Here is a 72,089-nt window from a genome sequence, read left to right as displayed (position 1 = left end):
TGAAATGTGTTAAATTGATGTTAGATTCATTTATATAGATCCGAAAAGATCAAATAAGGAGTTAGATCGAGGAAAAGAAAAAGTATTGGATTAGTAGAAAATCATATACGAGCAAGTGACGAGGTAAGTTCGTGTAACTAATTTGTGTATATTTATATGTTTGAATTGAACGTTGTGTATATGTGAATTGTATAAATGCTATGAAAATATGAAATTGATCACATGTTCGAAGTAATAAGTCCCGTTTGAATAAATGAAATTCGATGGATATAGGATTTCCGTATTGATTGTGGTCTTGCATATGTTGTGGACACACCATAGCTCGAAAGAGCATCCTGTTATAAGCCCTCTTGAGCATCCTGTTACATGGTTCCTGCGAGCATCCCGATCAGTATTGATCCTGCATGTGTTACGGACATACCGCAGCTCTTTGTGATCGTCCTGTTATATGATTGGTATTGATCCTGCATATATTGCAGACATATCGTAGCTCTTTATGAACGTCCCGATATAAGGCTTTTAATGAGCTTCCTGATATGGCTCACTTGAACTTCCTGACATATGACTATCCGAAGCTTCCTAGTACTAGCTCTTCGGATTTACCTGTTAAGCTCACATGAGCTTTCTGTTTCAAACTCTTATGAGTTTCCTATTATTTCCTGGATAAGCTCCTTGTTACATGGCTCACATGAGCATCCTGTTATATGGCTTGAGAGAGTGCTTCCTGATTATGTACCCTAATGAGTACCCCTGAATATGAATTGACGGAATTATAGTTATGTACACTTCGAGTGTACTACATGTGTATTCATTGGTATTTCAGAAAAATTCAACGGGCAAAGTTATGACATGGTTAAATTGTAATTGAGATGATGTATCTTGGAAATGTATATGTTATGTGGAAATATGACATGGAAAACGTATGTATATGAAAGTTATTACATGATAAGTTCATTCATGTTCTTGGTATTTGTGTGAATTACTTAAACATGATTAGTGAAATGTGTGTTTTAGGCTTTAAGCCAAATTGCTTGGATGCCAATTATATGTTTATTTTATTAAAAATAAATGGTAAGTTAATTCCAGTTATACGAACTTACTAAGCATTTTATGCTTACTTTGTTTTATTTTCTCTATTTTATAGTACTCGGAAGCTCGTGAAAGTTGGAACTTGGTCGAAGATACATCATACTATCCCTCAAACTTCTCGATATCTAAAGCAATCTAACTTTTGGTATAATGGCATGTATAAGCTAAGCTAGGCATAATGGTGAAATATTTTGGTTGTAACTAGCCATTGGAATGGCTAGTGTAAGGCATATTTCAATGTAATTATATAAAGCCTTATCATGTTTGATCTGTGATAAAATGGTGATATGATGGGAAGTATACAAACCTATTGATGAATGGTTTAGAATTATCATAATTGATAAAGTATGCTTATAAGTATAAATAAGTTTTTGGTAAGTTTAAAACACTTGCATATATGAGATAATATATCATGCATAAAATTTGGTATTGGCATTGATTTGAGGGTTATGAATTGACTTGAGAATGTGTTTAGATGATGTTGTAGGTGAAAGGCAAATTGGGTGAGAAAAGTGGTCTGAAAATGACATATTTTTCGTCCACACGGGCAGAGACACGAACGTGTGTCTCAGCTGTTTATGATACACGGCCATGCGTGTAACACCCCTAACCCATATTCGTCGTCGAAATAGGGTTACGGAGCATTACCGGAGTTTACAGAACAAATACAATTAATTCATGGCATTTACTATTTATATCAGAAACCAATCATACTCAATCAAATTGTCTCTTAAATGGACCCTTAAGGCCCAATTTATGCGTTAGAAACAAATCGGGACTAATTTTGAAACTCAGAGAATTTTTTGTAAAATTTCAAAAAAAATTTCCTAGATATAAGGGACACACGCCCGTGTAGCCGGCCGTGTGAGCCACACGGCCAGAAGACACATCCGCGTCTTAAGTCGTGTGGGCATTCGATGTTAGGCACACTGCCGTGTCCCAGCCTATGTCCATACCCGTGTAACTCTCTAACTTGGGTCACACGGCCAACCACACGCCCGTGTGATAGACCGTGTGTAAGGTGCAAGGGTCACACGGCTAAGTCACAAGCCCGTGTGCTAGGCTATGTGCAAAAACCTGGGCATTCTGTTTCGAAATTGCAAGGTGCAGGGGACACACGGCCAAACCACATTGTAACACCCCTTACCCGAGACCATTGCCGGAGTCGAGCACGAGGCATTACGTAACTTATCTTACTAATTCGGAGCATAAAAATTTACTTTGCAAATTAATTTCACTATTTACAGCAAAGCTGTCCAATCGCGCAGCAGTTACTAAATTAATTATAACTCGATCTACGGAACTCGAAATTTAACTCCATAAATTTTACCTGAAACTAGACTCATATATATACTTTCCATAAAATTTTTATAATTTTTGGTTCATCCAATTAGTACAGTTTATTAGTTAAAGTCTCCCTTGTTTCACCATTCGACTGTTCTGACCTCTTGTTACTAAAAATAAGTTTTCTCATTATATCATTTTCATATGCTGTTCCCACTTTTTCCTACAGAAAATAGACTCATTAAGGAATCTAATCATGTAAATTTCAACTCATAACCATTTTTTTACAATTTTAATTATTTTCTAAACTCATAACAGGGGACTCCAAAAATAGTTCTGACCCTATCTTACTAAAATTCACATATCTTAAAATATAAATTTCCTTTTGCTACACCGTTATTTTTCCATGAAAATAGACTCAACAAGATTTAATTCCATATATAATTTAGCCTCTAATTCATTTTATACCATCCTAGGTGATTTTTCAAAGTCACGTCACAGTGTTGCCTGAATTCTGTTTCTTTGCAAAATTTTATCCTTTCATGATTTCCATGCATAATTTATCACTTAGACTTTCATAACAACAAACACCTTCATACTTAACCATTTTAATGATCATACATCATCAAATGCTCACATCATTCATTAGCAAAATCATAATCACAAACTTACAAAATAACTAAATCCCTATACATGCCATAAACGTGTTTCGACATAAAATACCGAGCAGTTGTGGTTGATAGTGTGGACGATCTCCGACTTCTTTAGGATCCTTGAAGTAGCTTTGCAATACTGAGCTTGCCATTTATGCTTTAAACTGAACTTTCAAGAACATGATTCGTTTACAAGCCCGTTGAGCTACATTGGAATAATAAGGATACTCGGGTCTCTTTTGATAATAACATGTCAAAGCCATGTCCCAGACATGGTCTTACATGGGATGTTCTCATGTTGGTGCCCATGCCATGTCCCAGACATGGTCTTATAGGGGACCTCTCATCTCGGTGCCAATGCCATGTCCCAGACATGGTCTTACATGGGACATCTCGTCTTGGTGCCAACGCCATGTCCCAAACATGGTCTTACATGGGACCTCTCGTCTCGGTGCCCATGCCATGTCCCAGACATGGTCTTACAGGGGACCTCTCATGATCTTAAGGATGCCAATGCCATGTCCCAGACATGGTCTTACATGGGATCTCTTTACCCAAATGTCATGACATTTGTATCCAATACCATCCTTATGTATCAACGGGGCTTTTTAATTTTTATTCTCTATCATCTCATGCTTGGATCATCATCAAATAAATTCATAAAATAAATTCATAATTGCTGGAAAATAACAGCATTAATAATAAATATTGAAATATTGCATTTATTTACCGTAAACTTACATCGGTATCAAATATAGTCCAATTCAACAACTTAGTCTTTAACTTTATTCTTCCCTTTGTCTAACCTCGAGTTTCGTTCTTCTTGATCTAAAATAGCAAATTTAACTTATTTAATACTCACATTCATCAAAAAAATCCCTCGACTCTAACTTTTCAAAATTACAATTTTGCCCCTAAACTTTTACATAATTACATTTTTGCCCCAAGGCTCGGAAATTAAACTTCATCTCTTATTCTTATGTTTTATGACATGCTGAACATTTTTCCCTTCTATGGCAACATCAAATTCCCACTCTAACATGTACTTATGAACATTAGGTATTTTTACCGATTATGTCGTTTTACTCGTTTTCGCTTAAAATCGCTTAGCAAAAATTGTTTAACATAATTTCTAGCTTCACATTCTATCATAAAACATCAAAATAAACACTTTTAACCTATGGGTATTTTTCCAAATAAAAACCCTAGGTTAAATTATTGCTAAAATAAGCTAAATTAAGCTACCGGGATCTCAAAAACGTAAAGAACATTAAAAACGGGGCTTGGGATCACTTACTATGGAGCTTGGAAGCTTGAAAACCCTAACTATGGCTTCCCCCTTTGCTGATTTCGTCCTAATGAAGAAGATGATGATTTTTGCCATCTTTTTCCCTTTTAATTATTTTTATTACTAGATTACCAAATTGCCCCTAACTTAAAAATTTTCTATTTCACTTATCTTATGTCCATTTTTGTCTACCAAGTTACCAATGGTCTAATTACAATATAAGGACCTCCAATTTAAAGTTTCATAACAATTGGGCACCTCTAACATATAGAACTCAACTTTTGTACTTTTTAAAATTTAGTCCTTTTGACTAAATTGAGTGCCCAAACGTCAAAATTTTCGAACAAAATTTTCACGAAATCATTTTGTGAAATTGTAGACCATAAAAATATAAGAAAAATAAAATTTTCCTTATCGGATTTGTGGTCCCGAAACCACTGTTCCGATAATCTTAAATTTGAGTCATTACACACATGCCCATGTGTAAGGCCATATGTCACACACAACTGAGACACACGCCCATGTCTCTGCCCGTGTGGACGAAAATAGGTCATTTTAAGGCCACTTTTCTCACCCAATCTTGGTATCAACCTATGCACAACAAATTTTACACTCACACATCATACAAGACCCTCAATTCAAGCCAATACCAAGTTCTTATAACTAACACATCATCTCATATAATCAAATATCTTAACTTACCAAATTAACAACTTACACCTAGGTATATATGCAACCATGCCTCAATAGACCTATTAATTGTCCATCATCTAAACATTTCAATCATGCTTCATACATGATTTATCCTTACTCATATAAGTTGGGTTGATTTGTAAACAAAATATAACTCTTAATATTTACACAAACCATTATCACCCTATACATGCCATATAAACCAAAATATACATTGTAAAAACTACCAGAACAATTTGGATAGTGTGGCTTGATGTGTTGATCCGATTCCTCGACCTCACGATAATCTACAAAGACATTAAACAAACACAAGTAAGCTTAATGAAACTTAGTAAGTTCGTTGGTTTTAAACATAAATCTTACCGAACATTGAACATACTATAACCAAATCAAGTAAATAAATCATTCAAATTACATTTCCTACCAACCACAACTTCAATTTATGAATTCAGATCAAAACCATCAATAACTTTAAGTCCTCATATACTAATTTCATATGTCACTTATCAACCTTATCGAATCTGAGAACGACTTACGGATATGAGTACATCGTATACAGAAGCCCGAAGGCTACACAGAAGCACACAAGTGCTAAACGGAAACCCATAAGGGTTGAACAGAAGCTCATAAGAGCTGAACGGAAACCCATAAGGGTTAAACTGAAGCTCAAAAGAGCTGAACTGAAACTCATTACGGAAACCCATAAGGGTTAAACCGAAGCTCAAAAGAGTTGAACTAAAACCCATTAGGGTTAAACGAAAACTCATATGAGTTAATTGAAGCTCATGGGAGCTAAAAGGAAAGTAAACACGAAAGCTCACAACAAATGTAACACCCCTTGCCCGAGACCGTCACCGGAATCGAGTACGAGATGTCATCCAATTTACCTTACCAATTCGGAGCATAAAAATTTGCTTTTAAAATTAAATTCACTGTTCACAACAAAACTGTCCACCTGCGTGACTGTCACTAATTTAATTATAAATCGAGTTACGAGACTCAAAATTTAAATCCATAAATTTTCCCTGAAACTAGACTCATATTCCTACTTACCATAAAATTTTCAGAATTTTTTACTTATCCAATTAGTACAGTTTATTCATTAAAGTATCCCCTATTTCACAGCTCGACAGGTCTGACCTCTTGGAACTAAAAATAAATTATCTCATTGCTCAGAATTCATATAAGGTTATCGTTTGTTTCTTTTGAAAATAAACTCACTAAGAAATCTATACATATAAATTATGACCCATAATTATTTCTGTACAATTTATAATGATTTTCCAAAGTCAGAACAGGAGACTTCAAAAACCATTCTAACCCTGTCTCACTTAAATTCAAATATCTCAAAATACAGAATTCCTTTGCCTACACCGTTTCTTTCATATAAAAATAGACTTGATAAGCTTTAATTACATATATAATTCACTCTCTAATTCCATTTCTACTATTTATGGTGATTTTTCACATTCACGTCACTGCTGCTGTCAAAGAAACTGCTTCTTTGTATTAGCTACCATTTACACATACATAATACCAAAACATAATCTTTATTAACCATTTCAATAGCTAATCTTAGCCATATCATATGAACATACTCAAAATGATTAAGACTCTATACATGCCATAGTTTAAACATTTTGAAAAGCACATAATACCGAGATGATTATGATAGTGTGATACGAGCTCCGACGATCCCCAATTCGATCAAGTTCAAATCACTATAAAACAAAGGAAATGAGAAAATGTGTAAGCTACAAATAGCTTAGTAAGTTACATGTAAATAATAGGTACTCATTTAATAAATAACACTTTTAGCATATAACTAATCAAAATATTCCTTAGCAATTTCAATCACTTACACATGCACAATCTTGCCAATTCACTTTCATATACATTTTCACACTTAACATTTATCACATATGCTCATTCTTTCAATTGTACCTGCATACACACTTCATTTCATATTCACTTTAACTCATTATTAATCCCGTTGAACACTCGGAATATACACAGATAGGTAGAGATTTAGCACATAAGTGCAACACTGATATGTAGCCGAAGCTACCACTGTTATGTAGCCGAAGCTACCACTGAAATGTAGCTGAAGCTACCACTGTTATGTAGCCGAAGCTACCACTGAAATATAACACTGGAAATGTCCACGGGCCCGCTCACACAAGCTGTCAGGTGTCTGCAACACATGCTAGATCACCCAGCACCCGGGACTCACTGTAACACTGTAACACTGGTCTCTAGTGACATGTCACTTGTATCTACTTCTATTCCTAAGTTCAACCGGGAATTTACACTTAACATTTTATTTTAAACACTTTATCACTTGAATAATTCATGAACAATTTTCCTTCCACATTCAATATTGATTCACATATCAAATAAAATTCACAATTTATAAAATATATTACTATTATTTACACATAACTTACCTCGGATGCAAAACGACTATTTTTGTAATTTAGTCGATAACTATCTCTTTTCCCCGATCACTTCCACTATTTCTTCTTTCTTGATCTATATTAACACAATTTAATACATTTTATCAATATTCCATTCAAATACAATTCATACACAATATTTTGGCAAATTTACATTTTCCCCATAACTTTTCAAAATTCCACTTTTGTCCCAAAGCTCGTAAAAATAAAATTCACTAAATTTTAAATTTCAAACTTCACTAAATCATATTTCATGCTCATAACAGCCCTCAATTTCACAAAATCACAACTTTATGCACACTTTACCATCTTTCACAATTTAGCCCTTTTTCAACATTTTCATCAAAATTCATCTAGTAAAACTTGTAATTAACACTTCAAACATTCATTATGTAACATCACTAATCAATTTACAATTATATCACGAATGGGTCAATTTTTAAACTTTAATTTCATTTAAATGAAATAGTAGAAACATGAAATTCAAGCTTCAATAAGCATAAAAATACGAAAATAATTAAAAACGGGGCAATAAATCACTTACAATTGAGCTTAGAAAAATCAAAAACCCTAACTATTGAAGGATGAAAGTTTCGGCAGCAAGCTCTTCAATTTTGAAGAAGATGGACACTTATTTTCACTTTATTTTGTCTTTTTCTCAATTTGGACAAAAATGCCATTGACCCATTGCTTAGATATTTTTCTAGAATTACCCTTTTGTGTCCATATCACTAATTTATGGTCTAATTGCCACATAAACACTTCCAATTTCATGCAATAATTCAAGTAAGTCATTTAATCACTAATTAGACACACTTTGCATTTTTCTCAATTTAGTCCTAAAAATTCAATTAGGCACTAAATCATTAAAATTTTCTGTTCATATTTTCACACAATATTTCAATCAATCAGTAACTAATAGAAATTTATAAAATTAAACTATTTCACTTCGGATTTGTGGTTACGAAACCACTATTCCGATTAGGCCCTATTTCGGGCTATCACAACAAATGTTGAACCTCGGTTTACTTGGGTAATTTACCGTCAATTCCTCATTTGTACTGAATGACTGTACTCAATCTCGCATTCCACTTTAGCCAGATGTTCATTCTAATTCATAATACAACAATATTTCATTTTTATCCAATAATATATTAAATACATAATAAATTTAACAACATTCCATTTTTCAAAAATATATCATTCATCAATTTCCATATGATTATTAAACTTTAACCATACGAACTTACCTGGGTTAAATTGTGGAATTTGTAGTAGTTCAGGAACTATTCTACTAATTTCCCTTTTTCACGATTATCTACGGGCACTTATCTAAAATATAAAATTATTCATTCATTAGCATATATTTCAGTTTCAATTCACTTCACAATTAATACCCTCAACTTTTGAAATTACACAATTATTGTAACTTTTACAATTTTTTCAATTTAGTCCTCTCTAATTAGCCTATCAAATGAGCTAATTTTTCTCAATTGACAATTTATCTAAATATTCTAAACTGTCATACAACATTTTATCAACATAATTTTAGTATCAAAACCTCATATTTAATCTTTCCACAATTTAGTCCTAAAATTAATTTCTATTGAAATCACTTAATAAAATCATCATATAACAAAATTAAAGTTCTAAATCCATGTTAATTCATCACAAACATCCAACACTCATCAATGGTAACTTTCAAAATTTCCCATAAAATCAAAAACAAATGAAATAGATAGTTGGACCTAATTGTAAAAGTCTTAAAAACATAAAAATTTCAAGAAAATAGCAAGAATTGAACTCAAATGATGTAAAAATATGAAAAACCAGCTTTTGGAGACTCTTCTATGGTGTTTTTGGCTGAGAATTATGAAGAAATTCTCTAGAATTCTTTTTTAATTTCAATTTGTAAGTTAATTTTTTACTAATTTTCTAATTTTACCCTTGTTTCACCTAATTCAATGACTTCTCTGCTTATGCCGCCCAAGCCATCCTCTTTGGGCTAATTTTCTCTTTAAGTCCTCCCTTATTTATCACTTGAGCTATTTAATCATTATTTCTTTAATTAACAAGTTTTTGCTCCTTTTTCAATTTAGTCCTTTTTAATTAATTAACTATCAGAATGTTAAAATTTTCTAACGAAACTCTAATACTAACTAAATGACACTCCGTAATATTTATAAAAATATTTACAGCTCGGTTTATGAAATTAAGGTCTCGATACCTCGTTTTCAAAACTACTTAACTTAATACTTTCTTCTAAAACACAAATCACTATTTCAAAAGTCTTCCTAAATCATATTTAACTCATAAATATTCAATAATAAAATTTTTGAACTCACTCATTGGATTTAGTGGTCTCAAACCACTGTTTCTAACACCACTGAAAATTGGGTTGTTACAATGCGCAGGGGCGTGTGATTTGGCCATTATCTTATCATCATCTTCCCCAAATTACTTTTATGGAAACCTAGCTAAGAGAAAGTGAGTTCAAGCAAGTTGTTTTGACTCAATTAGGTATGAATTCTTGTCTCGTTTTTAGTAATTTTTATATTTCTGATATCGTATTAAGTTAATCTAGTTAATTTGGGGATCAATTTTCAAAGTTATCAAAGTATTAAAATTTCACCATGGATGAGTATGCTGAAATTTTGAAATTTATGGTAGAAAATGAAAGGTTTTTGATAGAAAAACAACTTTTGTAAAGGCAATTTTCATGAAATTGTGATTTAGGGACTAAATTGTAAAGATGTAAAATTTATGGAAAATTTCTAATTATTGTGAAATACATGGATTTTTATTGTTATATGAAAAATTTGTCTAGGCTTGAAATAAGGATTAAATTGCATAAATTTCATTTTTCGAGCCTAGGGACGATGGAATTACTCAAAAGTATAGGGGTAAAAAGGTAATTTTGCCTAATATGTAAATTGGATTGAATTGAATATGAAATGTGTTAAATTGATGTTAAATTAATTTATATAGATCCGGAAAGATCAAATAAGGAGTTAGATCGAGGAAAAGAAAAAGTGTTGGATTAGTAGAAAATCATATACGAGCAAGTGACGAGGTAAGTTCGTGTAACTAATTTGTGTATATTTATATGTTTGAATTGAATGTTGGGTATATGTGAATTGTATAAATGCTATGAAAATATGAAATTGATCACATGTTCGAAGTAATAAGTCCCGTTTGAATAAATGAAATTCGATGGATATAGGATTTCCGTATTGATTGTGGTCTTGCATATGTTGTGGACACACCATAGCTCGAAAGAGCATCCTGTTACATGGTTCCTGCGAGCATCCCAATCAGTATTGATCCTGCATGTGTTACGGACATACCGCAACTCTTTGTGATTGTCCTGTTATATGATTGGTATTGATCCTGCATATATTGCGGACATACCGTAGCTCTTTATGAGCGTCCCGATATAAGGCTCTTAATGAGCTTCCTGATATGGCTCGCTTGAACTTCTTGACATATGGCTATGCGAAGCTTCCTAGTACTAACTCTTCGGAGTTACCTGTTAAGCTCACATGAGCTTTTTGTTTCAAACTCTTATGAGTTTCCTATTATAGCCCGGATAAGCTCCCTGTTACATGGCTCACATGAGCATCCTGTTAGATGGCTCGAGAGAGTGCTTCTTGATTATGTACTCTAATAAATACCCCTGAATATGAATTGACAAGATTACAGTTATGTACACTTCGAGTGTACTACATGTGTATTCATTGGTATTTCAGAAAAATTCAACGGGCAAAGTTATGACATGGTTAATGTAATACCCCGAAAATTACTATAGTAAGAAAGTAAGATATTATCCTTGATATAATAAAATAAGGAAATAAAGTGATAAAAAGGGAAATTTTGAGTTATGTCAACATTGGAAAGTATATTATGATATATTAATTCTAAGAAAGGACTAAATCGCAAAAGTGAGAAAAGTTTTATGGCCCAAGAGTAAATACTTAAAATTTGAGGGTTAAATTGTAAATATAAAAATTTAAAGGACCAATAGTACAAATATTTTAAGGATGGAATGATCTAGAAACTAAGGAAAATGGATGAATTAGGACCAAATTGAATAGGTGAAGAATTATGAGGACTAAATCTCAATTTTACCAAATTAAATGATGACAATGATTGAATTTTAAAAATCATAAAGGGCAAAATGGTCATTTAGCAAGGAAGATAATTTTGAAGAGTAATGATGATGTTGGTGATATTTTAGATTAAAATCAAATAAATAAATAATAGTTTATTAATATTTTGACTTGATTTTTAATTATATTATTATTATTTTATTATATTTAGTATCTAAGCAAAGAAAGATGAAGAATTCTCTTCATCTTTCCATGCTATAACGTGAGAAGAAGAGAAATTTTTCATGAAATTTTATTTTCTTTACAATTTGGTCCTTTACTATGAAATCTCACTTTTCTCTCAAATTCTTTAAAATTTTCATAACCACCAAAAGAATAAGTGAAGTAGAGACACTAGAGAGTTAAAATCTCATCTTGGAAGAGAGAAATTGAAAGTGAAAGTGGAGAAAATGATAGAAGAAGTGAGGAAATTAAAGAGACAAGGTAAGTACTTCAAGAAATTTACTTTATTTAATTTTAATCAAGTATAGAGTATGCTAAATTAGTTGAATTAATAGTGAATGTGCTAATATTAGGTATGAAAATTTAAATGGTATATTGAAGTAGTAGAAAAGAGAATAAATTGTAAAGTAAACAAGCTGTACTTATTGGCTAAACTATAAATCTGAAAATTTTATGATAGAAAGATATTTGAGTCTAGTTTCAAAAACATCAAGCAGATCTTAATTAATAATTCAGTAGCTCAAGATATTAATAATTTAGTGACTATGACTCAAGTGGACAACTTTGATATGAACATATAAGCAAATAGTGGAATTATAGATAATATTACATATAAGCATGTTATATACATTAAGGATGTGGAATGGAGAGTAAGAGGGGAAAATATATGAATATTCAGCTAGCATGGGTTTACATTAAAATGACTAATTTGCATGTTTTAGGCTTAGGGACTAAATTGAATAAAAGTAAAAATTTAAAGTTCAATTTTGTAAAAATATCAAAATGACCAAATTGCATGAAATAAATTGTTTTATTGTCTAAATTAATAAATTGAAAGAAATCATTAATATCGTGGGTTTAGAGCTTTAATTTTGTCGTATGATGATATTATAAAGTGATTTGGTTAAATGTTAATGTTAATTTCAAATTATGAAAATAGTTAAAATATTAGGGTTTGGAATTAAATTTTGTTTTATTAAAGGTTGTATTATAACCTAGAATATTTGGATAAATTATTAATTGAGAAAAATTAGCTTATTTGATAGATTAACTAGTTAAGGGACTAAATTGTAAAAGTTGTAAAAGCTAGGAAATTGTGTAAATTTTAAAAATTGAAGAGTATAAATTGTGAAATGAATTGAAACTGAAATATATGCTAATAAATAAGTAACTATATATTTTAGATCAAGATTCTGTAGATACTCATGAAAAGGAAAAATAGCGGAATAGTTTCTGAACTCCATCAATTATTATAATTTAATTCAGGTGAGTTCATATGGTTAAAATATAATGTTTATTTATTAAATTGATGAATAGTATTATGAATTTATTCATATCTATTCCTGAAAATAAAATTATTGTTAAATTATGAAATTAAATTAAATGTTCAAAACGAGTGGAACGTGGGATTGAGTACAATCGTTCTGTGGCAAAGGATGAATTGACGGATAAGACCATAACTGAGTTATGACATTATGAACGTAAGACCATGGTTGGACCATGGCAGTGTTTATATGTAAGACCATAGTTGGGCTATGACATTCTGATGATAAGACCATAACTGTGTTATGGCACTACGAATGTAAAGGATGAATTGACAGATAAGACCATAACTGGGTTATGGCACTATGAACGTAAGGCCATGGCAATGTTTATATGTAAGACCATAGATGTGCTATGACATTCTAATGATAATACCATAAGTGGGTTATGGCACTACGAATGTAAATGATGAATTGACAGAAAAAGTAAAGGATGTTGGTGGCAAATTACCCAAGTAAACCGAGATTCAACATTTGTTGCAAACTTTCTTGTTTACTTTCTGTTTAGCTCTCATGAGCTTCTGTTCAGCCTTCGGGCCTTTGAAAATGATGTACTCATATCTGTAAGTCGTTCCTCGAATGGTAAGTTATTTGTAGTTTTCTTGGACGATATATGTATATGAAAAAGCAGTAAAAGATTATATGTATCATGAAATGAATATATATAACAATATCTTGATATGTTGAAACATGAAAATTATGTAAGTTGAGACAAGTAATAAATTCAAGTCTGACCTGTTGAGATAATAAGGTTATAGATGTCGAAATTATATGAAATATGTTCAAATACGCTAACAAGTGTTGTTGTTTGATACTTAGGCAAGTGCAAAATTGCTGGTTGAAATGGTAAGTGCTCAGATGAAATATGCTTGTGCTTATGAAAGAGTGGTAAGGTTTAAGTTGTGTAATTTCTTATGAAATGATTTATCATGTGATTAATTCGAAAAGGTCTATGTTTAAATGCACTAGCTTGTAGTTATGATGGAATGATATGCTTATGATTGGTGTATTATGCATACGGAATGAATGTGGAAAGTAAAGAAACGTAAATTAAAATAAAGAAATTTGGAAGAGCTAAAGTTATTTAAAATCCTAATATGCTAGGAATAATATGTATAAGTGATCTGTAGATCTATTCACTTTGTGAGCTATTAAATATAACTTCATAAGTATTGTGGTATCAATATTGGATTATTTTTTATATGTTTAAATTTCATATTTGAAAAGAAGTATTATGATTAAAATTTATACGAGCTTACTAAGCATTTATTGCTTATGTATTTGTTTTCCTTTACTTTTCAGATTATTAGAAACTCGATTGGGTTGGAAGCTTGTCGGAGTTGTATCACACTATCCAATGGTTCTATCGGTACTTTCGAATGTTTTGATTTTGGTTATAATGGCATGTATAGGTATTTATTTTAATAATGGCCTATGTGTAATTTGTTGAGTTTAGCCACTTATTTTCACTTGTTTTGAATCTCTAATTATGGCTTGTTGATATGTGTATTGTTGATTGTAGATTGACATAGAATTGGGTGAGAAATATGGCTTGTAAAATGGCTTATTTTTGTCCACACTGGCAGAGACAATGGCGTGTGTCTCAACCATGTGTGACACATAGCCAAGTGACATGGTTGTGTGTTCCCTGTATCTTAAATTTGCACAAAACAGAATGCTTACACGACCTAGCCACACAGCCGTGTAACCCCTGCAGTGTTGAAAATTTTAAATATTTTTCAAAAATTTTTTTTTGAGTCTTCGACTTAGTCCCTATTTGTTTCTAATGCGTAATTTGGGCCTCGATGGCTCGTTTAAGGGAAAATATCTATGATTTTGATTGGTTTCTAATATGAATGCTAGATGAAATGAAATGTCTGATAATTAATTTGTAAACTCCGGTAATACTCTGTAACCCAGATCTGGTGACGAATTCGGATTAGAGGTGTTATAGCTAAATTGTAATTGAGATGATTTGTCATGGAAATGTATATGTTATGTGGAAATATGACATGGAAAACGTATGTATATGAAAGTTATTACATGATGAGCTCATTCATGTTCTTGTTATTTGTGTGAATTAGTTAAGTAACATGATTAGTGAAATTGTGTGTTTTAGGCTTTAAGCCAAATTGCTTGGATGCCAATTATATGTTTATTTTAATGAAAATAAATGGTAAGTTAATTCTAGTGTAAGGCATATTTCAATGTAATTATATAAAGCCTTATCAAGTTTGGTGTGTGATAAAATGGTGATATGATGAGAAGTATACAAACCTATTGGTGAATGGTTTAGAATTAGCATAATTGATAAAGTATGCTTATAAGTATAAATATGTTTTTGGCAAGTTTAAAACACTTGCATATATGAGATAATATATCATGCATAAAATTTGGTATTGGCATTGATTTCAGGATTATGAATTGGCTTGTGAATGTATTTGGATGATGTTGTAGGTGAAAGGCAAATTGGGTGAGAAAAGTGGCCTGAAAATGGCCTATTTTTCGTCCACACGGGCAGAGACACGCCATGCGCACAGGAGTGTGGTTTGGTCGTACGTCCCCTGCACCTAATTTTCAAAAATTAAATTGTCCACACGGCCTAGCACACGGGCGTGTGGCTGGCCATGTGACCTAAGTCAGAGAGTTACACGGGTATGGACACAGACTGGGACACGACCGTGTGCCTAATATTGGATGCCCACACGGCTTGGGACACGCTCACACGGCCTGGCCACAGGGGCATGTCCCCCTGCACCTAAGGAAAAATTTTGAAATTTCGTGAAAAATTCTGTGAGTACCCGATCTAGTCCCGACTTATTTCCAATGTATAATTTGGGTCTCGATGGCCCATATAAGGGACATTATGATTGATTAGGTTAGATTTTGGATATGAATAGTAAATGATACAATTTGATTATATTTGATGTGTAAATGTAACACCCCTTACCCGTATTCGACATCGAAATAGTACGAGGCATTACCGGAGTTTACTAATTAATTTTCAGACATTTTATTTTTATCTAGCATTCATATTTATAACCCATCAAAATCAAAACATTAATGAGCTAATGTTAACCAATTTAACTTGTACATGCCATTATAACCAGAATCAAATAATCCAAAATTACCGATAGAACTAATGGATAATGTGATATATCTCCAACAAGCTTCCAATCCAATCGAGCTTCCGATAATTATTTCAAAACATCTAATAATTATACATATTACCAATAATAATTCAATTCCAATAATAAAACACACATATATGTATATAATATTCATTACCAAATAGCATTCACTTCAATTAAATTTATACAAAATATAGTTCATATGAATTTAACCGCTAAATTGCGTAAATACCAAAATTAAGGGTTATTTTGAAAAATTTCTATTTTCTCAATTTCCACCAAATCATAATCTAAATTAATATTTCATTCAATGTACTAATTTAAATAATAAAACAATACATTTCATGTAATTTGGTCACTTTTGACATTTTTTTACAAATTTACCCTTAAAGTTTCACATTTGTTCAATTTAGTCTCTGAACCTAAAACATGTAAATTGGTCATTTTAATGAAAACTCATGCTAGTTGAATAATCATATATTTTCCTCCTCATCCTCTCCATTCCACATCCTTAATGTATATAACATGCTTATAGGTAACATTATCTATAATTTCACCATTTACTTATATATTCATTCAAAGCTGTCCACTTGAGTTGTAGTCACTAAATTATTTATATCTTGAGCTAAAGAACTCCAAATTAAGATCTGTTAATTTTCTCTGAAACTAGACTCACATATATTCTTACCATAAAATTTTCATAATTTTTGGTTTGGCGAATAAGTACAGTTTATTCTTTAAAGTCATCCCTGTTCTGCTGTCTGACAGTTCCGACCCTTCTTTACTAAAAATTAATTATCTCATCGTACAGAATTATAATGATGTTACCGTTTATTTCTATTGAAAATATACTTATTAAGGATTTAAACATATGAATTTAAGCCTCTAATTATTTTTCTCCAATTTTTTATGATTTTCCAAAGTCAGTACAGGGGAACCCGAAATCATTCTGACCTTGTCTCACAAAATCTATTATATATTATAATATACAATTTCATTGCTTACACCGTTTCTTCTATGAGAAACTAGACTCAATAATATTTAATTTAATATTTTTTCACCCTCTAATTCAATTTATACGATTTTTGGTAGATTTTCAAAGTCAGACTACTGCTGCTGTCTCAAAACTGTTTTAGTGTAAAATGTTGATAACTAAATTTATAACACTTTCCTTTCCTTTCTCTTCAATATTTTCCATCACTTTCTCTTATTTCCTTTAATAACATAACAAGAATATAGAACCTTATATAATGAAACTCTTCCTTAACATTAATTTTCTACTTTTCAATAATATCAAACTCAAAAGTATATAAAAATCTTGATGTTTTTACCTTATGCCATTGATTTCAATCTTTAACTTGATTTTTCTCCCTCCTCCAGCTTCTATTTCTTGAATCTAACTTGATATTCTAGCTCCCCATAGTCTCCTGTTATCTTTCTCTCTTGATGGATATGGAAATTCTTTTAATTTCTAAGTGAAAATGGTGAATTTTTGGTAAAGGACCAAATTGTAAAGAAAAGAAAGTTTCTCTCTTTCTTTTCTCTTCATACCTTAGTTGCATGGGGAAAAAGATGATTCTTCATCTTTTCTTCCATATATATATATACTAAATAAATTAATAATAAAATAATAAAATATCATTTAAAATCTAATTAAAATATTAATAAACTAATATTTATTTATTTATTTAATCTAAAATATCTCCAACATCATCATTATTTTCTAGATTTCTCTTTCTTCTAATTGACCATTTTGCCCTTTAGATCTTTTAAAATTCCATCCTTGAGTCATCACTTAATTTGGTAAAATTATAATTTAGTCCCTCATAATTCTTCATCTATTCAATTTGGTCCCAATTCATCCATTTTCCTTAGTTTCTAGATTATTCTACCCTTAAAATATTTACACTATTGGTCCTTCAACTTTTCATATTTACACTTTAACCCCTAAACTTTTGAGTATTTACTCTTGGGTAACAAAACTTTTCCCACTTTTGCAATTTAATCCTTTCTTGAATTAATATGTCATAATATACTTCCCAATGTTGACATAAATCAATTACCCTTTTTATCACTTTATTTCCTTATTTTTCCATATCAGGGATATTATCTTACTTTCACACTGTAGAAATTTTCGGGATATTACAATTTCATAGCTAGTTAACCCTTCCAGCTTCTAGAATTCAAAGTCTACATTTTATACAAATAGGTTCTTTCCTTAATTAATCACTAAATCGATAAAATTTTCATATCAGTATTTTCATGCAACCTTCCTATCATAATGCAACCCATGTCATAATTTTAAAATAATTTTTTTCATCGGATTTGTGGTTCTGAAACCACTGTTACAACTAGACCTAAAATTGAGCTGTTACAATAAACTCTGGTAATGCTCCATAACCCTGTTTCGGCGACGAATATGGGTTAGGGTGTTATATTTTCAAAAGTTTGATAGTCAAATTTGACTCTTTTTAAAAGATTGAGGGCCAAATTGATAAAATATGTAAAAGTTAAGGGTTAAATTGGACATTAAGCCATAAGCAAATTCCAAAATTCCACCACTGTTTAGTTTGGGCCTCTCAAATTGAATGGCCTATTCTGTTTGAAACTGTAACTGGGCTAGAAAGAAACAGCATTTATCAACTGGTAAAATGGTAAGTCTAGAAAGTCTAGAAACTTGAAAGCAAATCGATAAAGCACCCCCTATAACCTCAACAAAAATAACAAATCATGCACTCACAGGCGACACACAGAAACATAAAACACTTGCCAACACATCTTTTAAATTCAACCATCTTCACATAATCAGTATTTTGTCTGATCATCCATTATTCTCCTAAATCCTAATTTCACTTCACAAATAACTCATCTACTCATTACATTACCGTCGCCCAAAATCTTCGTGGTCTACCCACTTCGATGGAAGTAGAGAAAGGGAAAGGAACCGACGTTTCAGACGTACAGGGCGAAGATGACCTCGACGAGGAACCTGGGGAGGAAATTGAATCAGCTCCGCCTCTTAAGGTTGGTGAGGAGAGAGAGTTGGGTAATTCCGGTATCAAGAAAAAACTCCTCAACAATGGTATCCATTGGGAAACGCCTGAGTTTGGCGACGAAGTCACCGGTAATTTCCATTATATTTATTTCTAGACTTCAATTTCTTTTAAAAAAATATCCTTGTATTGGGGTTATTTTTAGTTTTTGAGTAAACAGTGATCGAAACTATGCAGTTCATTTCGTGGGTACTTTGCTTAACGGGATAAAGTTTTGTTCCACAAGGGATAATGGTGAACCGATGACTTTTAAGCTTGGTGAAGGTGAGTTTTTGGAGGTTTAATCTTGATGGTGCTGCCTGATCAACTGTTTTATTCAGCTTAATTTATGTTTTAATGGGTTTGATAGGTAAAGTGGCTAAGGGTTTGGATAATGGGATTACAACTATGAAGAAGGGGGAACGTGTATTGTTCACATTGCCTCCGGATTTCGGTTATGGAGCTGAAGGGCGTGATGGTGTCCCACCTGATTCAATTGTACAATTTGATGTTGAACTTCTTTCGTGGATCACTGTTGTGGACATATGCAAAGATGGTGGTATCATTAAGAAGATTATGGAGAAGGGAGAGAGGAATGAACGGCCTAGTGATTTAGATGAAGTTCTTGGTACTCTGAACTCTTAAGTACTGCAAAATTTTTCATCATTTGCTTTGTTTCTAAATTGATTAATAGGAGGTTTATAGTGATTGCTTTTATTTTAAATCCTCTTTATGCAGTCAAGTATCAAGTGGCGCTTGCCGATGGGACTATTGTAGCAAAAGCCTCTGAAGAAGGATATGAGTTTTACGTGAAAGATGGTAATTTTAATTGAATGTTGAACTTTTACGGTAGTTGGGAAGAGATATTAAACTTTTTATAAACAGAAGTTCTCAACATGTTTTCTGTTTTTGCAGGTCATCTTTTTCCAGCATTGACAAAAGCAATTGTAACAATGAAAAGGGGAGAGAAGGTCAAGCTAATTGTTCAACCTAAGTGTATGTTGTCATATGATAATTGGATTACTGCAATTCAAATCTTGATTGACTTTTATTCCAAGAGATCAATATTGCAAGTTTTACAGTGTATTGAGTTCAATGCCAGATGCTTTTGGAGATAAGGGGAAGGAGGCTACTGATGGGTTCCCAAGTATCCCACCAAATTCAGTTTTGAACGTTGAACTGGAATTGGTCTCTTTCAAGCCTGTTATCGATGTTACAGGAGATTCTAAGGTATTCAAAAAAATTCTGAAAGAGGGAGAAGGTGCTCTTGTAGCAAATGAAGGTGCTGCAGTAACTAGTGAGTATATTCACCCATTATGATATCTTATCTGTGTTCTTCCAAATCAAACTAGATTCAGAGGTAGTGGATACTGTTCCACTTTCCATTTAGGTTTGGAATGGGATTAGTACTGGATTGTATCTTAAAGGTGTAAGATATGTCAACAGTAAAATTGCTTAACAAATTATGGTCTGTAAGGTTTAGGTGTATGTTTATTCTTGCTCTTTTAGCAATAAATGAAATTGGACATGAAAATTTTGTTTCCAACTTGTTTGGGAAATGTTGGTATTACGGATTGTTTCATTGAGGTGACTCGACCAATGTATTATATCATGATCCCATGGCCTTGCACAATTCCTATGCTCTAAATATCTTTACCAGTGCTTCTTCTATAAACGCTTAACTCCTTATTTGCAGTTAGCTATATTGCTTGGTTAGAAGATGGTACTGTATTTGAGAGAAAAGGAGTTGATGGAGGGCAGCCATTGGAATTTATAACAGATGAAGGTTGGTGTACCCTTATATTGCAATTTTGCTAGATGATCAGTAAAAAACTTTAGACCATATCTAACTATTTACCGATTTGACAAATAGAACAAGTGATTCCGGGTTTGGACCGAGCAGCAGCAACGATGAAGAAGGGGGAACAAGCATTGTTGACAGTTAGTCCTGAGTATGGTTTTGGTAGTGTTGTAGCGGAGCGTGATCTTGCTGTAGTCCCACCTTCTTCAAACCTAGTCTATGAAGTTGAAATGTTGGATTTTGTTAAGGTGACAACTGTAGCCCTATAGACTTGTTAAACATGACAGCTCCTTTAGTCCCTTACTAATTTGTAGCAGGTATTTCCTTAGGCATTGATCTCTAGTTCTGGTATGTTGGGTCCAAATTCTCCTCTAAATCTTTATCTACCATCCTGATCTATTTGGGATTCTTTCCTCATCCACCCCCCCCCCCCCCGCGCGCCTTCTTTTCCAGTCAGTATGTTCCTGAGGTTAGATGGTCATGTTATTATCTGCTGTGTTTTATATCTGCTTAATGAATTTAATAGGAAAAAGCCCCATGGGAACTGAATAATCAAGAGAAAATTGAGGCTGCTGGGAAAAAGAAAGAAGAAGGGAATATTCTCTTTAAAGATGGGAACTATCAACGAGCAGGAAAAAAGTATGATAAGGTAATCACAAAGCATTGATTTTGTCTGATTAAAATACAGAGCCTAGATTGTATATTTGAAATAATTAATTTCTGCTATCTGTTTTGTACCATTAGGCTGTGGACTATGTCAGTGAAGATGGACTCTTTCAGGATGATGAGCAAAAGCAAATAAAAGCATTGAGGATTTCTTGCTGGTTGAATGGTGCAGCATGTAGCCTCAAACTAAGTGATTTCTGGGGGGCGATCCAGTTATGTTCCAAGGTGAGTTGCCAAGCTACCAACACAAATCTGTATGATTGAAATGGTAGATGATTCCCCCAGTTAGTATGGTAATAATGATGTCTTGGAAATTGGTCATTAGTGCATGAAAGGATGAACTTGCAAAATTAAACCTCTTTTATGTTCAACCTCTGTTTCCATTGAAATTGGGAATTTACTTTTGTTTCACTATTATATATTCACTTTTGTGCCTTTTATTGTTTGACATACGTAATAGTGAAAGAGCTCTCAATGAGGGCGTATCTCGTGTCATCACTAGCTTCTTGAAGGTGTATGCATTAGTTTCAAAATGTAAGGGCAAAGGCTGGCATTTTTTAAGTACTATATCTAGCACTGAAGATCACATATAAATTTTGCTCTAGTTGATTAGCTGGAAAACATGCGTCTTACTTCATTCTAAAGCTTGATCTTTCTCTAGGTACTAGATTTCGAGTCCCACAATGTGAAAGCTCTGTATAGGCGGGCACAAGCCTACATGAAAACTTCAGATCTAATATCAGCTGAAATGGACATCAAGAAAGCTCTTGAGGCTGACCCCCAAAACAGGTAAAGACGGAACTTATTCAATCTGCAAGTTCTTTGTAATGGCCAAGTTGTCAATAATCGTGTTCCTTACATTTGCCAGGGAGGTGAAGCTACTTCAGAAGACACTGAGACAACTCCAAGTTGAAAGCAACAAGAGGGATGCTAAACTCTTTACAAACATGTTTGCACGAATGTCAAAGGGATCATCTATGCCCATTAAGGTGAGTGGTGTTCCAACAATGTTTTATATGTGGTGAATGTACAACAATTCATATTGAAGGAAACTATTCTGTATCAACTCCATAACTTATATAGGTGACGAGCTACATGTTAGACATTGTTTTGTTAATGATGATTGAGATGAATCTATTTGAATATTTTTATGGCAGAAATTGAAGGTTGAGATAGCAGAGCCTGAGAAGAGTGAAGAGGCTGCAGCAACTGAAAGGGAATGCGTGGCTGAACCTTCAACACCTTCTGAAGATAGAATGGCAGTTGATCAGAGTTGAGAAATTCCATTTATCACTTGTTATCCATCTAACAAAAGGTTAAAAAGGTCTAATGTTCAAAAACCAGCACTTCTCCCTCAGCCTTGCTCGCCTGTAAGTTTTAGCTGGAAAGAGAGGAGAAAATTAGTGTAACCGAACTCAGTGTTAAAATGTTAATTCCTATAAACTGAAAGAAGGGATGAAAGAAATGATGATCCCGATATGAAGAGGCGATTAAGATGTCCTAATATTTCATATTTAATCATAAACATTGAACCTTAACCAAAATCTTGCACATTGTATGTGTTTCTGTTGTTTGTAGTTGAACACAGGTGGGTTGATTGTTCTTCATTAACAGAGCACCCCTGTGTCTGCTGCACTCGTTTCTCTATGTTGATTTGGAATGTAGGACTCTTGGATTTTGACCATTAAACCGTATGTATGGTTCCTCCATGAACATAAAATCAGTTTCTACCGACAATTTTTAGAGCAGATGAGACGTCTAAACTTTTATCCGTTGTGATTTAGATTTGAAAATTTTGCATAACCAGAAAATTTGAATCCCACACGATTTAAATTTACAATTTACCATCTGCTTGTGAAATATTTTTTTTTTGAATAACAATTTAAAATCTAGTTTATGTATGAGATATTTTTATAAATGATAAATTAAAATCCATAATTATCCAAACTATTCAACCTGAAGTGAGGTACCTTAATATAAAGTTATTCAAATTTAAAATTAAATTAATTTGGCTTACATGCCAAAAAAATCCTTAAGAAAATGCAAAAAAATCAATTAAGACCCCAAATAAGCTCTTTTTATTAATTAAAATAATCAATTATGCCCTTTCGTTAACAATTTTTATCATTAACCACGTTGACCGTTACACTAATTTGACGGACCAGTTAGATAATAACACGTGGCAGTTTTTGATTTAATCTAATGTTTTTCCATAAAAAATATTTAAAAATAAAAATATCATCAAAAATATTTAAAATATTTAAAATATTTAAAAAAATAAAATTTTAAAAATTCTAATAAATTATAAAAAATATAAAATTAATAAAACTTATTTAAATTTAAAAAACATATTGTAATTCTTAAAAAAAATGTAACATTATAAAAATATTTAAATTGATATAAACTTGTAAAAAAAATATAAAAAAACATAAAAACTTGAAATGGTCTGGTTAGCCCGAAATTGGCAAGAGTATTGATTCGGAGAAAGCCATTAGACCGGTTGACCAGGGAACCAGACAATTGAATCAAATTTTTTAATATTTTTATCAAACCAAAATTTTATTATCCAACTATTAGCATATGCCAGAATGAAATATTCTAATTAAAATTTTTAGAATTGAATTGATGGTCAAACCGATTAGGCCATCGGTTTACCAGTTTAACTGATCCGTCCAGTTTAATTAAATAAAACATAATAAATCAAAATATTAAAATATTAAAAAATTAAAAAATTAAAAAAAATTGGTTCAACCATCTGGTTCCCAGGTCAATTGGTCTAATGGCTTTCTCCGAATCAATGCCCTTGTCGATTTCGGTCTAATTGATCCAACCAACTGATCCAATCCACTTCAAGTTTTTATGATTTTTTTTATAATTTGTATAAGTTTATACCAATTTTAATAATTTTTTTATAATTTTTATGATTTTTATAGACATGTAATACATTTTTATAAAGGTTTAAATATTTTAAATATGTTTTATTAATTTTATAAAAAATTATATTTTTATAATTTCATATCAATTTTCATATTTTAAAATATTTAATAATTTTATATATTTTAATAATTTTTATGATTTTTAAATAAATTTTATGAGAAAATATTAAATTAAACCGAAGTTGCTATATATCATCATATGGTTGATCTATTAATTTATTTTAATGGTCAATGTGATTAATGATAAAAACTGCTAATAGAGAAATTTAATTGATTATTTTAATTGACAATGGATTTAATTAGATGCAAATTTAATATAAAGAATTAATTATTATTATTTTCACATTTTGTTAAGGGCTTTCTTCCTTAAAAAGAAAAATTCAGTGAATTTAATTCCACTCGTTTGTTTGACAGAAGTAATATCAAATCCTAGCCTATACAACTACTACGAAAATGACATCATCACCCAATCTCACTACTAAAAGCTTAAAACCCCTTTGTCACAATTTAATTAATGAAAATAGCTAGTTGGAATTTATACGCATTAACAAAACTAAACATAAAACTAAGATGATCATAAAAGATAACATCACCAAAATTGAAACTACGAAGCTGCTCCGGATTACTGCCAACAATTTCCTTCATGGGAAACATGAATCGTTCGACTACTGGGGAAGCTCACCAATAGAGTCCTGCAAGGAACGCAAAGAAAGTTTTGAGCCAGTTGAAGCAGAAATAACCCTTGTTGCATCAACTTCAACAATAACCGAGTAAACTGCAAGAATTAAACCATCTCTTAGAGCCCATAATTCCGCAACAATGCCTGTTGTAACTCCAGCTTGTAATCCAGTTGCCATCAGAATCCCGAAGGAGTGTCCCTGCCCCAGCAGAGTCAGGATTACCAATTGAAGATGCATCGTAGTTTAATTTAACCCATCAATTTTCAAGAGGAGATTAGGAGTGAACAAAATTTGATTTAATTTGAAAAACTCGATAAAAAATTTAAATTTTAAGTTAAATAGTTCGAGTTATTTGAGTTAATCGACTTATTCGGATCAATTCGAATAAAAAAAATCAAATTTTTCGGTTTAACTCGAATATGATTACACAATTCGAGTTATCTGAAAATCCAAATAAGAAAAGGTAAAACTACTTGTTTTGATAATTGTTTACTCATTAAACTAAAAGGTAAAACTATTATATTGTTTATGTAGTTAAATAATCTTGTACTTTGTCTACTTGTTAAATAATCGATCTATATAAATGTAACATTGAGTATAATTAATAGGATTTGTTAACTTGACTCGAAATTTTTTGACTCGACTCAATTCGATTTGAAAAAAATTCAAATTGAGTTCGGTTGCTAAATTAGAATTTGTCAACTCGACTAATTCAAATTTTTTTTACTCAATTCGATTTGATCAAATACTCACTCTTATAAAAGGTCTTTATAAAGCTTGATCGCTTTCTATGCACCATTCCTAACTTCCAAAAAAATTGTTTGGGCTAGCCGCTCCTTATAAAGGATAAGCAAAAAAGGAGAAAAAAGATCCCCTTTTATCACAAACCTCTAGTAGGGTATGAACTATGAAGGCACCAAACATTAGGCCATTCCAAACAATTTGCGCACAAGTTGAGCTCATTCAAAGCATAATGATCTTTCTTGATCAGGATGCCAATATCACATAATGCATCATCAATCCAGCCTAGCCTATCACAAGTTTTCTCAATAACTATTTTTACTGTCATTCAACCCTTCCTCCTTGACTTCAAAACAATCTTTATTTACTTGTCAAACATAATTGAATGATAAAAATAAAGATTTTTTTTTGTTTAACTGTAAAGAGAATACCTTTTGACTTCAAAATTTCATAGTGATTGGAATTGGCAGGTACACCCATTCGAGTTGAATCAATTAGATTATGAATCACTTTATAAAAAAAATTGAATTTTTTATAATTTTTAAAACTATTTAATATTTATATTTTTAAAATTTTTATTTAATTAAAGCCTAATCAATAATTAAATTAATTCAATTGAGAATTAATCACTTGACTAATTCGACTATTAATTTAGCTCTAAAACCACACAAAAACTATGTCTATTAATAAAAAAATTAAAACTCAGTATTTTATCTCTCACAAAAGAGATCGACAATAAAAAGGGTAAATTATATCAAATATTATTAAATTTTAGTAAGTTTATGTTTTATTGACTAAATTTTAAAAAGTTACAAAATAGTTAATCTATTCGAAAGTTTTTATTTAAATCATTGAGTTGTTGTTGTATGGTCTTTTTTGTTCCCAACCCCTTTTTACCAATCGAAAGCTCTCCTTCTCCTTCTCTTCTATAATTTTTTTTCATGATACAACTTTGAATGTTACCAATTTGTGAACTAAAATCCAAATAATTTTCTTCTTTGATCTCTGACACTAACCACTAGATAAACTTGAATTGTGGTATGTTCTTCTACTTGTCTATGAATATTGATCTTCCGTATAGATTATCAAATGATCGTTTAGAGCTGACTAGCCAGACTTTTTTTAAAAAAAAAACTTAACATCCTAATGACTTAAATAAAAACCCTCAAATGGTTTAGTAACTTAAATGAAAATTTTTTATTAGTTCAGTAACTATTTTGTAATTTTTAAATTGATCAACCAAAACATAAACTTACTAATAATTTAATAACCGGAGCATAATTTACCCTAAAATAATATAATATAAAATCAAACAATTTAATAAGGTTTCAAATTAAACCCAAAAAGAGTTAAAATATGTCAAAATATTACTTTGATGGATATTTTATTTCAAGAAATGTACCAATCTACATAAATAATATAAGATTTGTGATACCCAAAATTTTATGTTTTCCGCAATGCATGGAGATATATTATTAGGAAATAATTTTATATACCAAGCATTTACCATTTTCTATTGATAAAAATTTAATTATGTTATCTGTAGAAAAATCTTCTGTAGAAATACCATTAGTAGAAAATCATAAATTTGTGCAGGATAAAAATTTTACACCATCAAATCAATGATGTGACAAGACAATGCAACGTAGAAGCAACCATGTTCATAATAAGACAGGATCCTTATCAGAAAACTGTACAGGATTCAAATAAAATTAAAAAGAGTTTTAGAATTCTCTTATAAATAGAAAAAGAAAAAGCCTAAAGAAAGCATCAAAAAATAGTTTAGAAATCTTTCTTTTCTTATTAGTAATAATTATTTACTAACTATTACATATGAGATCCTATTACATGTAACGATAGAAAATATAGATGATTAAAATTATAATAAGGAATATTTATATTATATTTAAACATAGAAATATAATATATTCTATATAATATTACTCATATTATCCTCTCCTTAATTAATAGATGAAATTAATGATTTAGCAAAAGATCTAGCAATAAGTTAGACTTCTATTAATGAATATGCAAAACATCAAGAGTAGAAATCAAAGAGATTAATAATAAAATTATTGAGCTCTTTGAACCTAATAAATTTACTACTGAAATACAACCAAAATTATCACATTTAAGACACCTATCAATACCAAAAAACTGGATGATAGAAAAATAAGTAGTGCAAGTACTTCTAAACCTGTAAGTACTATAGAATATATGTAAATCGAAATAAATTATATTTCAAAATGCTGCTATAACAAATATAAATGACAATTTAATTTTACCTCAAATACTTTAATAGAGGAAGAAGAGGATAATATAAGTACAAGTTCTACACCAATATGAATGAAAACAGTTCATATTCCTATTTTTCCTCAGAACCAAGTAGAAATTCTAGAAACACTAGAATGGAAGAAATACAACAAATGAAAATTGGAACAAGTGATGTAATTACATTTTCAAATTTTCAATCCAGAAATATTACACATATATTGAAATTACATTTCAATTTAGAAAATATAAAACATATTCATTGCATGCTTTATTAGATACAGGAGCTACAACTAGTAGTTGCAAAAAGAATGTCATTCTTGTAGAAAATGGGAACCTATGAAACATCTAATAAAAGCAATAGAAATAGATGGTAATGAAACCATAATCCAATATAAAGCTAAAATGTACCAATCTACATAAATAATATAATATTTGTAATACCCAAATTTTTATGTTTTCCTGCTATGCATGGAGATATATTATTAGGAAATAATTTTATATACCAGCATTTACCATTTTCTATTGATAAAAATTTAATTATGTTATCTTTAGAAAAATCTTACGTAGAAATACCATTAGTAGAAAATCATAAATTTGTGTGTGATAAAATTTTACACCACCAAGAAAAGAACAGATTAAACAACTTGAAACAAGTCATTGGTTGTTTAAAATTTTAGAAAATAATTTTAGAGAAGAACATTAAAAATATGGTAAAATAGCCCTAGATATTGTGAAATTAAATTGGAAAATCGCAATAAAATTATTAGAGTTAAACCAATGATCTATACTAAACAAGATATAGATGAATTTGATATACAAATTAGAAAATTTGAAAATTTGATTGTAAATCGGGATTTTGGAAAATCATGCTAACCGAAAAATCTAAACCTTTAACAACTTTTAGTGCTCCTAATGGACATTATCAATGGAGAGTAATGCAATTTGGATTATGTAATGCACCGCAAATCTTCCAAAGGTGGATGAATTCTATATTTAATAAATATAAAAAAATTTGTGTAGTCTATATAGATGATATTTTAATATTTTCAGATACATTAAAAAAACATAGAAAACATTTAAATATTATTTCTCAAGAATTCATAAAGCATGGAATCATATTAAGCCCTAAGAAAATAGAATTAGAAAAACAGAAATAGAATTTTAGGATTGAAATTATCTGCAGATGGTCTTAAACTACAAGATCATATTATAGTAAAATAAAAGAATTTCCTGAAAATATTGAAGATAAAAGCGACTTCAACAATTTTTAGAAATTATTAATTATGGAAGAAACTTATTTCCTAACTTATCTAAAAAATATGTAAGTTATATGAAAAATTAAAAAGGAAAAACATTTTATCCGGTCATAAAAGACTCGAAATTATACAAAACCTAAAATCCGAAATAAATCATAGTCCAAAAGTTTATTTACCTAAACAATGTGATAAATTAATTTTAGAAATAGATGCCTCACAAAATTATTGGGATGTATTTTAAAAGCTAAAACAATAAATGATGAAGAACTAATATGTGGATATAGTTCAAGAAAATTTAAACCAAATGAAATTAATTATGTTATATATGAAAAGAATTATTAGCAATAAAAAAGAGAATAAAAAATTTTCTTATATATTTAGCACCTGAAAAATTTATTATAAAAATTGATAATCATGAAGTTAAACAATTCTTTACTAACAAAAGTTTGGAATCTGTACCTAGAAGAATTAGATGGTACAATGAATTATGTACTTTTAATTTTGAAGTTTTATATGTAAAAGGAACTGATGATATTATTGCTGATTATCTTAGCATGCCTTATGGATAGAGGTAAAAAACCTCTAGAAAAAGTTGGTGAATGGACAACTGTCCATAAAAGACCCAACAAAGGGAAAACAACAAATTCTAATCAAGGATTTGTGACTATACCTGCATAAGCACCTTTTTATCCTAATCAAGGATATTATGTGCCATATCCAATGGTAAGACAACCAGTTGGAACTCATTTATCATTAACACCAAAAACGGTAAGTCAGTTCCCTTGGGTTCCAATATCCAAATTCAGCATTCCAAGCCAGTTATGTTGAAATGATAAAAGGAGCAAAAATTTTGTTGAAACAACAACAAATTCAGGAAATAAAAGATTTTTACAATCTAGGCTTACCACTAGAACTATATAATTTTATTAATGAAATGTGGAAAACTTATATTTCTGAACAAAGAGCCAATTTCAAAAGAGCTCTTACTAAGTTTTCACAATTTTTAGTTGAAAAAACAACTAAAGAAAATGAAGCTCAAGATTTATTACTAAAATCTATTTGATATAGAGATTGGGAAGAGCTTGAAATAGAATATATATAGAGATATTAAGGAGATAAACAATCTTCTTAATATATTTCAATATTTTATTAATAAAGAAACAAATAGTCCTGTTATGAATAAAATATTTAGACTATGTTTATATAATAAAGCTAGAAAAATTTTACCAGAGAAATTTTTACAAAAATAAATGGAGCTATTTGCAAACATCAAGCTCAATTTCAAAAGGTTTTTTATAATATTTTCTACAAGCTTATGTTTTACTAATGATTTAGATGAAAAATTTCCTATTATAAAATTTAGATTGGATCATGAACCATTTGATATAAGTAGTATTGCGTGGGGTTTTGTTAAAGAAATAGTAGTTCAAAAATTTTCTTTTCATCTATTAAAATATTTTCCTGCATCTATTAAGTCTATATTATTAAACATAATAAATAAAAATGACTTTTACTATTATTTTCATATTGAAATAAGCAGCCTTATTGGCATTGCTGAAATTTATAGACTCTGGGCTGATGGAAGATGAATATTGGCATATGAAACTGGAAACATCATTATTAAGTGATAACTCAAGGATAAAATTTTAAAAGATCATAAAGGGTAAAATGGTCAATTAGAAAGAGAGAGAACTCTATAAGGCAATGATGATATTAGAGATATTTTGATGATATTTTATAATTATTTAATTAGATAAATATTATTTTGTTAAAATTTTATAAGATATTTTATTATTATTTTATTTAGTATATAAGGAAAGAAAGATGAAGAATCCATGCACCCACGTGAGAAGAGAAAAGAAGAAATAAATTTTCTTTTCTTTACAATTTGGTCCTTTTACCAAAAATTCACCATTTTCACTTAGAAATCAAAAGAATTTCCATAGCTACCAAGAGAGTAAAATAATAAGGAGACTATGGGGAGCTAGAATATCAAGTTAGATTCAAGAAATAGAAGCTGGAGGAGAGAGAAAATCAAGTTAAAGATTGAAATCAATAGAACAATGTAAGAACATCAAGATTTTAATATATTTTTAAGTTTGATATTATTGAAAAACCATGAAAATGATGTTAAAGTAGAGTTTTCTTGTATAATTTTCTATGTTCTTGATATGTTAGTGAAGGGAAATATTGTAGAGAAAGGAAAGGAGGGTGTTATAAACTTGGTTATCAACATTTTGCACTAAAATAGTTTTGGATAGCAGCAGTAGTCTGACTTTGAAAATTCACCAAAAATTATAGAAATTGAATTAGAGGTTCATTAAAGTATTAAATTAAATCCTATTGAGTTTATTTTGTGAGCAAAAGAGTTTCATATTTTGAGGTATATGAATTTTTGTGAGACAAGGTCAGATTGATTTCGGGTTCCCCTGTTCTGAATTTGAAAAATCATCAAAAATAGTAAAAAAATAATTAGGGGTTTAAGTATATATGTTTAAATTCTTAATGAGTCTATTTTCAAGAGAAACAAACAGAGACATCATCCAAACCCCGTACTAAGAGATAATTAATTTTTAGTAAAAAAGGTCGAAGTTATCAAACAGCAAAACATGGATAAATCTGAAGATTTTACTCTACTTATTGGATAAATTATAAATTCTGAAATTTTTATGGTAGAAAGATATTTGAGTCTAGTTTCAAAAAATTAAACGGATCTTAATTTAGAATTTTGTAGCTCAAGATATAAATAATTTAGTGGTTATGACTCAAGTGGATAGCTTTGATATGAACATATAAGTAATAGTGGAATTATAGATAATGTTACATATAAGTATGTTATATACCTTAAGGATGTGGAACGGAGAGGAGGAGGAGGAAAATATATATGAATATTTAGCTAGCATGGGTTTGCATTAAAAATGGCTAATTTGCATGTTTTAGGCTCAAGGACTAAATTGAATAAAAGTAAAATTTTAGGGGTATGTAAAAATGTCAAAATGACCAAATTGCATGAAATGAATTGTTTTATTGTCTAAATTAATATATTGAAAGAAATTATTAATATCAAGTGGGTTTAGATCTTTAATTTTGTTGTATGATGATATTATAAAGTGATTTTGTTAAATATTGATATTAGGATCAAATTGTGAACATGGTTAAAATATTAGGTTTAGTATTAAATTTATATTTTATTAAGGATTTTATGATAGCCTAGAATATTTGGATAAATTATTAATTGAGAAAAATTTAGTAGATTTGATAGATTAACTAGTTAAGGGACTAAATTGTAAAAGTTGTAAAAGCTAGGTAATTGTGTAAATTAAAAAATTGAAGGGTATAAGTTTTGAAATGAATTAGAACTGAAATATATGCTAATGAATGAGTAATTTTATATTTAAGATCAAGATTTTGTAGATACTCGAGGAAAAGGAAAAATAGCGGAATAGTCCCTGAACTCCTGCAATTATTACAATTCAATTCAAGAAAGTTCATATGGTTAAACTATAATGTTTATTTATTAAATTGATGAATGGTATTATGTATTTATTCATATCTATTGCTGAAAATAAAATTACTATTAAATTATGAAATTGAATTAAATGTTCAAAACAAGTGGAACGCGGGATTGAGTACAATCGTTCTGTGGCAAAGGATGAATTGACGGATAAGACCATAACTGGGTTATGGCACTATGAACGTAAGACCATGGTTGGACCATGGCAGTGTTTATATGTAAGACCATAGCTGGGTTATGGCATTCTGGTGATAAGACCATAACTGGGTTATGGCACTATGAACGTAAGACCATGGTTGGACCATGGCAGTGGTTATATGTAAGATCATAGTTGGTCTATGGCATTCTGATGAAAAGACCATAACTGGGTTATGGCACTACGAATGTAAAGGATGAATTGATGGAAAATGTAAAGGATGAATTGACGGTAAATTACCCAAGTAAACCGAGGTTCAACATTTGTTGTGAGCTTTCATGTTTACTTTCTGTTTAGCTCTCATGAGCTTTTGTTCAGCCTTCGGGATTCTGAAAACGATGTACTCATATCCGTAAGTCGTTCCTCGAATGGTAAGTTATCGGGAGTTGTCTTGGATGATATGTGAAGAAACAGTAAAAGATTATATGTATCATGAAATCTATATATATATTGATATGTGATACATGAAAATTATGTAAGCTGAGACGAATATAAATTCAAGTGTGACATGTTGAGATAATAAGGTTATTGATGTTGAAATTATATGAAATATGTTCAAGTACGCTAACAAGTGTCGTTGTTTGATGCTTAGACAAATGTCAAATTACTGGTTGAATGGTAATACGTTTAATTATAAGGTGCATTGAAATAGTAAGTGCTCAAGTGAAAATATGCTTGTGCACATGAAATAGTGGTAAGGTTTAAGTTATGCAATTTCCTATGAAATGAGTTATCATGTGATAATTTGAAAAAAGGTCTATGTTTAAATGCACTAGCTTGTAGCTATGGTTGAATGATATGCTTATAATTGGTGTGTTATGCATATGGAATGAGTGTGGAAGGTAAAGAAACGCAAATAAAAACAAAGAAGTTTTGGAAGAGTTAAAGTTGTTTAAAATTCCTACTATGTTAAGAATAATATATATAGTGATACTATAGATTTATTCACTTAGTGAGCTATTAAATATAACTTCATGAGTATCGTGGTATCTATATTGGATTATTCTTGATATGTTTAAATTTCATATTTGAAAAGAAGATTATGATTAAAGTTATACGAGCTTACTAATCATTCATTGCTTATGTATGTGTTTTCCTTTACTTTTCAAATTATCAGAAGCTCGATTGGGTTGGAAGCTTGTCGGAGTTGTATCACACTATCCATCCGTTCTATCGGTACTTTCAAATGTTTTGATCTTGGTTATAATGGAATGTATAGATTAACATAGAATCGGGTGAGAAATATGGCTTGTAAATTGGCCAATTTTCTTCCACATTGGGAGAGACACGAGCGTGTGTCTCAATCGTGTGTGACACGCGACTAGGTGACATAGCTGTGTGTCCCCTGTATCTTAAATTTGCACAAAACAGAATGCTCACACGGCCTAACATAGGGGTGTGTGACTTGGCCATGTAACCCAAGTCAGTATACTTATACGGGCATGGACACTGGCTGAGACATGGCCATGTGACCCCTGCAGTGTTGAAAATTTTAAATATTTTTCGAAAAATTTTTTAAGTCTTCGATTTAGTCCCTATGTAATGACCCAAAATTCACGGGCATCGAAAAAGTATGATATCGGGCCTCCGTCTTAGTAAATTGAGTTTGAAAATAATTATTAGAATTATTTACGAGACTAGTTGTGTGTTTAATTAGGTTTTAGATAGGTGAATTTAGCTTAATTAAGAGTAATTAGGAAAAAGGGATTAAATTGAATAAAGGGTAAAAGTCTAATTATAGATCTAAAGAAAATAAGAGGGACTAAATAGGTAAATAAGCCAATGGCTTAAGAGTAGGCGGCAATACATGGAAAAATCTTAGATTTTTCTTGATTAATATTATAAAAATATTATTTAATTAAAACATTATAAATTATATTAATTAAAGTTAAGATATTATATTATTGGAAATAAATAAGATAAAGACAATTGTATGGTAATAAAATTTGTTCATGTGTAATATATGTATTTGTACACTTGTAATAGTATTGTATATTTTCTTGAATTCTAAGTAAAAAGATATTTATTATTTATTATAAGTATTAAGTTAAGAGTATTTATTAATTAAATAATTAAATTATAAGATTTTGTGTGATAAATAAAATAAATGATGATAAATGCATGGTATAGATGATATTGTACATTTATAAATAATATATATATATATATATACATTTGTAATATTATTATTTGTTGTTAAATAGATTTTATTAAATAAATAAAATAATTGACAAATAAATGGTATAAAATTTATACAAGTGTAATAAAATAAATATGTACAAATGTAATTAAACAATTGGTTTACTTAATATTTAAGCATAAGATATATTATATTAATATTATATTAATTATTTAGTAATTAAAAACAATAAAGCAAATAAAATAAAGTAAAAGAAAGAAACAGAGAAGAAAAAAGAATGAAGTTCTTTCGAAAACAGGGGAAAGAAAGAAGAAAAAGAAAGAAAAACGGAAAATAGGATTTTAAAGCTTGGAGTTTAATTTGGTAAGTCAATTAAGCCTTTTTCTTTTAATTTTGATGTTTTAGAAGTTTTAAAACAAGGTTTTGATGGAATTAAGTTGATATTTTGTAAGTTCTTAGGTTTTCAAGTATAGTTTATGTTGAACAAAAGAGATGAATTAGGATTTAATTGAATGAATGTCAAGTTAGAATTGATAAAAGGATTAAATTGTAAAAGAAACTATAGTTTTTATGTTTTAGGATTAAATTGAGAGAAATTGGAAATTAGGAAAATATTCTGAAATTTTAATAGTTACATTTGAGTTTGGATGAAATTTGAATAGAAATAGAGTGTGAATTGAATTTGGAAAGTAAGTGAACTTAGTTAGGATTAAATTGAGAATAAGGAAGAAATTGAATAGAAATTCAATTATTTATCATAATTAGTGCTGAAATTAATAGTGTAAATTATTATTATTTTCGTAGCTAGCAAAGAACCAGAAGTATCGGCACGAAAGGGAAAAGAGAAGATTATCGAGGAGTAAACTCGAGAAAATCACGGTTTGTATTACTATAATTTGAATTTATTTATTTTCAATTGTTAAATTTCAATTAAAGTACTTGGTAAGTGAAATTGAGATGAGTATTAAAATATTGCATTGAATAAAAGTGAATGAAATGAATTGAATCGAAGTGAAATTATCTGAACTGTGTATTGATAAGTAAAATTGAATTGAATTGTGATTGAATCAAAAGTGAATTCGAAATAGAAAAATGATTTGAATACCCTATTAACTAGTCGGGCTGAGTCGGATATAGTTGGCATGCCATAGGATTGGAAGAGTTCAGGGATACTTCGACCTCGAGTCGATGAGACACTGGGTGTCACTATATTTCTTCGGGTAGATTCGATGAGGTACTGGGTACCAATTTTCTTCGGCTTTGTCGATGAGACACTGGGTGTCAACTATTGCTTCGAACTATCCAATGAGGCACTGGGTGCCATACTGGAGTGTTTGGTTAGATCCGTGTATCCGCCAAAGTTCGAGTTTTGTTAATAGGGTAAATAATGAAATGATAAACTGAATGACTTGATCAATCGAGCTATTGAAATGAAATGAAAAGTTGAATTGTGAATTGAAATGTGATATAAGATTGAGCAATGAATCCAAGGTTCATGATGTGTTCAAAGCTCAAATTGTGGATATATGATATTAATTGATAAATTGTTATTGTTGTATTATGAAATTTGAGTTTAAACTTGTATGTATGATTTGTGCATGATATGTTTGATGATTATGTTTTATTGTTATTATTATAATTTGAATTATGGTAATACCACTGAGTATGAAATACTCAGCGTACGATTGTTTCCGTGCACAGGTCAATAGAAATCAAAGGTTTCGGTTCAGTATCCAGATCAATCCCGACTCCAGCATAAAGATTTTGGTGATGTTTTTTTCCTTAAGTGAAAGTGGCATGTACATAAGGATTATAATGGTTATTTTGGTATGTTATATAATTTTGTTGTAAAGTAAGATATTAGGTGATTTGATGATTTAAGTGGTGAAATAATAGAAATTGTTTATGGCATTAATAGTGAACTAAAATGGCTTGAATAGTTTTACGAGCTGATTAGAAATGATAATAGGGTTTTATTAATTAAGTTATTAAGACATTATGTCAAGTAAGATTAATAATATTTAAGTATATAAATGCCTTGGTTGAAATACTGGAATTGGGTTGGTTGTGTTTTGAAATTTGCAGGGGGTTTTATGTAAAAATAAGCAGAAATACTGTCGAAATATAAAAAAATTTGAATGAAGCTAATTAGCATAAATTTATATGAATTTATAATCATTTTATAACATGTTTGTTATTTATTTAAGAATTATTTGTAAATTGTCCGAGATATCCGATAATGCTTCGTAATCCTATTCCGGCGACGGTTTGGGGTTAAGGGGTGTTACACCCTATTTATTTCTGATACGTGATTTGGGCCTCGAGGGCTCGTTTAAGGGACAATATGTATGATTTTGATTGATTTCTAATATGAATGCTAGATAAAATGAAATGTCTGATAATTAATTTGTAAACTCTGTTAATGCTCTGTAACCCTGTTCCAACGACAGATTCGGGTTAGGAATGTTACATGAATGGCACTACAAAAGGCATAACCCCAGTAATCCATGGGCAGATTGGCTTGGGATAAGAGAATAAGACCAGTCTTAACAATGTGTTTATGTTTTCGCTCAACAACTCCATTCTGCTCAGGCGTATATGGGCATGATAGACGATGAAGTATCCCAAGACCAGCCAAAATCGATGTAAATGCATGATACTCACCACCTCAATCACTTTGAAAGCTTTTAATATCTTTCCCAAACTAAGTTTTGACCATCTCCTGAAACTGAAGAAAACACTCAACTGCCTGAGACTTATGTTGAACGAGATAAACCCAAGTAAACCGACCACACATGTTGATGAACGAAACATAATACAAATTATTACCACATACAACTGACACCGGTCCCCATAAGTCGAAGACAACCAAATAAAAAAACCCTTATATTCAGTAGCAGAATTTGAAAAATGCAGTTTATGAGATTTCCCCTTTTGACATGCAATACAAATATTATCAAAAAACATTTTATTAGAGACAATTTTGCACTTATCAAGAACAATTTTAACAAATGAGACAGACGGATGACCAAGTCTGCGGTGCCATAATGCAAAAACATCATCACCATCATTGCGAGTCTGTATATGAGCGTTGTGGACAGAAGAAGCATCTGCAGATGGAGCAGAAACAACTAGCGAAAAATAAAAGAGTCCGTCACAAGTGTGGCCCTGCAGTAAAATTTCCCGAGTCGGGATGTCCTTAACAACACAATAAGTTGGATGAAATTCAAAGAACACATTATTGTCCTTAGCAAACTGAGAAACAGACAACAGATTCTTTTGTATATTTGGAACGCATAGAACATTAGACAGATGAAGCATTTTACTCATTGTAGGTAAAATAGAATTCCCAACACACGATATTTTTGCCGGAGTCTCATTACCCATGAGAAAAGGAGATGTATTTGAATATGGCGTGGAGTCATTCAAAGCGGTGGACTCTCAACAGACATGATGTGTAGCCCCTGAATCAAGACACCAAGATATGGTCCCTACAGGCATAGGAATATAAGAATTGTCATTATCAAAGTTAGACTCATATTGAGTTGTATTGGCATTGGACCCAGAATGGTAAAAAAATTGGATGTATGAAAATCAGGGATATGAGGCAACCCAATGCACAATGAGGCATCAAAATCATGAACACGTGCCATCAGTTTAGTTCGCCACGACACACCAGACCCATGATTATATACTGAAATATTGCCAGTGGTCTCAAGCCTAACAAGGTTGGCATTCGGCCCATTATTCTGGCCAATATTAGGGTCTACACTAGTCGACCAACCATATGGCCCAAAACCATGGCCTGAATTAAGCAGCCTAGTAGCACCAAAATAGCCAAAGGCATCTGGCCCATATTGTTGACCTAAGGTTGATGGCAATGAGGGAGCACCATTGTCGCCATAGGGCGGGCTTGATCAAACAGCGGGCCCAACCATTTGGCCTGCCCCAGCATCATGAGTAGAAGTCAAAGGGTTAGGAACCCTAGCAGTTGGCTGAGTGGGCACAAAGAAATTATTTTGCAACTTGCCCCACAAAGAGCTGAAAGGAAACGCCATCTGGGCCGCCACCGAAGGACCGATGTACTGCCCAGGACCACCGAAGGAGATCGGACCACCGTAAGCCAACGAACACTAGCCAGGCTCGCCAAAGGTGTCTTCGTGCGAACCTTGACCAGCACGTCCAGACGACGCCGTCGCCATGGTCGAAGTAGATGAGCTACCGTATTCGCGATCAAACCTATAATAACATCGTTGCGCCATATGCCCATATCTACCGAAGATTTGGCACTGAAGCCGAGTCTAAAAACCTTGCCCACGAGCAGTAGAAGGTGGATGACCACCACGCACGTAGTCTGTTGTCGGTGTCGTCGGAGCGGCCTCACTATGCGTATGAAAGGACGCGTCGGTTACTGCGCGAGCTTGACGACTTTCAAACTCCATAGGCACATCGATAAGCTTTTGTAAATGAAGGGCTTCAGTCGAGAATGAGGCCAAGGTTAGAACAACGTCATTGCCCGACGAGAGTCTAGTAAGGATGATCTCCACCTTCTCTGCCTCCGGTATTGCAGATCCAGACGCCTTGAGCAACACGCAGGTATTCTGTATTTTAGCAACATATTATTTGACAGACATTACCCATTTCTTGAGCATCGAGATTCGGAGTTAAAAACTCCATCTGAAGAAGAGACAAATCAAGGCAAAGCAGGTAACGTCCCTTCTAAATATCCTAGCAGTTCATATCCTTCAATTATTAATCAGATATGTTGTTGCCATTGCACAAAATTTCCTTCATCCAACTTTACCGTATCATGACGAGGAAACGTCTGAACCAAACGAGAGCTGGAGAACGTTGGACTGCCACAGTCAGTAGCGGTAGAATCAGCGGAATTGCCTATGGATCGACAACGGGAAGAAGCTCCAAGAAATCAGGTGTCTGATACCATGTTAGTAACTATATGAAAACTGAATAACAAAGAGTAACTTTGGAATATTGAATGAATGACTATATATTATTTGTATTATTAACTTGCTTGGATTAGTATAGGAATAGAACTTGTATACTTGGGTGAGTGTGACTAACTGCTGCTAACCAATCTACTAACAATATATCAGTTTGTATAACAGAATGATAACAACCTAACTTATTCTTATACTCTAACAGCCGAGGTGAAACTCATCAATTAATTTGAACTTAAAACTGGGGAAATTATTAAGAGCGTTTCAAGGATTTATGATCAAAGCAACTTCTGGCACTGAGGCCATGACAGAATCAATAGTGAACTGATAACAGGTAAAAGAGGATTATGACAGAATCAAATAACATCAAAGTGAACATGTATCAGATAAAATGGGAATCACTTTAACTTCAACAACATCAGAGTGAAAAGGATTATTGATCCTACTAATGTAGAAACTAGATCCCATATTTTTGGTATTTTATAAGATTATGATTTTAGACATCCTACCACTGATGAAAAAAATGAAAATCAACATGAGAGAGGCAAATGATGCATAATTTTGAAACAGCTGTTCCAAATCCCATGGTGATTCCAATATCTGCTTTCTAATAAAAGTTACCATTGTTACAACCTATTGGAGAAATAAGCAGAGCATGTCAATAAAGTGAATAAAATAACAACAATGTCAGTAGCAATAGGAAATAAATAAATTCAAAGTTAATCTCTCAAGTCACTAATCTTAATTCAATTTCACTTGTCTGATTGATAGAATTAATTTCAGATCCTAGACAAATTTTTGGTTTTATGCTTAAAATATTTTATCCAAATTAATTAAAGTGGAAAAATTTATTAGAAGTAATAGTTTATATTGTTGTTTGAGAAATTCTTGTTTGTTTTTTTTTTTAAAAGGAAGTGTAAAAAGAAGTGATTCTATTTTTTCTTTTAAACCATAAATTATGAGAATTATATATTCAAAAAAATTTATGAGATTTATTTCTTATAACATATTTGGTAAAATTAGGCATATATATCGGTTTAAAAGAACAATTAGGTTTTTAAGCTGTTTTATTTGGAAATTAAAGAAATAGACAAATTTTGAAGAGAGAAAGCAAAAATATGACGTGTAAGATGCACTTTCAGGTGACATGGCACGAGGGAGGGTAAAAATGCGTCTTGTAGGACGCGCTTGCAGGTGACGTGCAAGAGAGAGGGTGAAAACACGTCCTACAAAGTGCATTTTCACCACGTGGTGTTGTCTCGTCCCAATGCTGAATTTTAAAAAAAAAAATTATATAAATCCCTGTGATCGGTTTAATAGGTATTTTCTTTTATGGTTCATATTCTGGATTGGGTCCCAATGCTGAATTTTTTAAAAAAAAATTATATAAATCGTTGGGACCAACAGCTAGTTGACCAACATTTTTTCTCCAACGGTCATTTTCTTTTTTCCTTTATATACCCTACTTGTTTTTAATTTTATTAGTTTAAATGGTTCAACAACTTAAATGAAAATATTTTATTAGTTCAATGACCATTTTGTAATTTTTTAAATTGAACAACTAAACCATAAACTTATTAATAATTTAATAATCTTAAGTATAATTTACCCTAAAGTAATATAATATAAAATCAAACAATTTAATAAGGTTTCAAATTAAACCCAAAAGAGTTAAAATATTTTGTGCAATGATAAAATTTGAAATTGAATTTGTCTATTTAAAAGATTAAAAAATTAATACTATTAATTTTTCATTTAAAAATTCTAATACAATCATGGACACTATTGATATATTTTCTATAAAAAATTACTATCGTATTAAGCTTACTTTAAAGTTATTGTCAAGTTAAAACGACTGAATAGGTTCGAAGGATGGATTAAAATCTTAAATAAAAAAAACAAACGCATTTAAATTCAACAAAATACAAATACGTATACAAAACGTAAACATTGAGGATGGACATTGAAGATGTTGGACGAAAGCCAAACCAATAAATCATAGGCACTGATTTTATTCGCATAAATAAAATACAAACAAAAACAAAACGTGTAGCCGCTCTCGTTTTGTGACGATTCAAAAGAGCTCCTCCCACGTACGTTCTGAATGTGAAACTAATATCAGATGCCATGGTTGAAGAGCTAAGTTGTTAGTGGCAGCATTAACACGTCATAAGATGGCCCTCCTATTGTTTTTCTTCTATCTTTCTCAGCTCGCTTTGGCTCATGGTTCTGCTGTCAAGTTTCTTCCAGGATTTGAAGGACCTCTTCCTTTTGAACTTGAAACCGGGTAACCTAACGAAATTTTACACTCTTTTTGGTTGTGGAGATATATAGTTGTTTGATGGGTGTATATGTTGCTTTCTGTCAGGTATGTTGGTGTGGGTGATTCAGAAGAAGCTCAACTCTTTTACTACTTTGTAAAGTCGGAGGGGAAACCTGAAGATGACCCTCTCTTGTTTTGGTTGACTGGTGGCCCTGGCTGCTCTGCCTTCTCTGGTCTTGTTTTCGAAATTGGTAATCCCACCCATATTCCACTTAATTACATGTTCTTTGCTTAAAGAAAAAGGGACACTTCCGATTGCAAACCTAAATTTTGTGCCCCAAACGACCAGATGCTTCATATCTAAGAACCCAAGAATGAATGGAATTTTATTTGATGGACTATCTACCTGTGAAGCACAATGATTGTTCAAGTGTCAATTTTTTTTAAATCATGTTAAAAAAATTATAAATAAAAGTAAATATCAACTAGAAATAAACTTAGACACTATCAAAATACAGTATATCGAAATATGTTTAAACACGTAAAAAAAAATTGTTTCTTTCCAAAATCAGTAATCAACAATGACTAATTTAGGTCTAATGAAGATTTAAAAGTTGCTTGCATGTTTACTTTCTTTTTAATTTATAAGTTGTTTGCATGTTAACCTTTGTTTTGATGAGTAGTAATTTTACATTTATATTAATGTGTCCGAAATTTTCAAAATTATCAACAAATAACACGTGTCAAATTTGTTTCTAAAGTCAGATCTTAGAGGATAAGTTGATATCCAAATAGGATCATCAAATTGAAATGAGCTTTGCAGGTCCATTGAAATTCAAGGTCGACGTGTACAATGGAAGCTTGCCTACGTTGGTTTACAACCCATACGCATGGACAAAGGTGATCAAATCATATCATCTAGTCAACCAGATCATTGTTGTTGTGGTTTTTGTTTTAAGATTACTAATAACGAAGCTTGAACAATGATGATGTATTTTCAGGTGTCAAACATCATATTTATAGATTCACCAGTAGGCACAGGTTTCTCCTATGCTACAAACAATCGTGCTGCACAAACTGGTGACTTGAAACAAGTTCACCATCTCCATCAATTTCTTCGTAAGGTCAGCTTTCTTCAGTTCAGCGACCATTAATTTAAAGTAGATAATCAGTTCTACATGTGTATGTAAATGTAATCATTTATCTGAAATAGAAGGTTTCAAATTTGAATACAGTGGCTGATGGCTCATCCAGACTTCATTTCGAATCCAGTCTATGTTAGTGGGGACTCGTATTCAGGGATTCCAGTCCCAGTCCTTGCTCAAGAGATCTCAAATGGTAAAACCCTGACCTTAACATCTTGTAGAGATGAAGTTAGCACTTTTCATTTCCCCCTGTCATCATGCAGGAAACGAAGAAGGTATCAAACCCGTAATCCATCTACAGGTTTGAGATTTGCTGCGATACTCTGCTTCTTCCGTTTAAAGAAAATAAATGCAATCACTGATGCTTATAATTTACTCCAATGAAATAGTGTCTCATTTGTAGATTAAAGGCATTCCCATTTTCTAAACTATCTTAAAGATAAATTTATTGTCTATTAAGTCTTGGATCAAACAAATAACAATTGAGAATTCTTGGATATTAAATTTTTTAATAGGAAAGAGAAATAAGAGTAGGGATGAATCCGGGGAGTGGTTGACCTTTGGAATTTTCAGATTTTTAATTTTATATACAAGTTATCATATATTTTAGATTTGGTGTACACATTGTATAATATTCGCCCCCTTGGTCAAATTGTATTTGATATAATTGTATTAGGTTGTTCGGATTTAAAAGTTCTATCTCCCTTGGAGTAAAATCCTGAATCCGTCCCTGAATAGGAGTAAACAAAAAAAAAAAAAAGATGTAAGTTTAACCACGCTAATTCAAGTTTAAAATATATTAAAACATTCTATATAAAATCTAATGTATATGTTCATTTCTTCAATTTGATAAGTTCGATTCATGGGTTAGGATTGCATTGCGTCTATATACTAACAAGATTGAAATAATATGGTTTTCATAGATAGTAGGAATATTTAACATGGACATGCTTAAATCATTGGAATATACTTGACAATGTTTTTTTAATATTGCTTTTAGGGATACATATTGGGGAACCCTAAAACAGTGCCTAATCTTGAAAAGAAACTTAAGATTCCATATGTTTATGGAATGGGACTAATTTCTGATGAACTTTATGAGGTAAATTTATTAAATCCATACTTTTTTCACCGCCCAAAAAACAAGATTGTTACCAAGCAATGAGTTATTGACCCTTTTTTTCAGTCATTGAAGAGAAACTGTAATGGACAATATCAAAATGTAGATCTTAATAACAAGGCGTGTTTAGCAGATATTCAATACTTGGATAAGGTACATGCATGAAATTTCTTTTCTTTTTTTATATACTTAAAAGGAACTTTTTTAGTGATATTGCAATTCTCAGTGTATATCAGGAATCAACAATGCCCATTTTTTGGAACCTGATTGTGGTTTGGATTCCCCAAAACCAAGAAAGAACGGTCGAAGGCGTTTTCTTGATGGACACCAACTCCTTAATGATGAGCCACTTCCTCCGCTTGCTTGTCGTGTAAATGGCACATTTTCGAAAATGCTCACTAGTTTTAGGCTCTCCTCTCTTGTACTTAAATTTGAATTTTTTTTTTTAACTTATTTGCCTGCAGACTTATGCATACTACCTCTGTCGTCATTGGGCTAACGATGATAATGTCCGAAATGCTCTCCACATTAGGAAGGTATGACATCATTGGTTCAATTGATGTATCTCAACATTTTCGGCTATTTTCTTTATTTTTAAGTTGTCGTGCGTCTTTTTGTAGAATTAAAAGAAGCAACTATTGTGATTTGATGTAGGGAAGCATAGGAAAGTGGCTACGGTGCAATCATGGATTACCTTATAACAATGATGTCCCAACCAGCTTACCGTATCATGCAAACCTCAGCGCCAAAGGCTATCGCTATTTAATATACAGGTGGCTACTTTATTTTATTAATTTCTAATGTTATATATATTACATGATTCTACGCGTTTAATTTTTTAATTAATTTTTAAATAATATATTTTTAATTACTATAATTAGTGTTAAGTAATATTCATTATTTAAATGATTAAATATAATTAGAATATATTAATTTATATAACAATCCGAATGTTATAATAATAAATTATCAAAGCATAATTAAAGTATTTTATCATATTCAATATACAATATAATTTTATTTTATATAATTAATACAAAGTGACATTATTCAAAATAATACATACCAAACATAAATAGCCTATATCAATTATTTTGTTTTCTAGGAATTATTTTGATTATTCAAATATAGTATTAATAAAACTCATAACCATTATTAAAGAATTTTTACAAATTATAAAAATTTGATATATTGCAACAATAATATAATTAATATAATTATAAAGGTAATTAATCTATGGAAGTAAAAAATTCTTCATGTGGATTTAAGATGATACCAAGTGTATTTTGTAATTATTTTATTATTATTTTATTATACCATAAAAAATTAACATTGTTATTTAAAACTAAAATAATAGTTTTTTTGTTTTTTTGGGTTAATGGAAACATAATAATTTAAATATAAATTGATTCAATGGAAAGTAAGTTTTTATTTATTATTATATAAATTCCTTTTCTTAAAATTAATTAAATTAGAATTGTTTATTATGAAGTAAATTTATTCAAACAAATATTTTAGTAAAATTAAAATTCATATCTATAAATGTGATAAAAAGCTTATAAATAATAAAAAAATATTTAAGTGACAAATTCAGTAATATAATGAACAATAAATACTATATTGGTCAGTTCAAAAAAAATTTCAAACTCATGCTCTAATATACATCATAGACAATTATATTTGTTACAATTGAAGTATAGTTGTCTTTTTCATCTCCATGCAGTGGCGACCATGACATGGTGGTCCCGCACTTGGCAACTCAAGCATGGATAAGATTTCTGAACTATCCAATTATTGATGATTGGCGACCATGGATGGTGCAAAGCCAAGTTGCAGGGTCAGTCTACGTATCATTGAGAGTTTTTCTAATTAATTAATTTATTTGAAATTTGGATGTAAGAGAGAAGCTAATTGAGATTTGGAATGGCCAAAATGTGTAGATATACAAGGACTTATTCTAACAGGATGACATTTGCAACTGTCAAGGTGAGGAAGTTGCTCTTCCACTTATGTTTCTTTTTCTAATTCAGTCTTTCAATGAAAATTAAAGGGCAATTTGTCGATGTTCATCATCTTTATATTTACCCTCTAAATAGTTTGGTTGAATTTGTAGGGAGGAGGGCATACGGCGCCGGAGTACAAGCCTGCAGAATGTTTGGCAATGCTTACAAGGTGGATATCTGGACAGCCTTTGTGATTGAGAAAACCATCATCATCATAATAGAGATGACATAGCATGCCAGAACTAAGGAATATGAATGCTAGAATATTTGAACCATCATGCTATTTGTAATAGTAATCCATTGCTATCTGCCGAGGTGAAACTAATCGATTAATTTTACCTACGTTCACATTGGTAAGGTTCATCATTGCTATATTAAGAAAAGTAGGGAAATAAGAGCGTTTCAAGGACTTAGGATCAAAGCAAGTTCTGGCTCAAAGACCGACAGAATCAATAGTGAACTGAAAACTAGTAAAAAGGAGGATTATGACATCACTCTTTGATGAGACTAAGAACATCATAATCCATCTACATCTAATCTCAATATACATTTTTTTAAGACTACCAAGAAAGTAGTTAGGTGATGCAAAACGGAGTTAAGAAATTAAAACTAAATTCATATTATTATTTAAAGAATCAGAGGTCAAACATTGAATGTAAGGCAGCAGATTTTGGACCTATAAGGTTCATTTCTTCTATAAGCAAATAAATTAAATAACTAAAAATGTTACAACCATTTCTGAGGTATACATAAAACAAACGGCATTTTTCCTTTCTAAAGCCAACCATTGATGGATGAACTCATCAGTAGTCATAAGATATATTATATATTTATAAGGCTCCAAAATATCTCACTTTCCTCGTTATGGCTTGGTTATCAAGAGGCACCGGTGAAAAAAAAAACAAAATAATTATAATTGGTGCAAGATGTTCCGATTTGTATCTCGGGAGAAGAGAAACCCGTCAGCTGTGCCTTGTATCCGCTCAAAATATACGTAAAAGATCAAGGATCCCATAAAGCAAAATTATCACTTGTCTCTCAATTCCTTTTTCGGAAGTGCATCGTATCTCCTGAATCTGAAATTGAACCTTATACCTACAACAGGTCAAAATAAACAAAAGAATATTTTATGGTTGCAGCACTTCTTTTAAATATGATCAGAAACATGATGCAATATATTGTATGTTCGTCGCAAATGTAAGACACATGATTGTTTATTAGGTCAGCAGATACACTGCCAAAGGAACAGTAAGCATTACCATGGGAGTTTCTTGAAAAGAACTTTAGAACCTCGTCAATAATTATAACCTGCAGCAGATATAAGAGAATGCTAGAGTAAAATAAATAATATCTCAGTGAAAGCCATATTCCACACCCACCGATAGTTGAAGGCCAAGATGATGAGTGTACCATGAAAAACAATGCAACATAAAGCCATACCATATACAATGCATTTACCCGTTAGAAAAGTTATTACTTAGAACTTACAGGGAAAGAAAGATACAGGATAACAGCCCACTCATTCCAAGACAATGATGTAACCTATCAAACAAAGTTATATGCCATTAAGTTTCCTCAAATAAGAAAAAAGAAAGTAGAAATACATTCATTATCAAGGCAGATAGAGGAATCAACTTACGGAGAATAGTGTAGATAGTGGGGGAACATACAGAATTAGTATGTGAAGAAGCATGGTTAGGATTATTGAAGCAACCAGCCACAAATTACTCCAAGGAGGAATAACCCTAAAATTAAATATAGTTGGGAAAATTAGTGCAAAATGTTTCTTTTTTTTCCTTTTAGTATTTTGGTCAAATAATAGTGAAGGAAACACTATACTTACAGAAGTGATTGGTTTTCACTGAGGTTATTCAACGCATTAAACATCTCAACAACAACAAGCACAGTCATGGCCACAGTCGATGGATGCCGATCCTCAAAGATACTGCATGGATAAGTTGTCTCCCTTGTCGGGCATGTATCAAAATTCATCTACAACAAATGAATTTTATCAGGTATTTCAAAAGAACTATATAAAGACAAGCAAAGCTAGAAGAGAAATTTTGAAGCCTATGATCATAAATCTAAAAGCTAAAAGTGCAGAGTAATTCTTTTTTTTCTTTTCCCACAAAGTAAGTGGTTCGACTTTTTATGTTGAAATTTAAGATACAAAAATGTAATTGGGGAACAAGTTCAAAAAATCCCACAGACCAAATTACTCTTTACTTATGATAGTTCATGCGTTAAAACAAAGAAGTCTCAAAAGATACATTCACTAAAACAATTTTGCTAGTCAATCTAACTGCAATCATTATTGAATGGCTTATCCTACACAATTCGTAATTAAAAAAATTGGTGATAAATCAAAATTGCACCCTGGCCAATAACAAGGAAGAAACAGCTACCTCTTCATATTTCTCAAACACATTCTCAAGGGCACACATTCATTAACATCAAAACTCCAACCAGAAGACATCGCCAACCCTAGGAACTTGGAACTAATTTTTCACATTAGTAAACATAAAAGAAAATAGAAACTTACCAATTCAGTATATGGTAGTTTAGGACCAGTTTCTGAATAAATGAACCACCATATGAACCCCGCAACAGTTGCAAGGCCAACATAAGCTGCATCAGCCAGGAATAAAAAATCATTACTAATGAAAATTTTACAAAATAAAAAATTAAGTCTATCCAAATGATGTAAGAAACTGATAACAAAACTCGGAACTTAATTGTTAAAAAATACGTGAAGGAAGCAAAGCAAAATGATATTGTAGATTGAAAGTCGCTTAGAAGATGCCCCAAAAGTGAAACAAAGCATTCCAAATTATTAGAAGTACAGCATTTATATGCACCTCCAATCACCAAATATCGAAAGAACAGCCAGCCAGAGACCACTGCTTCACTTACCTGCACAACCAAGTTAAGTAAAGTGATTGACCTGAATTGAAACAAAAAATTAGTTATCTACAAATGTATCATATTAGAAAATTAAAATAGAAAGATAAATCTGTAATTTTTATCACACAATATGCCTAACTATCAAAAAGAACTTTTTAAAAACCAAAATAAGAAAAAGTTAATAAAACCAATCCAATCTTGTATTTATGATTTTTTTTTTTTTTAAAAAAACACTTTAGTGTTCGGTAAAATTTCTAAATATTTGGCTCTTCTTTACATGTTTTCTTCTTAAACATAATCTTGATTGGTCAAATAAGATAATGAAAATAATAAATGCAGTACTTTGCGAGGTTTGGCCTTCATCACATCAGAGTCCGGCTTATTGAATCCGATGGCAGTGGCAGGCAATCCATCAGTAACCAAGTTGACCCATAGCAGCTGGACCTGGACATTGTTTAAAAGAAAAAATCAAAAGTATCATTTATTTAGGACTGCCAAAATAAGACAATGAAAACCTTAGAAAGGTTATCAAAAATCTTAGAAAGTAATGAAAGTATCATGTAAATGATATGAACAAGAAGGCCCAGATCAGGATATATTCTATTGGACAGCTAAGATGTAAATATCTTATCATTGTCATTATTTAATCAATATGATGAAAAGTACTCAAAACAAAATGTAGTTTCTTTTTCCTCCCCTCATTTAAAGATATGAGATGCTAAATTGAAAGTGTAATTCTTAAATCAACATACTCACAGGAGCAAGGGTATCAGGTATTCCTAGCACAGCTGCCACGAAAATACAAACTACTTCTCCAATATTTGAAGAGATCATGTATCTGATGAACTGCTTTGTGTTGTTGTATATAGCCCTTCCTTCAGCAACAGCCTGCCCAAATTGAAAAGACAACAATTTTTACATCCTTTATCTGAAGGTATGCATGTACTTTAGAACAGAAAAAATAACAAGAATACAAATATGTCATGAAGAATATGGAACAAACTGTAACTAACATACCGCCACAATGGTAGCAAAATTGTCATCAGCTAAAACCATATCTGAAGCGCTCTGTATTTGAAAGAATAAAGATAAAGAGAATGAAGAAAACCAAAGAGCATTACTCTTCAAATAACATCAAAGTGAACATATATCAAACAAAATGAGAGCATCATGGCGAAAAGGATTATGGTTTTAAAAGCCAGTAATGTAGAAAGTAGATATCATTGTGTCATTAGAATGCATAGTTGTTTTCATATTGGTTATACAATTTTTATAAAATTGTGATTTTAGACATCCTACCACTAAAAATGAAAATGAACGTATGAGAGCAAATAAAATGGAGAGAGGCAACTTATGCAAACCTTTGCAACAGCTGTTCCAGATCCCATGGCAACTCCAATATCTGCTTTCTTAAGTGCAGGTGCATCATTGACACCGTCACCAGTCATTGCAACCTAATAAAAGTTACTATTGTTACAAATTATTGGAGAAATAAGCAGAGCGTATCAATAAAGTAATAAAATAACAGCAAAGTCAATAGTAGGAAATAAATAAATGATACTGCAATTTATAACCAGAAAACTTTATATATGAAACCTACAACTTCATTCTGATTTTGTAAGGCCTCAACTAGCATTCTTTTATGAGAAGGCTCAACCCTGTAAATTTAGAGAAATGAATATCAACAGAATGAATATTTTACATAGGAGAAGATAACTAAAACATTAAGCCTTTGCTTGGTAGGGTGGAAAGGAAATTGGAAAGATGGAAAATTGAAGGGATAGAAATATAGAAAGATGGAAAATATAAATTTTCTTTCCATAGATGTGCTTGGCATGAAAGATGGAAACATGGAAAGAAATTTACTTTTTCTTTCCGTCCATTGCTTGGTAGAGTTGAAAAATGAAAGGAAAGAAAATAAAACATTTGAAAAATGGATATCTTTAAACTAATATACACATCTTTCATTTTCTCCTCTCATCATTCCAATTTGGAAGGATTGATTTTTATTCATTAGAATGGAAAATGATCATCCCTCCTATTTTCTTTCCTCTCACTTTTCTTCTCATAATTTATTCTCTTTCCACTTCTCCACTCCTCCCATCCTTCCACTTTTCACCCAACCAAGCACACCCCAAGAGCTGAGAGGATAACAAGACCTATAACATCTAGAAAGATACACTGCATAAACCAAACCATTAATACCTGGTGAGGAGTGCCATACGTTGCAATGCCATTGTTTGCTGCGTTCCTGGAAGCTCTTCAAACTCAGCAGCAGTGTACGAATGCCCAACATAATCTACTAAGTGATCAAAAGCACCTATCTTCCGACAAACAGATTCGGCTGTGGACTGAAATTTTATCTGAAATTAGATGTGCAAGTGACAGCAAGAAAAGAAAATAGACATTTGCAAGAACCAGGCAATACAATGCCAATATACCTTATTATCTCCAGTAACAACAATAACACGTATACCGGCAGTCATGCATGAAATCATAGCATTCCTCACTTCCTCCCGTGGTGGATCAAGCATGCCAACCTTTTAGAAAGGATGAACAGTAAAAAGAAAATATATCAGGAATTTGAATAGCCAATTAGGCAATTACAACGATCACATAAAAGCAGATTCAAGTATTCTATCATGAAAAGATAGCATACCAACCCAATAAAGGTAAGATCTTTCTCATCATCAAAGGAGAGTATCTGTTGACCCATAGGCATTATCTTCAATGCTAAAGCCAAACATCTCAATGTTTCTTTTCCTGCAAAACTGAAAAATGAAGAAACACAGCGTAAATCAAAGCTGAACCAGAAGATATTGATTGGTAAGATGCAAAACTTCAAACAACAACTTGATCTAGAAAATATAGCAGCAGACAGTAATTCCACAAGTTAATCAAAACACCAAAAACTTCAACTACCCTGAAAAACAAGAGCTAGCATGTATTGTCATCAAATCTGACATATGATTTGGCCTTCTTGTAGCATAAGTTTTCATAAACGTCACAGATAATAACCAACTTTTTGTCATTTTATAACTCAGATATGAGTGTCTACGCATATGTGGCAGTCAGTTCAACTATTCAATAACACTCCGCCATGCAAGAAACGAGGTGCATTTTAGTTTGCTCTCTTCATATCCACACATTTTGGACTAGAGATGTCAATGTGCACAACAATCACATTCTATTCACATTGCATTAAAATGCAGACAACGGTCAATTTTTTTTATCACAGGAACTCGGATTTTGTCAGGAGCCTCCATACTCCTCTCTTTCAACTGTATGAGTAAATCCCTAATGGCTACTGCTAGTGGCATCAGATGCATAGTAAATTAAGAATAACCGGAAAGTGGGAAGGGCATAAACAAAAAGTTAATGAATATCTGAAAACAAAATGAAATCTAACCTGTTGAATCTTGAGTCCAGCTCAGCCCGAAGCGTAGCATCCATTGGAATGGTGGAGCCATCATTATTGCAGAGGATATTTGTACACCTAGAGATGATACTCTCGGGAGCACCTTTAGAAAACATAATTTCCATCTGCTTATGGTTACAAAGGACACTCATCATTTTACGATCCCGGGAAAATTCCAAAACAGAAACCTGCAAGGGACAAAGAAGCAATTAATCAAAGAGCAGCCATCATCACTGTAAATTTAAGACAACTTTCAAGTGGAAAATAATAGATCTACAAAATTTATCAATTAATCAAGTAGCAACAAGCAGAACCATAAAATATCCAGAACATGCATCCAGAAAAACAAAAACAGGACACATTTTCCCCTAAAGTGCTTAAACATGAGAAACTGTTCTCATCCATAGAAATTCATATCAGATTGTCCTTATGCAAACAATTGGACTCAAATCCCACAAACATGAAAAACCTATCATAAGAAAATAAAATATGAATCCAAACCTTTTTAAATTGGTTTTCCCAATAGTGATTACAGTAGGAAGCTCGCTCATGCTTGCTCAGCATGTTCAAAGCAGAAGGCATAGAATCAAAGCCAGGAAGCCCAACCTGAAAGAATCAGTGAGATAAATAAGTTACACCGAAAATGAATAATTACAAAAGATTATATAAACAGAAAGGGGAGTAAAAATAAAATACTAGCAGTGGCTTGTTTTGATGTCTCATATAAGCAACAGGTCACACGCATAATATGCATGCAAAGAAGGTGGCAGAATATGAAAGGAACTGCATCTAGCTGGCCAGTAGAACAAAGTATACAAACCTTTTCCGCCAACACCCGCAGAGCTACTTCAGTTGACTCTCCAATTTTTTCATAGTTTCCCTTGTCTGGATTATACTGTAAGAGAGACTCATTGCATAGAGCTGAGCACATTGCTAAGTGAAGAAGACAAGGTAACTGAGCAGGGAATTCTAGCTGCAAAACAACAAATGTTGTATAGATGAAATGCAGAATGGAACTATCCTAAATGATCCAGAAGTAAGAAACTATTATGCACGCATCTAGTTTCATTTGCCAAATTAGTTGTTCCCAAACAATATATTCTGTGTGTATATCTAAAATAGATAAGCACAATCACCAATCATTGCATCTAATGAATATAGTGAGGCATCTATCAATTTATGTGATGGGATTCAAGCCATATCCAAGTCTTGTACAGAGCATTCAAACTTATTTTGTGTGGTAAGTCTCCAAAATAGGTGAAAACCATGGGGTACAACCAGGCGGTCCAGATTATGGGGCAACCTAGCAATGATGAGGATGATGATGATGAACAATAGGGACCGTATTTATTATTTTAAGTATATGGCAGCTTCCATAATCGACAAATAAATACCTGAACCCCAGTGTTATCAAATATAAAACCTTCTGGAGCATATGTTGTCCCACTGACACCAAATTCAGCAACTTCAGGACCATTTTTTATGGAGTGGACCACACATATCTGAGATAAAGGAGAATGCAGAAAGAAATATCATTCTGTTAGGAACTAAAATGATAGTAAAGCTTTGATTATATAGAAGCCATAAGTGCAGGTTCCCTTTAACCAGCTTCAATGAAGCTAAAGTTTCTATAATTATTTTATGTTATAATAAAATTCAAAATTAACAACAATTAGGGACCGTGTCTTGGTGCACTTATCCATTGCTTTTTTCCATAATGTTTGCAACATGCAAACCAAACCAAAATTTCACCATCAACAACAGTGGAAGCAACAGCTTAGAAACAAAAGAAGCGATAATATAAATGACTAAACAAACCAAGAAGAAAACTAATTTTGGAGGTAAGATATAAAACTCTCAGTGAGTAAGTGTTCTAGTACAATTACCTTTGAAACTGACATCATATTTGTCGTCAGAGTTCCTGTTTTGTCACTGCAAATCACTGTAGTGCAGCCTAAAGTTTCAACTGAAGGCAAGGATCGAACAATAGCATTTAGTCGAGCCATTCGTTTCGTTCCGAGAGCCAAACACCTAGAAAAAGTGAAAAACACCACAAAGCAGCCAAAAAGAAATGCAAGTTTATAACAATCCCTCATAGAAATGAAAAAAAATTGGATTTTAGTACTAGTACTCATTAGTGCGAGTCTATAAATAACATGTGATGAAAAATTCATCAGACATTTGAGGAATATACAAAATACTTTCAGATAATTGATAGCACCAATCAACATAAGCTTACAACTACCAATGAAAAGTAAGATTGAGATACACTTTTAGATTCTTCAGTTATTTCTGCTATTTGAGGCACACAAAATTATACGACAAGGGACTTTCTAAATTCTTATGTCATATCTTCAGCCCTCAACTCATTTTTGTGGTTCTGGAGGATCCAGCTACAAGAGAACCAGTACCTGAGATCTTTTCACCCTCTGACTCTTTGATCTTAATAATGCTGGCCCTAAGAAAGAGTGTTTGCCCTTCTCTGACCCTTATTGCCCTCAACTATACACAATCATCTCATAGGCATTTTAATCTCCCATTCAGTTTCAAAGCATAAGTCCAAAGCAGCATATCTATATTTAACAGATATCATAATGATTTTGAGATATTTATACGAGAAAAGAAGATGAAACACTCACGTCGTTACAACAGCAGGAAGCCCTTCAGGAATCGCTGCAACTGCAAGTGCAACTGCAATCTATGGAGGCAGAACCAAGTAATTGAAAGTTAAAAAATGTAAGGAAATATGTCTGATATGGAAATCAAACACCAAGTAGAACAAATAGAGTTAATTATCATGCTATTACCTTAAAGTAATGAATTGCACCACGCAAGAATCCACCATGAGCAGGGTCACGGAAATGACCAATATTTACAATCCACACCAGTACACAAATTCCTGCAATAACCTAAAAGTACACCAATATTTAAAAATACATACCATGGTAGGTTATCATATCTACCTGATGTCTATTGAAGCTTAAAGAGATGATTCACATTCACCTTGGCCAAGAAGGTACCAAATTCATCCAGTTTCTTTTTCAAGGGTGTTGCTTCCTGCAACCAGTTTTAGACAAGAAAAATTAGAATAAATACATACTGCTCATCTATGTAAAACCATAATTTAAATCAGTCAGACAATAAATATTACAATAGAGATGAATTTTACAGGTTTGGAAAAACAAAAATAGAAGCCTCAGCACTAAAATGAAAAGAAAGATCGCCAGTCTGACAGCTATTATCTATTGTGTATTGTTTATTAACAGCATCTTGCATCATAATTTTAAATCCTCGTGAAATATGAACAAGTTTGAAACTTGGGAAGCAATTTTGTAAAGAAGTTAATATTAGCACAGATATAACAGAGAAAAATACTGAGAAAACATCATTCCCCCAGGAGAAAGAAATTTAGGCAAAACATACTAGTTAAAAATTTGAAAATGCACATACATCATCTGTTCGCAACATTGAATCACGAATGCTGCCCATAGCAGTGTTTGCACCAACTCCGATAACAACAGCTCTTGCCCTGCCAGCAACCACAACAGTACCCTGGCAATCCAAAAATGTCAAGATATGTTGTCAATAACATGGAAAAGCAAGGAGTCTTTACCAAGGCTGTAGTTGGTAACTTGCAAAAGAAAGAAAATTTAACATCTCAAATCTGATTCGACAACTGATCAATTTATACACAAAAACTGACTGAAGATTTAAGAAATAAAAAACATGTCAGCCTATAATCTCACCATATTTCACTTCCAAACGAATAATGGACCATCTGTTAAAATTTTATATAATTTCCACCCAAAACTAGGAAAAAGAAGACAAAAAATCTAAAAGCTTGAAACTGAAAGCACACCCGAGCATTCAACAGATTAATTTGAATGCAGTAGTCAGATGACCTAAAAGGCTCAGTACAAACTCATATATAACATGGTAGTTTTATTCAGCTAAGGAAGTAGAAATAGCATAGGTAGTTTGCCTTTGCAAGAAGGAATAACCCTAAAGCACATATGTGCTACGTCAGCATTTTTACCATGCAATCAATTAGATGAATATATTCAGATCACCAAAATTCATGATCCAGAAAATCTTAAAAAGATGAAAAAGGTGAAATATTCCTTGCCAACACTAATCCAAATTATGGCACATTATGCACCACATTTGGACTCTACTCAATCAAAAACTAATTTCAGCAGTGAAACCATGACTTTCCGTTTCTTACATGCATAAGTAACTCATCATGCCCAGTTATGAAGTGCAAAATAATCTTGAAGTCTTACTGAGAAAAGAATATTTGTCTTGTCTTGATATACAGCATTTGTTGCTATGGTAGACTCAAGGTCTTTTTCTACAGAGCTGCTCTCACCTACCAACACAGAGAATCCTCAGCTGAATTGGACCATGTGCACGCAGAAAACATTAAAAGAGATAACAAGATATCGAACAAAAACCAGAAGGTCATTAGCAGTAAACCAAGTATGAAAGGGTAAAAAAAATGTCTACTGGACTCACACCTAAGGCGACAAGGAAAAACTATAAGCACGGTCTGGTACATGAATATTCTGGGAAGTAATCCCTTCTCATTCTGTGGCTTAAGAACCACTTCGAATATGATGCAACAAAAGCAAATATTCCAATTTCCTGGAAAGCACAAAGAAACACAAGAAGCAAACAAAGCACATGCATTTGTCTACTCGAAAACAGAAACGACTTCAGAACTCAAATTATCCCAATGAACCAAGAAAATAATCAAACATTAATCAATGGCTCTATCTATGCAACAAAGGCTAAAACCATATAAGGGCTTCCAAAAGTAGACACTGCCAGATTTTGTCAATCATTCTAAGGCCTATTAAAACTATTGTAGTTCTGCTTCCAGCATGATGAAATAAGTAAAATCTGAAAGTTATTTGAACTCAACTACAAATTAAGTATTTGGCACAAAAAAGCATCACCCAAGTCTTCTTCTGATCATCACCAGAATCTAAGGGGATTCTCCTTGAAACCAAACTTCAAATAGTCAAAGGTTTAAACACAATATTCAACAAATGGCACAATCAATAAACCTGGTTATCTAGCTTGAAAATGAGAAAGTTAAAAATCGAAGGTCTGACTCCAAAGGTGATCATAAAAATCACCACTCAGAGAAACCTTTTTGTAAGCATCTCTCTAGGACATGTGCTCTCTAAAATAGCAACACCAAATTCCAATATTCTCTCAATTCATTAGATAGTCCAGAAGGGCCACCTCACTTGGTAAACTAGAAGCCATGATACAACAATACAGAATAATGGTTTGTACCTGTAAGAATTGCTTGATCAACACGTAACTGACCACTTAACATCTCAATCATTCTCATATCAGCAGGAATTTTGCATCCCACTATTCAATTTGTAGAAGGCAAGAAAAACAACAGCTCTGTTAGTTCAAAAACATTTAGTGACAACTGATTTTAAAATTAAGAATAACTAACAATCTTACCACTAACTTCTACTATGTCTCCTGGAACTAACTCTGTTGCAGGAAGTATTGAGAAACAACCTGCAATAGCCACTTAGAATGTCAAAATGAGTCCAACTAACATTTCAGTCAAGTCTATTTGAATCCAGAAACACAATCGGTTATGAAAATCATTATCCAAACATACAAGAAAAATTTTGGAAAAAAACAATACAAGCAAACCAAAAAATAAAAAACCAAACAATTTATCTGCATTAACTATTGTAATATAAAAATATCATTCAACAACAAACTAAACACTGCCTCATCATACCACCACATTAAAAACCATAACGTAAATGATGTGATTATATCATTATTTGATTTACCATTGCGCAGCACGGTTGCAATATCAGCTTGGTAGGCACGTAACTCCTACAATAAAAATAAATAAACAAAAGAGGAATACAAAATATTAAATGAGTCTTTGTTGTATGTGAAAAGACCAAGGGACCAATGAATTATCTCCTTTAATATCATCCTAAGATGGTGGATACTAGCTACATGTTTCGTGGTGATCAATATATTGGAAAGATCCAGCGATATCCCAGGTCAGAGAGAGACTTCTATTGCCTTTATGAGGTCATACTTTCACTCTCTTTCTCCAGCTCTCATGTACTGACCATAGGTTCATTGCCCCAGCTTTTGCAGGCTTCGTTTATATAGAACAAATTTATGTACTGGACTCGGATTGAGATCCAAACATACCTCAAGTGCCTTTTCAGCATTTGTTTCTGTAATTACTCCTACTGCAGCATTGGCAGCTAATATCATGAGGATAACCTGTGGGTTAAACAAACAAACATATTATTTAAAGCGATAAATGTAGACCAAGCATGAAGATGCCTCCAGATCTACAATACAAAACAGATTCCGCTATTAGCAGGCAACAGAAGAGTAAGAAAGTTGGAAATCAATACAAGCACCAATAAATAAGTTAGGCAACAAATATGGAAGGTTTAAGGTTCATATTTCCTTGGACAAGTGAGAGACTTCATATAACAAACTAAAACAGTATAATCAGAGTTGCCAATCTCAAAGCCACCTAACCATATTTTCCATTTAACAGATTGCATAGCTAAACTAGACACATTTTATTAATTTACAGGTTATATACCTAACTTCATGAGTCCATGTTCAAATGAATTTACTGCAAGTCATAGAATTTTCCCCTCTTTCCCCAAAAGCTAAGAAATCTCGCAATCAGTGCTTCCACTAAATAAATATACATTAAACATTCTGTAAGCCAATTTGTATGTTGGTCCAAATGAAACCATGCTTTGAGCATCAATCTTATTGCCACCTTAGAAAATATGCTTTGGTCAAACTTGACCACTAGACAGAATGCTCCGCTTAACAATCTCTTGACAAAGACTCATCATTTTTTCTGTTCAACAACTTAAAAATTATTTTAAAAAATGCATATGAATTATTTTGGAAAATTATTCAAAGAAATAAGCTTGTCAAATCCAAGCATGGTCATCTTACAGAAGGCTCCAAGAATGCAATTAAACCAGTCTCTCCGTTAATCAGAGCCAAAAGAAATGAAACGAGCGCTGCAGCAATCAATATCTTAACAAGCAAATCATCAAATTGCTTGAAAACCAATTTCCAAAAGGGAGTCCCTGTGTTCAGTAATGTGAAATAATAATAATTAGCAAACTTTAACATGATGTATGCTGAGATAGTTCAGGAGCACAAAAGGAATTGAGAGAGCATCCTTAACATCCACCATTCAACAAGAAATTCAATTTTGAATACTTTGATCACTAACTGGCAGCAAGAGAAATAATTCATGGGCTTGGCAAATCCCAGACCCCAGGCATCCTCTCGACAATTCTACTTTTACTAAAGACTAACTGCTCTTATGATTCACTAAGGAGCAAAATGCAAAATTGCTAGAAATAAATTAATGAAGCAAAAACACACAAAATATAGCCCTAGTAATAGGCTCAACCTCCAGCAAACAGATTTTTTAGCCACAGGCCCACAGCAAGCCTCATTTTTTCTCCAAGAAACAACCAATGAGAAGATCATCATGATTTCACAAGACAGTCATATTTTTAAGCTAATTCTGAAAGGGAAAAAGCCTTCCCAAAACCCCACATATATGTCAAATGGCTTTCAATAAAACATAATTTTCTTAAGTTTGAGTTAAATTCAATTAAAAATAGGCAGACCTCAAAATCGATGCTTGATGAAGAAAAAGTTGACTGATATATAAAGAAGCTCATTAGACTAACTAAACTGTTACAGTTAAAGTAAATGCATTGCATCAACTATAACCAACCAAAAAGTCCACAAAAATACAGAGGAGCTGATTAACATTATCCACATGTTATAGTTCAAATAAATGTTATAACAACAACCGAATACAAACACAACAAGGTATTTGTGAGAGCAATTTGAAAAAATAAAACAGGAAACGAGACGGTGTTCTGAAGGTACTTACTTTCTTCTTCAGGAAGCACTGGAGATGATAAAACGAGCATGCGAATAAAGGAAAAAAAAATATATATTACAAGAGGGAAGAGAATGAAGATCAAATTTCACAATATTAAAGAACCATAATCATGATCAAATCGGTGGATTAAAATACTGCAAGCTTAAGGAAGATAAATAGCTATAAGGAAACGTCCATCATGGATCATGACAGAGCCTCAAATAATGCCTACATTTACATATTGACAATTCCACATGAAAAATAAGTAAAAGTTTTATTTATAAAATAACTTACCGTTTTTACCATAAAGCCTTGCATGTTGTGAAACCTGGAATTGCAAAAACGAAATCCGATTTTAGCAAAAATTGGCCAATGCAGTTAGTATTTAAATATAATAACTTATAATATAAATGAACTAAAATTGAACTCCAAGTCCGATCAGGAAAAAAGAATAAAAACTTACCTGAAAATCAGTCAGACCTTTCGACGAGTCTACTCCGAAGAAATCCAAAACCTAACCACAAATAAACAAGTTAATTCAAATTCTTATAGTAAGTAGAAGAAATTTTATTTGAATGAAAAATTTTGAGAAATGGAAATGTGAAGTACCTCGGAAACAGATCTAGCGTAGGCGTCCTCCATTGAGGATCGGAGATGAAAGGTTTGCCGGTGTTTTTTGCGATTGGGCTCGTCCGTTTCTTTTCTTCGCTCTATAGAAATTGAAAAAACAACTGCTTCGCTTCCGCTCGGGCGCTCGAGATTTACGCTTTTTTCTGCTCTCCGTTGTAGTAGAATACAAGTAAACCTCTCCTAATAGCCAAAATCAATAACCCTCCTACTGCCTAGTATTAATCTAATTAATTAGCATTGGGATTATTATCTGATTTCGCGGGTTCGGTTTCGATTCGGGTCACCGACTTTTAATTTGCGCATAGTTACATTAAGTTGGGCCTGCCATGCGTATAATTATATACTAAGGATGATTAAGTTTATGTTACAAATTAATTACATAATAATTCAATTTTAAAATTAAAAGTTTTTTAAATATAAATATAATTTTAAGAGTCTTATATTTTATATAAATCTATGATATGTATGATATAAACATCAACTTAATTTTAAAAAATCTCTTTTAATTCAACCAAATTCTTATTTATATTTAATATAGAAATTTATAATATTATTAAATATATTTTTCCACTCGCGAACATGGAAGCATTGAATTTGCATGCATATGACGTTGATTTAGACTTCCAAGAGAATTTTATTAGATTTGGAGCGTGTTTGGTTGTTGAATACTTTGGAAGTAAAGGTGAAAATGAAATTATTTAGATTTTTATATTCATTTTAAATATGAAAATTATAAACTTTGAAGGTTTTTTTTTTAATAACATTGTATCATTAAAAATTGTTTTAAATGAATTTTCGTTGAATATCATATATTGTGTTAGGCTCTCAATATGTTTCCTATTGTTTTAAGTAGAGTTTTATCTCTTGATTTTGTTAAAAGTTCAAGTAGGAGTGACTCTTCCGGGAGTTTGCGCATGGTTTACTTTCTCAAATATCTTATAAGGTGCTTTATTTTGTGAACATGTTGCCTCTTCAAACACTCAAGCTCTCAATAGTGATGGAAGATAAAACTCTCGACCAAACAACACTGAACTTGTAGAGGGATCCGTCAACTTCGAACAAATAACATTTTGTAAACTTTTTTTGAATGAGTCAAAAATCCCTCTTTTAATATTAATGAATCGTATTAATTCTTAACAAACATATTTATTGAAATAAAGTTTGAAGCGATTAGTTAAGTGTTCAACGGAAATGACTACTTTTACCAATATGTTATTCCATTGTAAACACCTAATTTAGACTAGTACCTACAATTTGAACTTGCTTCAAAATAACTCATGGGCTATAAATTTCTATTTCCGACATGATTAGTTGGATCTAAAATTTAGTAGTTAACCGGTACTTTAGAATTAAAACAAAATTTATTTCTTCCTAAATTTTAAAAGGTTTTAAAACAAATTAAGTTGGATTTCGATTTGATTTTTGTTTTAATTAAATTAAGATAAAATTTAATTTGTTTCTAAAATAATTTTGGTTTTGATTAGGTTAAGAACAATATCAAATTGTTTCTAATTTAATTTAATTAATTTCTTAAAATTTGGGCATAAAGTAGGTGGATATTTAGGTATCCTGGGTCTTTAAAAATTTAATAAAAATAAATATTTTTTGAAATTTTATTTTATTTTAAAAACTATTTGATAAATTAAAAATCCAAATTATTTTTTTAAAGAGCCAAATTAATTTTTAAAGTAGAAGTCAGTTTTACCAAACCAAATATTTTTTACTAATTTGTAACGCCCAAAACAGTCCTAAAGTGGTAGCAATTTTGAGCCCAAACAACTTGCAGCCCAATTTGTGTTAAAGCCTGACTTATTTCTAATTTGGAGTCAACTTTGTTTTTTAAATCCAATCAAGCCCAAGGTATTTGAGTCAAAAGCCCAAATGCAAGATTAAGCCCAAAGTTCAGGCCATTCCCATTTTCCAGTTATTCTCGGCCTATTTCTAGTTTTTTTATCAGAGCCCAAAAACTTAAAAAAGATTTTAAGGAATGGTTAATGGTTAGAAACCCTAATTTTTTAACACAGCATGGTGTGAACATGAGGGCAATGGCCAGGCCCCTGATACTATCGAATTCAAGCAATACAATCAGTACCAAATGCAGCACAATGGATTAAAATTGAGAAAAACAGTTTTGAAAAGAAATTTATGGTAAAAACAAATCAAAACAACAAATAACACATGAGTAAGCAAAAATATATTAAATGTTAATAAGGGATTAAGAATCAATACAAAACCTGAAAAAAAAAAACAAAGAAAGAAGTTACTCACTGTCAATAAAAAAAGAGAAAAAACTAAGAAAAGCAGAGAGCCCTTTTGATTGGCCGCCAAAGGTAGACCTTTGGCCTCCCTTTTTACCATTTTCTTTTCTAATTCTCGTTTGCATGCATGAAAGCATGAAAAAGGGTGAGCCTCGATGACAGTGGCCTCATCGGACCTCTTGTCCTCAACCACCAAAGCGTTAGGAACCCTTTTCCTCTTCCCTTGCTTTTTTTTTCTCTTCTTTTAAAGTAGGGACCAAGGAGGCTAGATGAGGCCCTACCATTGGGTGCATAACCTTAGCTACTAGTGTTATGGGATAAAAATTTAGTCTTGCAACTTGTGTGATCTTAGGCGATTTCTGAGTTTCAAAATTGCCTAAATCAACTTAACTCTTGCAAAAGTTAGAGTTCTCATTAGAAATTCTCCAAGACATCAAAAATGAGACGAAAGTAACTCAAAACGAAAGAGTAACGAAAAAATAGAAGAACCCTAAATGATTTAAACTCTATACATCTTTATCCCTAAGAAATTACATTAATTACCTTGGTAACTCTAGTTTTACTGGAGTGTTTCACTCGACCGCCAAGGCTTCAAGTAGATGGACTTCATCATATGTTCCACGAGTCAGGCCAATCCAAACGGGTCAAATGAGCCCCATTTAATTAGTTGACCTTCATTGGACGTTTTGTGCGCAATGGTCACGGGCTTTGATCCACTACTTGTGACATTCTCCTCCATCCATTCTCGGGATGCCCTCGTCGCGTCTTAGAATGACACTAGTTTGACTCATCTCGAAACGATTTTGATGCCTTGGCTGATTCCCAACTAGTCTCTCTGTCAGGTAGTTCCACTCCTCGAAAAATTTGCCTCAGTTTATATATTCGTTGTCGCCTAAATCGAAATGTATTTCTCTATTGTACATCTTGATCATAAGAGGCTATCACTCTAATTACTTGCCCCCTATTGTGGCTTACCTCGATCGAGATCTTCTTGATCCACACAAAAACCTTGAGTATTGTCGTTGACTCTAGTTTGTAAGCCCCTCGGCTTACTCGCTCCAAAACTCTAAAAAGGCCCCTATGTCTTTGCCAAGTCAACTATAAGTCATAAGGTAAAACACTAGATAAGTGTCTGAGATGTACCTTACTAGTGGTATTTACTCGATCCAACTACCCAACTTGCATCATTAATTTTCTCACAAAGTCTGATGCACAACCACCTCTCTTATATATGGTAGCCCCAATGATGACTCAATAAGTTTCATATTGGTTTGCAACACCTCTAGCATTTCTAGGAGGTCTACTTAATGTTGGATTCAGCGCCCTAATTGTTGTATTTTCGTCTATGTACACTTGTAATTTTTTCAAATAAATTGGTTAATAAAATAATTCATGGATTACATTAATATACTTTGTATAATTGTCCTCGTGTGATTTTTGCATGCAAAGTAAAATAGAAGTAAATGTTACTCACTAGTTATCTAATGTTTAATTGATACTAAGCAGTAATACGGAAATACAACTTGTATTAGTAGACGAACCTAAACCTGTCCTTAGTCTAATCGGAAATAAGCAAACTGATCGAAAGACAAATATGTCGCCTACCAAGTCCAATTGGGGAGATGCTTTATCTTGGCATTAGAGAAAATGATTCATAGAAGATAAAAATATAGATGTGAATGACTGGACCCAAGAAGAATAGATCTTAAATCTGTTTATGGATTTGATAACTTGTGACGTTCATAGTTTGACATACCTAAATCTTGAGTGAATGACAGACTATGTATGTGTGACTCATATCTTTGATGTAAATAAAAGTCTGAGTTAAAATACATAAGGAACCGAAAGTTGGTGCTTTGGGTATACGACTTCTACAATATGTAGCGTCATTCACAACAGTTAAATTCATAGCTCAAGACATGGGTAAATGATATCTTTTCATTAGCATTACATAGTTGATGAAAAGTAAATGTGGCCACGGGTCATTCGTCTTTGTAATGAACGACTTGATTACTATTTGATAGCAATTGACTTTTTATGAAGGCATACCATGAGATAAAATAGGATCATAATGAGAGAACAAATATTATTCTAAAGAGATTAAGGATATCATATTAGGGTAGCACACTTATGATAATGTTATTGGACGAGCACTGATCGAGTGACTTTCGTAAGGGTATGCTGTTGGGGAGAGCTCAGTCACGATACTATATTAGAATGACTTCATGACTAAATGAGTTTATAATTAATAGGCGAAAAGTTGAAACTTAATTATAAATCATTTGAACTTCAATTGCATATGTCCAATTTTGGTCGCTTCGCTAGCTCATTGAAACAAAAAATGCATTGCATGTTGAATCAAATGAGTAGAAATGAATAGAAATGGTGAAAATGAAGAAATGGGTAACATTTGGAAATGATTATCGGTTTCTCCAAAATGAAAATGGAGAAATGGAATTATTTGAAAATGAATATGGTTTTCTCCAAAATGAAATTGAAAATGAAAAATGAAAAAGACATAAAAATGAATTCATGTTATATGTGAACTTTGATTTTGTACAATTTTATATATGAAAATTTGTTTTGATTCAGTTTTCATAAATTAGTAACATAACTATCGATATATAATCATTTTGCATTTATATATTGCGTGCATAAATATTTATAATTATCAAATATAAAAATAAATTGATGTATTTATTTTATTAAATGCGTATAATTGAATAAAATTAAAATTTTATGTATAAATTTGAATAACCATCAAAGTTTTATGCACCAAATCAAAATTTACTTATCAAATTATATATTAAATCAAAGTTAAATATAATTTTGTGGTTTATCCCTTCATTTTCAAAAACCTCATTATATCAGTCATTGTATTTGCCTATAGGGTTAAGAAAGATGTGATCGTTAAAATTACTGTAATACTTTTTATGTTGCAAGTTTTCTCAGAGGTTAAAAGGACTGGTTTATGACATACTGTTAACATCTCATATTCATTACGGGTGTTTTTATTGTGTTGCAATTGAAACCTCCTTGATGTAAGATTCAACTGTTCCTTGTTTCTTTGGCTTTTTCAAAATTGAACTTTTTTTTTTTATAAAAGGACAAAGAAAGAAAGAAAAAAAAGACTATTACTGACTGTCACACTACATTGATCCTCTTCTGGCGTTTTGCGAAATCGTTAATGCCTGTTATTTTTCTTAACTTGCCGGCTGTCCATATCATTTTTTTTCTTAAAAGCCGGTTGGACTTTCTCTCTGCCAATTTGCAGAAGATGTTTGTGGGCTACTTTGAATGGATATATATATTCTGAATTTCAACCCAAGTTTTGGAACGACAGAAACCCTCTTTCCCATGCCTCCTCTAGCAGTTCCTGTCTTAATTTCTGAAAGCTACTGACAAGATATCTTATGTTTAATTTTAAATCTCGGAACATATATTCGAGTTATAGAGCAGCTAAGTGGGATATTAAAGTGCAGAATTGTGGACATAATCTGACTGTTTGAGGACAACACAAGTAGCTGTTGTTTAACAGTGGACTTAAAATTAAAAGTGAATGTGCTATAATATATCTATGATGCTATTTTATGGAAGTAAAGAAAGAAAGAAAAAGGACAAAGAGAGAAGGGATTGACAAGACAAAGAAGGGAAGTGTTGTCGTTTTCCTAAGATCCAAGTTCCTCGCCAAGATATGGCTACAAATTCTGAGGATGGCCCTGGGAAACACCTTCACTTAAAAGATTTTGGAAGGGGTATCCACCAAAAAGAAAAACAAAACAAATTTCTCAATAAATTTCTTCAACCCCAGTAGTATGTATGGATCAGATTCTTGGTAGGTAGCTGTCAGGGATGGGGGTGGTGGGGATGGTGCTTTTTGGGACCCTTTCTTGTTTTTGGTGGAAAATGAAGCTTGTCTTTTGCTAATTTCCATCTGAAAAATATATTTGCCATTTTTGAATCTGGAATAAGCATAGGTTACCAATTTTACCAACCCTACCTTTTAAGCAAGGCTGGCAATCACAGATGTGGAAAATGGTGGGTCTTTTCTTCCTTTCTATCATTTGTTTCAAATTACTGTAACTTAAAATCAGAATATAAGGTTACAAATGATCTTTAAACAGCTCCATCACATGTATTATAGAAGAATCTTTCATTTTAACTCAAATGAGATACTACCAATTTAATACGATATGCTTTTGTAATGGCCTTGTATTGGAATTGGCCTCTGATTAATGGAAAATGTTTAAATGCATAGACACTCTGTCCATCCAAGGACCACTGCTATTTTTATATTAATTTTGTTAAATTTTAAGTTCCCAAAACTAATTATTGTTTTCGTCGTTTCCATGTATTATGTATATAAAACCTTCACATTATTCAGCCAAAACGGTCAAAAGACATGTTGAAGTTTGAACAGCAATTTCTCCGCTCAGCATTGAAAATTTGTTGAGGATCAAGTGGAAAACTATGGTGGGCAGTATATATTACTAGTATGAAATACTAAAATCTACAGTGGATAAACCTCAAGAACTTACATGATGATGTCAAGGAAAGAAACTGGAGAAAAACATCACTGAAAAATAAAATAAATATATACACCAATGACTGAGGAATTTTAATTTATTTTAATGTTTTTCAGAATGTTTCCCACTGCATTGACAGGAACAAATAAAAAAAAAGAGAGAGTAGAATTAAAGATGAAAAGAAAAACAAGAATAAAAGGAAGGTACAAGATCCCTTTGAGATCTAATGCTTTTTTTCTTTTTCTTTTTTTTTTAACAAATTCCTCCCAGTCTTTTCTCTCCAGAGCAGCTGCATGCAGTAGTAGAGACAAAAGCTGTTACAGTTTACCCTTTTTGTCATTCCCAGTTTCCTTCCTGGAAACCACCTGTTTCCAAGAGATTAATACAACACAACTTAGGCATATATAACATCAAATTTCCTCCTTTTTTTACACCGTGGATTGCATTATGTTCTAAATGCCAAAATTTCGCGAGAAAGTGACAGAGTAAGGATTCACCTGAATCTTTTGAACTTGTTTTCCCAGATTTCAAGAAACCAATTTTTTTGTGGAATGCTGATTTCCCCTGAAAAAATGGTGGCATAACTAAGCTTCAATTCAGGATACCATATATAGATATAAACGGAAGATTAGACACAAAAAGGTTTAAACAAAAGGAGATGGTACCTTTATATGTGTACCCGAGAAGCCTTGTGAAAAGTCCAACAAATCTATTGAAGCTTCTTTCCTGCAGTTCTTCTGGTCATACACAAAACAAAATAAATAAAAATACCATAATTACTCAATACAGTAAGAACATTGTACTCAGGATGTGGAACTTGCCTTGGAAAAGCTTATTACAGGGGAACTGGCAGTGTCATCAAGATAAGAATGCTGTTGATTGCTACCATGTTCTTTGATTTTCTTTTTATTTTTGCTGCTTTTCTTAGCTGGTTCAGGGGGTGCGGGAGTAGAACAGAAGCACCCATTTTCATCAAGGCATTCCTCGTAATCTTGGCAATAATGTCTTGGGCCAGAAGATGCATCCGACACCATGGATAAGTCCTGCTCCTCATCTTCAACCCGGAAGCTCCTACTAAACTTTTGACACCTTTTTTGAGAATATGAGGATTGATCTAAGTATAAAGTCCAACCAGATTCACAACCACTACCACATTGTGAAGCTGACATATTCATTTTTTACCCACGCTCGTTTCTCAAATGAAACTGCAACCCCTCGTGTTTGAGAAAAAAGATGAATAAAGGAAATGAATTCGTTATAGGAACAATGAAAAAAAAAAGAAAAAGAAAACCCTCTCTCTTTTTTTCTCTCTTGGATTTCCACATTCATGCAAACTCTTGAAGCTGTTGTGTTTATAAACAGAATGGAAAAAGAGGGTACAGCGGGATAAAACCAAACGAATCGCACTCAAATCCTAGACTCCTTTTTGTCCTTTCTTCGACCCTCTCTCCCTCTTGTTTTTTTCTTATGTAAATCAATCAAATTTGCCAGTTGGCTTAGCGAGAGAGAGAGAGAGAGGGGGATGAAAGCAATTGGTAACAATGATGATAAGGGAAGCGGTTACCAATTCATGTATAAATGTAGTAATACAGCAGCCTGTACAAACGATGGAGCTGTCCTTCCAATAAGAAGTGGAAAAGGTGGAGGTATTTTACTGCTCCTTTAATAGCCCCATTATGCCTTCGTTTTCCTGCATGCCTTTGGTTAGGTTGGAAGTGATAGATTGGCTTCAAACAGGGTAATATCACTTGAAAAGAATGTTACAAGCTGGACACTTAAATAGACAATAATGGAAACAGTTCCATTTAAAAGAGATTAGTGAATTATTAAACAGGGTATTGCATTGTCAAGACAAAACTCTCTTATGTCTTTAATACTCTATTTACTGTCAAGATTCTCTAAATGGGACCCTTTTTTTCTTGTTAAGAAAAACAAATCTTTTCATCTTCTTCACTAACTAGATTCTTAAATGAACCATCATTTAGAGTTTGGGATGAGATTTTTGTTGGGGTTTTTATTCATAATGTAAAGATGATCCTACACTCTAATTTGTTTAAACCAAGTACACCAAACGTGAAACGGGCAGACATGCATGTCCCCTTGCTGAGTTGTAGCAGACTCATTTTTGTAGTAACCTATACATTACTGTAAACTGATTAATTTTCCATTTTCTCTTCACAACTGATTATTTTATCTATATATTTTTTCCTGTGCTACCATTGAAATATAAAGTTAGAAATTGGAATGCATTAAAATGGTGGGGTCTTGAGCGAACCCCATAAATGCTAGATCATTGCAATGTATCCGGCATCTGAAGAATATGTATTGCGGAAGGTAAATTTCTTCTAGAAGTATATGCAAATGCAGAAAAGCCTCCTTTGGTTTGAGGAAACTGTAGAGACTATAATTTAAGCAAATGGCTAGCTGTACTTTTTACACTTCCAATTGAGAGAGACTTACACCTTCAAAGATGATTGGGAGATGAAAAAAAGAAAAGAAGAAAGTCAAGATCTATTGATGCTTTGATATTTGATGAGTGCACACTATAAACTCAACTTTTCCTTGTTCACCCTGTTCTAATTCACATGGGGGGCTTTTAATCACTCATTTTTTCCTGAAAGTCATTGACTATTCGTACTGAAAAACTCTGAAACACCACTCACTTGTGAGACTCGGTCCTTAAGATTGAAAAGACCTGTAAGTCTTCTTTGGTGTTCAACATTTTGAAACTTGGGTGATTGACAATGATTTTAAGTCTGTTAATAGATTGAATCCGGGATTCCTCAACTAGTAAACTTTCTTAACGATTCGAGTTGAGTGCCCCGGCCGTCACATCGAAAGCTTGTTCAATATTTTGCTTAATCATCGGCACGATAAATGAAACAGTTTCTGGTAGGAGTGGGAGAAACCTACAATGATGTAATATAATCTGACCCAAGCATGTTAGTGATGATGGACTGAATATTATTCAGATATATGTTGTTTAAGAACAATATCTTCTCCGTTTTAAGGTAGAAAATCCACCCTAGTACATTCAAAATAGCTGTTCTTGGGCCCTACTAATAATGTTGAATCCTCATGGTGACCACTGATGCAATGGCAAAACGATACACTGATATCATACTGTTAAACCCACGTACGACTTCGTTTATAGTTCTTATCCCACTGTTATTTTTTATAACAGACACAATAATTTCCTGCAGATCTCATTACATTGTTAAAGCTAGCCTAGATTTCCCTTCTATACCATTCGTGCATTGGTTTAAAGCAAACCATGTAGCCAGTTTGCCCTCCACAAAAAAACTGTATACGTTAAACCAGAAACTGGGATTCAGCTTTTTTAAAGGGGAAACTGAAAATATTTGTTTAAATTTGAACTCCTCAGAATCTCGGATTATGAAAACAAATGACAGAAATCATTGGCCCTTAAATTAGG

At 32.1% G+C, this 72,089-nt stretch overlaps 4 protein-coding genes across 10 annotated transcripts; 2 read left to right on the top strand and 2 right to left on the bottom strand.

Annotated features, from left to right (window-relative positions):
- Positions 1 to 18,950: 18,950 nt before the first annotated feature.
- LOC105769697 (peptidyl-prolyl cis-trans isomerase FKBP62) lies at positions 18,951 to 23,435 on the top strand. Of its 2 annotated transcripts, XM_012590497.2 has the most exons (13): positions 18,951 to 19,371; positions 19,478 to 19,564; positions 19,650 to 19,907; positions 20,018 to 20,098; positions 20,195 to 20,275; positions 20,382 to 20,576; positions 20,976 to 21,065; positions 21,153 to 21,328; positions 21,607 to 21,729; positions 21,825 to 21,971; positions 22,408 to 22,535; positions 22,615 to 22,735; positions 22,904 to 23,435. In XM_012590497.2, the coding sequence occupies exons 1-13, from the start codon at positions 19,167 to 19,169 to the stop codon at positions 23,021 to 23,023; spliced, it is 1,812 nt and encodes a 603-aa protein (XP_012445951.1). In that variant the 5' UTR covers positions 18,951 to 19,166; the 3' UTR covers positions 23,024 to 23,435. The 2 variants fall into 2 exon arrangements, with proteins under 2 accessions (XP_012445951.1, XP_012445952.1); XM_012590498.2 differs by lacking the exons at positions 18,951 to 19,371; positions 19,478 to 19,564 and having other exon boundaries at positions 19,880 to 19,924.
- A 19,027-nt stretch (positions 23,436 to 42,462) lies between these two features.
- Positions 42,463 to 47,393, top strand: LOC105769356 (serine carboxypeptidase-like 7). 3 transcript variants are annotated; one of them, XR_001125999.2, is made up of 14 exons: positions 42,463 to 42,728; positions 42,810 to 42,955; positions 43,528 to 43,604; positions 43,706 to 43,828; positions 43,940 to 44,042; positions 44,113 to 44,150; positions 44,850 to 44,951; positions 45,036 to 45,122; positions 45,196 to 45,339; positions 45,434 to 45,505; positions 45,624 to 45,742; positions 46,670 to 46,806; positions 46,910 to 46,955; positions 47,083 to 47,185. XR_001125999.2 is itself a non-coding variant. In XM_012589934.2 (14 exons), exons 1-14 carry the CDS (start codon positions 42,616 to 42,618, stop codon positions 47,164 to 47,166), a joined length of 1,368 nt encoding a protein of 455 aa, XP_012445388.1. In that variant the 5' UTR covers positions 42,464 to 42,615; the 3' UTR covers positions 47,167 to 47,393. The 3 variants fall into 3 exon arrangements, 2 of the variants coding, with proteins under 2 accessions (XP_012445388.1, XP_012445390.1); XM_012589934.2 differs by having other exon boundaries at positions 42,464 to 42,728; positions 46,693 to 46,806; positions 47,083 to 47,393; XM_012589936.2 differs by lacking the exon at positions 42,463 to 42,728 and having other exon boundaries at positions 42,844 to 42,955; positions 43,470 to 43,604; positions 46,693 to 46,806; positions 47,083 to 47,393.
- A 174-nt stretch (positions 47,394 to 47,567) lies between these two features.
- On the bottom strand, positions 47,568 to 62,079 carry LOC105769355 (calcium-transporting ATPase 3, endoplasmic reticulum-type). 3 transcript variants are annotated; one of them, XM_052631173.1, is made up of 34 exons: positions 61,849 to 62,078; positions 61,703 to 61,753; positions 61,534 to 61,567; positions 61,249 to 61,266; positions 60,285 to 60,421; positions 59,505 to 59,579; positions 59,126 to 59,171; positions 58,779 to 58,838; positions 58,599 to 58,679; positions 57,578 to 57,663; positions 56,745 to 56,846; positions 56,298 to 56,351; positions 56,102 to 56,203; positions 55,934 to 55,992; positions 55,181 to 55,325; positions 54,689 to 54,796; positions 54,115 to 54,267; positions 53,796 to 53,900; positions 53,286 to 53,482; positions 52,536 to 52,647; positions 52,318 to 52,416; positions 52,082 to 52,239; positions 51,477 to 51,534; positions 51,238 to 51,330; positions 50,894 to 50,944; positions 50,633 to 50,764; positions 50,219 to 50,320; positions 49,831 to 49,885; positions 49,515 to 49,600; positions 48,816 to 48,964; positions 48,612 to 48,717; positions 48,461 to 48,514; positions 48,232 to 48,280; positions 47,568 to 48,067 (listed from the first exon to the last, which is right to left on the bottom strand). In XM_052631173.1, the coding sequence occupies exons 1-34, from the start codon at positions 61,879 to 61,881 to the stop codon at positions 48,000 to 48,002; spliced, it is 3,018 nt and encodes a 1,005-aa protein (XP_052487133.1). In that variant the 5' UTR covers positions 61,882 to 62,078; the 3' UTR covers positions 47,568 to 47,999. The 3 variants fall into 3 exon arrangements, with proteins under 3 accessions (XP_052487133.1, XP_012445385.1, XP_052487134.1); XM_012589931.2 differs by having other exon boundaries at positions 52,082 to 52,227; XM_052631174.1 differs by lacking the exon at positions 48,232 to 48,280 and having other exon boundaries at positions 61,849 to 62,079.
- Positions 62,080 to 68,724: 6,645 nt separating this feature from the next.
- Positions 68,725 to 70,159, bottom strand: LOC105771274 (hypothetical protein). Of its 2 annotated transcripts, none has more exons than XM_052630942.1 (4): positions 69,475 to 70,159; positions 69,319 to 69,379; positions 69,151 to 69,217; positions 68,725 to 69,018 (listed from the first exon to the last, which is right to left on the bottom strand). In XM_052630942.1, the coding sequence occupies exons 1-4, from the start codon at positions 69,826 to 69,828 to the stop codon at positions 68,877 to 68,879; spliced, it is 624 nt and encodes a 207-aa protein (XP_052486902.1). In that variant the 5' UTR covers positions 69,829 to 70,159; the 3' UTR covers positions 68,725 to 68,876. The 2 variants fall into 2 exon arrangements, with proteins under 2 accessions (XP_052486902.1, XP_012448147.1); XM_012592693.2 differs by having other exon boundaries at positions 69,319 to 69,390; positions 69,475 to 70,147.
- Between the last annotated feature and the right edge of the window lie 1,930 nt (positions 70,160 to 72,089).

The sequence above is a fragment of the Gossypium raimondii genome, chromosome 5, assembly GCF_025698545.1.
Source record: "Gossypium raimondii isolate GPD5lz chromosome 5, ASM2569854v1, whole genome shotgun sequence".
Classification (NCBI taxonomy): Eukaryota; Viridiplantae; Streptophyta; class Magnoliopsida; order Malvales; family Malvaceae; genus Gossypium; species Gossypium raimondii.
Note: the sequence above shows the minus strand (reverse complement) of the source record. Positions and strands in the feature narration are given on the sequence as shown.

What these genes read in the sequence shown, in the direction of transcription:
- LOC105769697 (XM_012590497.2), top strand. Translation starts at nt 19,167, where the DNA reads ATGGAAGTAGAGAAAGGGAAAGGAACCGACGTTTCAGACGTACAGGGC. An exon ending in GCTAATTGTTCAACCTAAGT is followed by an intron (nt 20,276 to 20,381) that starts GTATGTTGTCAT and finishes GTTCAATGCCAG; the next exon opens with ATGCTTTTGGAGATAAGGGG. An exon ending in CAGGAAAAAAGTATGATAAG is followed by an intron (nt 21,730 to 21,824) that starts GTAATCACAAAG and finishes TTGTACCATTAG; the next exon opens with GCTGTGGACTATGTCAGTGA.
- LOC105769356 (XM_012589934.2), top strand. Translation starts at nt 42,616, where the DNA reads ATGGCCCTCCTATTGTTTTTCTTCTATCTTTCTCAGCTCGCTTTGGCT. An exon ending in TTTCTGATGAACTTTATGAG is followed by an intron (nt 44,952 to 45,035) that starts GTAAATTTATTA and finishes CCTTTTTTTCAG; the next exon opens with TCATTGAAGAGAAACTGTAA. An exon ending in TATCGCTATTTAATATACAG is followed by an intron (nt 45,743 to 46,692) that starts GTGGCTACTTTA and finishes ATCTCCATGCAG; the next exon opens with TGGCGACCATGACATGGTGG.
- LOC105769355 (XM_052631173.1), bottom strand. Translation starts at nt 61,881, where the DNA reads ATGGAGGACGCCTACGCTAGATCTGTTTCCGAG. An exon ending in GGGAAAACCAATTTAAAAAG is followed by an intron (nt 53,483 to 53,795) that starts GTTTGGATTCAT and finishes TGTCCCTTGCAG; the next exon opens with GTTTCTGTTTTGGAATTTTC. An exon ending in ATTTTGCTACCATTGTGGCG is followed by an intron (nt 50,765 to 50,893) that starts GTATGTTAGTTA and finishes CAATTTGGGCAG; the next exon opens with GCTGTTGCTGAAGGAAGGGC.
- LOC105771274 (XM_052630942.1), bottom strand. Translation starts at nt 69,828, where the DNA reads ATGAATATGTCAGCTTCACAATGTGGTAGTGGTTGTGAATCTGGTTGG. An exon ending in CTGTAATAAGCTTTTCCAAG is followed by an intron (nt 69,380 to 69,474) that starts GCAAGTTCCACA and finishes GAAGAACTGCAG; the next exon opens with GAAAGAAGCTTCAATAGATT. An exon ending in TCTCGGGTACACATATAAAG is followed by an intron (nt 69,218 to 69,318) that starts GTACCATCTCCT and finishes CCATTTTTTCAG; the next exon opens with GGGAAATCAGCATTCCACAA.